The 72,089-nt window shown below is 44.5% G+C and overlaps 3 protein-coding genes across 5 annotated transcripts in view; 2 read left to right on the top strand and 1 right to left on the bottom strand.

Annotated features, from left to right (window-relative positions):
* Positions 1–16,489: 16,489 nt before the first annotated feature.
* On the bottom strand, positions 16,490–30,951 carry LOC141174011 (uncharacterized). Of its 2 annotated transcripts, XM_073658598.1 has the most exons (4): positions 30,712–30,951; positions 25,231–25,296; positions 24,209–24,272; positions 16,490–23,572 (listed from the first exon to the last, which is right to left on the bottom strand). In XM_073658598.1, the coding sequence occupies exon 4, from the start codon at positions 23,527–23,529 to the stop codon at positions 22,495–22,497; it is 1,035 nt and encodes a 344-aa protein (XP_073514699.1). In that variant the 5' UTR covers positions 23,530–23,572; positions 24,209–24,272; positions 25,231–25,296; positions 30,712–30,951; the 3' UTR covers positions 16,490–22,494. The 2 variants fall into 2 exon arrangements, with proteins under 2 accessions (XP_073514699.1, XP_073514698.1); XM_073658597.1 differs by lacking the exon at positions 24,209–24,272 and having other exon boundaries at positions 30,712–30,950.
* Positions 30,952–31,245: 294 nt separating this feature from the next.
* On the top strand, positions 31,246–47,761 carry ARL2 (ARF like GTPase 2). The gene is made up of 5 exons (XM_073659530.1): positions 31,246–31,401; positions 32,125–32,235; positions 45,389–45,551; positions 46,036–46,116; positions 47,210–47,761. The coding sequence occupies exons 1-5, from the start codon at positions 31,337–31,339 to the stop codon at positions 47,342–47,344; spliced, it is 555 nt and encodes a 184-aa protein (XP_073515631.1). The 5' UTR covers positions 31,246–31,336; the 3' UTR covers positions 47,345–47,761.
* Positions 47,762–63,552: 15,791 nt separating this feature from the next.
* SNX15 (sorting nexin 15) overlaps positions 63,553–72,089 on the top strand; it is a 13,816-nt gene continuing 5,279 nt past the window's right edge. Inside the window, exons 1-6 of one of the 2 annotated variants that reach the window (XM_073658599.1) lie at positions 63,553–63,735; positions 68,511–68,546; positions 68,812–68,932; positions 70,087–70,202; positions 70,446–70,626; positions 71,515–71,658. In XM_073658599.1, coding sequence (XP_073514700.1) covers positions 63,637–63,735; positions 68,511–68,546; positions 68,812–68,932; positions 70,087–70,202; positions 70,446–70,626; positions 71,515–71,658 — 697 coding nt within the window. In that variant the 5' untranslated portion in view covers positions 63,553–63,636. The remainder of the gene's footprint in view (positions 63,736–68,510; positions 68,547–68,811; positions 68,933–70,086; positions 70,203–70,445; positions 70,627–71,514; positions 71,659–72,089) is intronic. The other variant, XM_073658600.1, reaches the window with a different exon arrangement.

Genomic DNA, 72,089 nt, shown 5'->3' on the forward strand with positions numbered 1-72,089 from the left:
GATAATAAAAAAATAAAACACAGAAAAAAAGTACTCTATTTGAATAAAAACTCTCCCTCTTTCACCAATTTATTACAAAAAAATAATAATCCACGTTCCTCGATGTCTCTGGTGAGTGTGAATAGCAGTAAAGCGACCGCTATTCACCGGCGCTGGGTAGTGAGTCACTTTACTGCTATTCATATTTGCTGGAAACATCGATGAACGTGCATTACTTCGGAGGACCTGCGTGTCAACATTTTTACTAATAAATTGGTGAAAGAGGGATAGTGTGGGGGACTGTTTATTCAAATAGTGTTTTTTTTTCTGTGTGTTTATTTATTGCTGGGTTAGTAATGGGGGTATCTGATAGATTCCTCTCCATTACTACCCCCCCAGGGCTTGCTGGCAGCTGTGTTTTTGACAAATCACAACAGTCATCAACCCCAAATACCATTATCCCAATTGCCACCTCACCAGGGCAATCGGGAAGAGCCGGGCACAGCGCCAGAATTGGTGCATGTAATGGATGTGCCAATTCTGGGGTGGCTGTGGCTTGAATTTTTAGGCTGGGACAGGCCCAATAAGCAGGGTCCTTCTCAGCCTGATAATATGAGCCTGCAGCTGTCTGATTTACCTTGGCTGGTTACCAAAAAGAGGGGGAAAACTCCACATCATTTTTTTTAAATTATTTATTAAAATGAAAATAAAAACACCTGCGTAAATGCACTGATAAGGCATGTGCTTTTTTATAAAATGCGAATTTACCCCAACTAATGCAAGGCCATGGGGAAACTACGCACAGGAAACTGAGCATCTCCGCTAGAGAAATTGGCATGATGCGGCTCAGAAACCCGCACTGCATTCTGCGTTAAAAAGAAGCACAGTGGGCATGGGATTTCTATTAATCCCATCTACTGTGCTTCTACTCTACAACACAGAGAAAATATGCTGCGTCCAAAACGTTACTAATCCTGACCGTGGGCATGCAGCCTGAAAGAATTGACATGCTGCATATTTAAATCTGGAAAAAAAAAATAACGCGCATAAGACTCCAGGAATCTTATGCACTTTGCTGGTACTAGAAAACTATTCAAGTTATGTGACAAAACTGAGCAGAAAAATATACTACAAAAACGCAAAGTGTGCACATATCCTTATTTGAATACTAGACCCCTTTAGAGTATTTATTTTGGGATATATTTCAAATTTTTTCTTTTAATTTTAAAAGGTATTTCAATATTAAAATATGGGGTCCTTTGAGGTGTGTAGTCCGCATTATCATTGTCAGGGGCATAACACACGATGATCTGGGGGATGGTGGGGGGCCAGTATTGCCTTATGTTTGGCTTCTTTGCTTGCTCTATATACAATGTCTAGGCCCAAAAATGTCATCTCTACTACTGCATTCACAGGGTTTGTGGGCCATTACTTTGCAGCTGTATAGGGCTGGGTGCTGTTGTGGGGTATTGATAAAACTTTTGATAATTCTCTTTGGGTCAGGAATGGAAAGTAAATTACAATTTCAACATTGATTTTTAGGTTCCGTGTGCAGTGTTCCCTGTGCACTACAAGTGACATGTTAACTTCATATACTGTTCTTTATGCTTTACTACCTTCACATAATAAAAACTCCTTATTAAAATCATCTTCGAAGAACCAGAACTTTTTCTCTGCATTGCCACAATTTGTTATTTGCAGGATAAGCTCTAATTTACATTGGTACAGTTTTGGGGCATGGACTTTTTGATAATATTTTTTTTTCTTTTTGGGAGGCCGGATGAACAAAAAATAAATAAAAATATCAATCAAAAATATTACCGCATTGTTTTCATTTTTTTTACATCATTCAGTGCTGACTTTATTCTGTTGGTGCGATTAGAGAGATAGAACATGAACTGTATACATTTCCTATTTCTTTGGCACAATAAGTTTTGAAAATAAACACATAAAAAAAAATAATTATATATAAGTATATGTATTTTTTTAAATTATATTTTGTGTCATAATATTCATAGACCCATCATTTTTTATATTTTGTATTGATGGAGTAGAGTGGAATCTTGTTTTCAGCAAGACGGAGACATTTTTATTGGTACCATTTTTTTTGTACGTTTTTTAATTGTTTTTTATTGTGATTTTTTTTTTTGGGATGCAGAACAAACAAAATATATCAATTCATGATATTTGTTTTTACAATGTGACAGGTTACCTTTATTCTACGAGTCAATAAATTTATGGCAAAATCAAGTTAACGTTTTTTTCATGCTTTATTGCATCCTTATATTCTGAGAGCAATAATAAGAAACCATTTTCACTGTAAGAGCTATGTGAATGCTTGTATTTTTGCAGGATAAATTAATGTTTTAAATTATAGAATTTTCTTTACTTTCTTGTTTTTAGTATAATGAAAAAACAACTTTTCTACAGCATTCACTATATGGGTTAAATTTTTCCAATCTTCTGATCACTGGTATACTTTGTATTTTTTCTTGTTTTATGGGAAAAGTCAATTGTATAATATCTGGCTGGCACTGAGGGTTTCATGTGTCCCATCTTGTGTCGTCACAGATTTGTCCCCAATGACTTAAATGATCACGTTATTCACATGTGGTAACTGAAGCCAGAAATCCGGCATAAATACATTTACAAATCTGTCTTTATATGCTTTTTTTATTTTGTTCCTCCACTTTAGTAAAGTGATGTGTGGGACAATACTCTGCACAAGTTGACCATGAAGGCGATATAATGATTGACATATGGTAGAGAGTTACCAGGAGTGGTAGGAATTCTGAACAGAGCTCTGGTGATTTTTGGAAAGAATATTCCCTGTAATGGTATCTAGTGGAACTTGATCTATGAAAGTGTAGGTAAACAGCTGAGAACATGGATGGAGCCAGAATATGGTAACATGAATAGAACAGTCTCTTTTCCCCCCTTTTAAACAAAAACATAATACAAAAAAATACTTCAATTAGAAATTGGTGTTAAGAATAAATTCAGAGACATTTACAGTATGGATAGAAAATGCCATGTACATCCAATAGGATTGAGTCCCACCTCTTGGATCATCACCTCACTGAGAATGGAGGTCCCTTAAAAGGTGTTGTCCAGGCTGCATCATCAGGGTCAGTCTGGAGGGGACAGACAACAGGCATCCCCACCACTCCGGGCTGCATCATCAGGGTCAGTCTGGAGGGGGACCGACAACCGGCATCCCCACCACTCCGGGCTGCATCATCAGGGTCAGTCTGGAGGGGGACCGACAACCGGCATCCCCACCACTCCGGGCTGCATCATCAGTGTCAGTCTGGAAGGGGACCGACAACCGGCATCCCCACCACTCCGGGCTGCATCATCAGTGTCAGTCTGGAGGGGGACCGACAACCGGCATCCCCACCACTCCGGGCTGCATCATCAGTGTCAGTCTGGAGGGGGACAGACAACCAGCATCCCCACCACTCCGGGCTGCATCATCAGTGTCAGTCTGGAGGGGGACCGACAACCGGCATCCCCACCACTCCGTGCTGCATCATCAGTGTCAGTCTGGAGGGGGACCGACAACCGGCATCCCCACCACTCCGGGCTGCATCATCAGTGTCAGTCTAGAGGGGACCGACAACCGGCATCCCCACCACTCTGGGCTGCATCATCAGTGTCAGTCTGATGTTTGGGTAAGAATACAAGGAGAGAACAACGGAAAGGACACCATTGTAGGCATTTACTACAGGCCACCTGGGCAAGCTGAAGATATGGATGAACTCTTTATGTATCAAATGACCAAGTTCTCCAAAAAATATGACGTAGTGGTCATGGGAGATTTCAACTATCCAGACATTTGTTGGGAATCTCTCTCAAGTAAAACTAACAGGTCAAGCAAATTCTTATCCTCTCTTGCTGACAACTTTATCTTCCAAAAGGTAGGGGAGAAAACAAGGGGATCTGCTACTTTGGATCTAATCCTTATAAACAGGGAGGAAATGGTTGAGGAGGTAAAGGTGGCTGGGACCCTAGGAGGCAGCGATCATGCCATTATAGAATTTTGGATAACTAGAGGAGGAAGACATGTGAAGACTCAGACTTCAAGGTTAGATTTTAGAAAGGCAGATTTTAAGAGACTCAGAAAAAGAATAGGAGGGATCCAATGGCTGGATGTCCTTAAGGACAAAAATGTCCAGGAAGGATGGGAAATTTTTAAAAATGAGATTCTCAAAGCACAATCGTTAACAATCCCGAAAAGTAGGAAGAATGGGAAGCATTTAAGGAAACCAGGATGGATGAACACAGAACTTAAACACATGCTAAAAAGAAAGAAAGAAATGTTTATTAAATGGAAAGAGGGAGGCATATCTAAAGAAGATTATAATGCAGTCTGCAGATCCTGCAGGGCACGTATCAGGTTAGCTAAAGCTGACAATGAATTAAGGCTTGCAAGAGATGTCAAAAGCAATAAAAAAGGATTTTGGGGGTATGTCAAAAGTAAAAGAAAAGTCAAAGATGCTATAGGATTTTTAGAGGATGAAAATGGAGAAATGGTAAGAGAGGATGTTGAGAAGGCCGAACTTTTTAATTCCTATTTTGCATCTGTTTTCTCTCAGAAAGAAAATGTAACATCAACTGATCTTCACTGTCCTTTTAAAGGAATAGAGGAATCCAAGTTATCTGTAAACAGAAAGATTGTGAGGGAATATTTAGCTAACATAAATGAGTTCAAGTCTCCAGGTCCAGATGAATTACACCCCAGAGTACTGAAGGAGATCGTAGAAGAAATTTTAGAACCACTCTCCATAATCTTTGAAAATTCTTGGAGAACAGGAGAAGTCCCAGAAGACTGGAGAAGAGCAAATGTTGTTCCTATCTTCAAAAAGGGGAAGAAGGTGGACCCAGGGAACTATAGGCCGGTGAGTCTGACTTCTATACCAGGAAAGATCTTTGAACAAATTATTAAACAACATGTATGTAAGTACATGGATAAGAATGAAGTGATTAACCAGAGTCAGCATGGGTTTGTAACTAACAAGTCATGTCAGACTAACTTAATTTCCTTCTATGACAGAATCACTGACTGGGTGGATCAGGGAAATGCTGTAGATATAGTATATCTTGACTTCAGCAAAGCATTTGACAAAGTATCTCACACCATCCTTATTGAAAAAATGACCAAGTATGCAATGGACCAGGCAACTGTTAGGTGGATTCATAACTGGCTTAGTGATCGGACTCAAAGGGTGGTTGTAAATGGCTTCACATCCAGCTGGATGAATGTCTCAAGTGGGGTACCACAGGGCTCCGTCCTGGGACCTGTATTGTTCAACATCTTTATCAATGATTTAGATGAAGGAATTGAGGGTAAACTGATTAAATTTGCTGATGACACAAAGCTAGGAGGGATAGCTAATACTAGAGAAGAGAGAGAGAGGATTCAAAAAGACCTAAATAAACTGGAGCAGTGGGCAGCAACCAACAGAATGGTTTTTAACAGGGAAAAATGCAAAGTACTACATCTGGGCAATAAAAATGAAAAAAGCATATACAGAATGGGAGGAATAGAGCTAAGCAACAGTACATGTGAAAAAGACTTAGGTATACTAATAGATCATAGACTGAACATGAGTCAACAGTGTGATGCAGCAGCAAAAAAGGCAAATACAATTCTGGGATGTATTAACAGAAGCATACAGTCTAGATCACGTGAAGTCATTATCGGTCTTTACTCCTCTTTGGTCAGACCTCATCTGGAATACTGTGTACAGTTTTGGGCACCACATTTTAAAAAAGACATAGACAAACTGGAGCAAGTTCAGAGAAGAGCGACCAGAATGGTGACTGGTCTGCAAACCATGTCCTATGAGGAACGGTTGCAGGATTTGGGAATGTTTAGCTTGCAAAAAAGAAGACTGAGAGGAGACTTAATAGCTGTCTACAAATATGTCAAGGGCTGTCACATTGTAGAAGGATCATCTTTATTCTCATTTGCACAAGGAAAGACTAGAAGCAATAGGATGAAACTAAATGGGAGGAGACACAGATTAGATATTAGAAAAAACTTTTTGACAGTTAGGGTGATTAATGAGTGGAACAGGCTGCCACGAGAGGTGGTGAGTTCCCCTTCAATGGACGTCTTCAAACAGAGGCTGGACAGACATCTGTCTGAGATGATCTAGTGAATCCTGCTTTGAGCAGGGGGTTGGACCAGATGACCCAGGAGGTCCCTTCCAACTCTACCATTCTATGATTCTATTCTATGATTCTATTCAGTCTGGAGGGAGACAGACAACCGGCATCCCCACCACTCCGGGCTGCATCATCAGTGTCAGTCTGGAGGGGACAGACAACCGTCATCCCCACCACTCCGGGCTGCATCATCAGCGTCAGTCTGGAGGGGACCGACAACCGGCATCGCCACCTGGGCAAGTGCAGGAGCCTTGGAAAAACAGGCGGCCCTGCACAGCTGCTGGGGGAGCGGCCCAGGCCCACTCGCCGTCTGCAGCCTGGGTCGCTCCCCCAGCAGCTGTGCAGGGCCGCCTGTTTTTTTTTTTTTTTTAAGGAGCTGCTGCAAATAGTGCAGCCTTATCTGCTAGTAGTGACAAGGCCGGCCGAGTCATTACTAGCAGACACAGCTGCCCAATGCACTGTGAGCAACCATGTTGTCTGTCAAAGTGATGGCCATCAACCAGCACACCCTGCACAGCCACATGTCAGAGCTGGACCGGAGACAAGCTTGGGAGGTGAGCGAGGATTGTTGCCGGTTTCCCCATATTAAAAATATCCCTAATGTGTCTGCATGTATGATGCATATATCTAAGTGTGTGTGTGTATATATTTAATGTCTATTCATATGTATTTTTGTCTTCATATATGTACATGTATCTGTGCATATGTTTGTGTACGTGCGTGTCTGCATATTGTATGTGTGCATGTCTGCGTACCGTGTGCAAGCATGGGTGTGCGCATGTCTGTATATGTGAAGGAGGCTGGGCCGTGTAGTATACCTATATTTCTCTGCTGTATCTGTTCATTATGGTATGCGTTAAAGGGGCCCACTGAGACTCTCTTTGCCCATGAAAACCTGGAGCCGGCCCTGTCCCCACCACTCAGTTAAGATTGCTGCAGTAATAGTCTATAGGAGTTCTGAAAGTGGTGATCAAATGGATTTACCATGAATGTCTCCAATTCTACTCTAATGGAGGCCAGGTACAGTGCAAGCATTTAAAGGGAATCAGTCAGCAGGTTTTTTAAATGGAATCTGATAGCAGCAAAATGTAGGGGCAGAGACGGATTTCTGCGACGTGTCACTTACTGGGCTGCTTGCAGCAGTTTTGATAAAATCCCCCTTTTCTCCACTGTAGATCTAGCAGTGGTCAAAATACTGTGCTGTGTATAACCCCACCCACATCACTGATTGGCAGCTTCCTATGTACACTGTCAGTAAGCTGCCAATCAGTGGAGGGGGTGGGGTTACAGATTGGAAGTTAAGCTAATCATGTGACACCTAATCCTGTAGTGATAATCTCCTGCTGATAAAACACTGATTAATGAAACTACAGCAAGCTGCTGAGCAGGTGATTAATCGCTGGAATTAGGGTTTCTGCCCCTACATTATGCTGCAAAAACCTGCTGACAGCTTCCCATTAATGTGTTAGGACACGGAGGGTGTCTTAGTTAATACATTTTACGACGTGCGCCATACACACAGTACAGACCAAAAGTTTGGACACACCTCATTTAAAGATTTTTCAGTATTTTCATGACAATGAGAATTGTACATTCACACTGAAGGCATCAAAACTATGAATTAACACATGTGGAATTATATACTTAACAAAGAAGTGTGAAACAACTGAAAATATGTCTTATATTCTAGGCTGCTGCGCTGAGCCCTCACTGAACCGAGCACATGTCAGCTGATTCTTACAGCTGACATGTGCCCGCAACAGCCGCGGGTGGAATCGCGATACACCCGCGGCTGTTAACATGTTAAATGCCGCTGTCAATCTCCGACAGCGGCATTTAACGCGCGCTTCCGGGTTGCGGCATCATAAGCCCCGCCCATCGGCGACCCCGTCACGTGATCACGGGTCACCGATGGATGGGCATGACAACCCAGGGTCTGCAGCAGACGCCTGTGGTTGTCATGATCTGGTCGCTATGAGCGCCACCTAGTGGTCGGTGCTCATAGCACAGGACCATTTCTGCTGCATGCATGGGATCTGCTGGTCCCCTGTATGTAGCAGAGACGATCAGACAACTGCTGCTTCTAGTCTCCTATGGAGACTATTGAAGCATGCAGTAAGTGAAAAAAAAATGTTTTTAAAAATATAAAAAAATATAAAAGTTTAAATCACCCCCCTTTCGCCCCATTCAAAATAAAATATAAAAAAAAAACAACCCACATACACATATTTGGTATCGCCGCGTCCAGAATCGCCCCATCTATCAATATAAAAAAAGAATTAATCCGATCGGTAAATTGTGTAACGAGAAAAAAATTCTAAACGCCAGAATTACGTTTTTTGGTCGCCGCAAAATTGCAATAACGGGCGATCAAAACATCGAATCTACCCCAAAATGTTATCAATAAAAAAGTCAGCCCGGCGCGCAAAAAATAAGCCCTATCCCAGCCCCGCATCACGAAAAATGGAGACGCTACAGGTCTCGGAAAATAGCGCTATTTTTTTTAGTTTTTTTTTTTTTTACCAAATTTTGGAATTTTTTTTCACCACTTAAATATAAAATAACCTATACATGTTTGGTGTCTACGAACTCGTAATGACCTGGTGAATAAGAATGGCTGGTCAGTTTTAGCATTCAGTGAATGTGGTAAAAAAATAAAACAAACAACTGTGGTATTGCACTTTTTTTTGCAATTTTACCGCACTTGGAATTTTTTCCCGTTTTCCCGTACACGATATCGTAAAACTAGTAATGGCGTTGAAAAGTACAACTTGTCCCGCAAAAAATAAGCCCTCACACAGCCATATTGTCCAAAAAATAAAAACGCTATGGCTCTGGGAACAAGGGGAGCAAAAAACGAAGGGGTTAAATAAGGAGTGTCCAAACTTTTGGTCTGTACTAATATATATAGCCTCACTCTTAAGGGCTCGTTCACATGACGATATTTTCAGTCTGAGTGCTGTCTGTGTAAAGAAAGGACAGCGCTTTATAAAAAAAAAAAAAAAAAAAAAAAAAAAAAACCCACACACAACGACTGCCGTAGGAAGCCACAGTATAGCATCAGATTTTTACCGATACACTGCAGTTTTGTCACATGGGAAACTGTAAATGGTTAATAGCTGCAGCAAAAAAAACACAAAAAACGGGTAGTACATGGATGACAGGCGAGAAAAAAAATGGTCTGGGTTTTCTGGATGAAACTGTGAACGATTTTTTTTATAATGTCGTGTGAACTTAATATGTATGGCTACTTTTAGGGTAAGTGTTGAGCAAACCCCAACCATTGCATGTGTGTGGAGCCATCTTGCGGAGGGGGAAGAAGCGGTATATTGGATTTCAACATGCACAATCCTTTGAGTGCACATGACATCCGACACTACCAAAAGTCTGGCAGCGGGTAATCCTCCTCTCTCCATTGAGAAACATACATGTTCAGCTGATCCTAAACAAAACATATATACAGTGGCTTGCAAAGGTATTCACCCCCCTTGGCTTTTTACCTATTTTGTTATATTACAACCTGTGTTTATAAATAATTTTGTAATCTGATTTGTGTGTGATGGATCAGCACTTAATAGTCTAAGCTAGTCAAGTGAGAAAAATATTAGGCATAAATTTAATTTATGAGATGAAATAACTTAAAATTGTCATGTGCATATGTATTCACCCCTTTTACTAGGAAGCCACTAAAAATTTTTGGTGCCATCTAAGTGTCACATGGTCTGTCAGTATATGCACTTTACCTTTTCTGAAAGACCACAGAGGCTGCAACACCATTAAGCAAGATGCACCACTAACCAAACACCATGAAGACAAAGGAGATCTCCAAACAAGTCAGGGACAAAATTGTTGAGAAGTACAAGTCAGGGTTGGGTTATAACAAATATCCTAATCTCTGATTATCCCCCGAAGCACCATCAAATCCATTATCATTAAAAGGAAAGTACATGGCACCACAACAAACCTGCCAAGAGAAGGCGCCCACCAAAAGTTTCAGCCCGAGCAAGGAGGGCATTAACCAGATAGGCAACACAGAGACCAAAAGTAGCTCTGAAGGAGCTGCCCAAGCAGACTCGAGTATCTGTCCATACGACCACAATAAGCCAGTCACTCCATAGAAGAGTGGGCAGAAAAAAGCCTTTACTTACGCACAAAAATAAGACTCATTTTGAGTTTGCCAAAAGACATGTGGGAGACTCCCCAAATGTATTGAGGAAGGTGCAGTGGTCAGATGAGACCAAAACTAAACTTTTTGGCCACCAAGGTAAATGCTATGTTTGGCACCAAACCAACACAGCTCATCACACTAAGAACTCCATCCCCAAATGAAACATGGTGGTAGCAGTATCATGCTGTGGGGATGCTTTTTGGCAGCAGACACAGGGAAATGGTCAGAGTGGAGGGGAAGATGTATGGTGCAAAATACAGGGATATTCTTGAGCAAAACTTGTTTGTCAGTGATTGCTTGTCAAACCCTTCTCCCTGCGAGTGGCGGTAGTATATCACCATCCAGGCCCCGCCCATAAGTTTCTGGATCACTTTGCACCTGGCTTCCACACTTCCTATCCTGTGATATTCCCACTCTCATCATGGGGGACTTTAACATACCCATTGATAAGCCGCTTTCCCCATCTGCCTCTCATCTTCTTTCTCTAACCGCCTCATTCGGCCTCTCACAGCTTACTCACTCTCCTACACATGAAGACGGGAACACTCTGGACCTGGTATTCTCACGACTCTGCTCATGCATGACTTTATTAATTCCCCTCTACCACTCTCCGACCACAACCTTTTTTCCTTCTCTGTCAAGAATTGTCTCCTCACCCGGGACACCCCTACTTACCATACACACAGAAATCTATGTGCCATTAATACCCAGCAACTTATGAACACTCTACAGTCATCTTTAGCTCCCATCCTCTCCCGTCCAGACTCAGCATTGTCACACTATAACAACACATTGCGGAGTGCCCTGGATGAAGCAGCACCTGCTACACGCAGAATGAACCGGCATAGACGGCAGCCCTGGCACATGTTGCAAACATGTTTTCTCCAGCGCTGTTCAAGGTGTGCTGAGCGTCAGTGGAGAAAATCACTTTTGGCAGAAGACTTCATCCACTATAAGTTCATGCTCAAAACATATAACTCTGCTCTCCATCTATCTAAATAAGTCTACTTTACCACTCTCATCACAACTCTAGCTAATAATCCTAAACGACTCTTTGAAACCTTCCACTCCCTCCTGAGCCCTAAAGTACAGACTCCCATCACCAACCTAAGTGCTGACGATCTGGCCACTTATTTCCTATAAAAAATCAATCATATCCGTCAAGACATTCTTGCACAATCCAGTCAGAGTCTGGATCCCCTTCCCTCCTGCACCTCAAGTTCACTTTACATCTTCGAGCCAGTCACAGAATAAGAAGTGACCAGACTCCTAGTTTCTTCTCGCCCTACAACCTGCAACAGTGACCCTATCCCCTCACATCTCCTTCAGTCCCTTTCCCCAGCTGTCACTACCCACCTAAATAAAATATTTAACCCCTCTTTCTTTTGGGCATCTTTCCCTCTTCATTCAAACATGCCATCACAACTCCTTTACTTAAAAAGCCATCCCTGGACGAAAACTGCACTGCTAACTAAAGACCGGTCTCTAATCTTCCCTTCATCTCTAAACTCCTGGAATGCTTGGTCCACTCCCAACTAATGCGCTCTCTCTCAGATAACTCTCTTCCCGACCCTTTACAATCTGGTTTCCACTTCTCACACTCTACTGAAACTGACCTCACTAAAGTCTCTAATGATCTACTAAGGCTGTGTGCCTACGATGCGTTTAAGCGTTTCCGCAGCGGCAAAACCGCTGCAGAAACGCTTAAAAAAAACGCTTGGTAGAAAGTCTGCCATGTTCCCCAATGATAATCCGCATGTGCTATGCACATGCTACGGAAATTTCCGCTGTGGGTTATCATTGCAGAAAAAAACGCACAACTACCAATTATTTTGCGGAAGCGCTGCGTTTTCGCCGCCATTGACTTGCATTGGAACGCTTGGATTCCGCATTACTGGATCTGTACATGCGGAATCCATGCATGGCAATGTGCGGATGGTACCCGGGTGTGGAGAACAGGAGACTCTCCTCCGGACCCGGGTACCATAGAACCTGTAAAAAAAAAAAAAAAAAAAAAAAAGAAGAAAATAAAAAATAAATATTATACTTACCTTCTGATGGCCCCCGGTGTGCTTGTATTCGCTTGCCGGCAGATCGCGGTGGACTGAAGGACCTGCGCTGACGTCATTTAGTCATGTGACGCTGACGTCAGCAGGTCCTTCAGTGTAGTGTACCGCGAGCTGCCGGCAAGCCAGGACAGAGTGAAGCAAGACTCCGGGGGACATCAGAAGGTAAGTATAGATTTATTTTTTACCATTCTTTCGGTTACACTATATAAATCCATGCCGTTTGCATGGATTTATATAGTGTGACCAAGTTGTCAAGTACTTTCCAAGTGATGCTAAAATCGCTTGGAAAGCGCTTGACAACCCGCATGCGGAAATGCATGTGAAGAACGCTTCACATCCGCTTGTCCCTGGCAGGAAAAACGCATGTACAATCCGCATGTACAATCCGCATGCGTTTTTTCTGCTAGGGAGATGCAGAAACGCTCAGGAAAAAATCCGGAGCATTTCTGCATTGTGGGCACATAGCCTAAGGCTATGTGCCCACGTTGCGGAAATGAAGCAGAAAATTTCTGCTTCATTTCCGCATGTCCTCTCCCGGAAAAACGCATGCGGAATTCCGCAAGCGTTTATCGCGCGTTTTCGACATGCGGAATTGCCTTGTTTTTTATTGCATTGTATAAGGCAATTCCGCTTGCGGAAACGCAAAATTTATGAACATGCTGCGGATTTTTGAACGCAGCATAAACGCTGCGGAAAAATCCGCAGCATGGGCATAGAACTTGCGGATTCTCATTGGGGACCATGGGATGCGGATTACCAAGCGTTTTACAATCGTTTCTGCAGCGGAAAATCCGCAGCAAAAACGCTTGTAATCCGCAACATGGGCACGCAGCCTAACAGCTAAATCTAATGGTCACTACTCCCTGCCGTTTCTCCTGGATCTCTCTGCTGCTTTTGGCACAGTGGATCATCAGCTCCTTCTCACTATGCTCCGCTCTATAGGCCTCAAGGACACCGCTCTCTCCTGGTTCTCCTCCTATGTCTCTGACCTCTCCTTCACGGTATCTTTGCCGGCTCTTCTTCCTCTAATCTTCCCCTTACTATCGGGGTTCCACAAGACCAGTCCTAGGCTCCCTCCTCTTCTCCTTGTACACTGCCCCTATTGGACAAACCATCAGCATTTGGTTTCTAGTATCATCTCTATGCTGATGACACCCAACTATACACCTCTTCACCTGACCTCACCCCCACTCGAATACAAAATACCAGTGATCGTCTGTACGCGGTCTCTAACATCATGGCCTCCCTCTATCAGAAACTGAATCTCTCCAAAACTGAACTCCTTGTTTTTCCTCCCTTTACTAACCTACCTATACCTGACTTTTCAATTTCCTTGGGTGGCGCCACAATAATGCCCAAGCAGCAAGCTCTCTGTCTTGGAGTCATATTTGACACACAACTTTCCTTTATTCCCCATATACAATCACTCACTTGCTCTTGTCACCTGCACCTTAAAAAACATCTCCGGAATACGACCTTTTCTCACCTATGATACGGCAAAAACTCTTACTGTCGATCTTATTCACTCTCATCTGGACTACTGCAACTCTCTTCTAATCGGTCTCCCTCTAAACAAACTCTCTCCTCTCCAATCCATTCTGAATGCAGCAGCCAGGGTCATATTTGTATCAGCCCGCTTCACAGATGCCTCTACCCTGTGCCAGTCATTGCACTGGTTCCTCATTTACCACAATAAAATGCAAACTCCTCTCTCTCACCCACAAAGCTCTCCACAGTTCTGCAAAGCCCTATATCTCATCCCTCATTTCTGTCTAATCGCCCCTCCCGTGCCCTCCGTTCTGCAACGGATCTAAGACGGACATCCTCCTTAATCCGAAACTCACACCTCCGGCTCCAAGACTTCTTTTGTGCTGCACCAGTTTTCTGGAATGCACTGCCCCAAACAATCCGACTGATATCTAGCCCCATGTCTTCAAACATGCTTTAAAAACAAAAACCTCAACTTACCAACCTAACTCTCCCCTGTTCCCTCCTAAATATTGCTCTTAATTTGGCTCCTGCCTATTCAACTGTCTCCACATCCTCCATGCACCAACTACCACACAGTAACTGCACTTAAATGGATACTGGTTGATTACCATGTTCTTCGTGTCCCCCCCCCCCCGACATTTCCATATAGATTGTAAGCTTGCGAGCAGGGCCCTCATTCCTCCCGTAACTGTTGAAATATGATACATTGTATTGTTTATATTGTCTGTATATGTCCCTACTTAATTGTAAAGTGCTGCGGAATATGTTGGCCCTATAGAAATAAAAATTATTATTATTTGAGACTGGGACAGAGGTTCACTTTCCAATAAGACAATGACCCAAAACATACTGCTACAGCGCCACTCGAGTGGTTTAAGGGGAAACGTGTAAATGTTTTGGAGTGGCAGAGTCCTTAATGCAACGGAGAATCTGTCGTCAGACTTGAAGATTGCTGTTGACCAAAGGAAACCATCTAACTTGAAGGAGCTGGAGCAGTTTTGTCTTGAGGAATGGGCAAAAATCACAGTGGCAAGATGTGGAAAGCTCATAGAGACTTATCCAAAGCGACTTGCAGCTGTAATTGCCACAAAAGGAGGCTCTACAAAGTACTGACTTTAGGGGTGTGAATAGTTATGCGCACTGAAGTTTTCAGTTATTTTGTCCCATTTGGTGTTTGCTACACAATAAAAAGAAAACCAAAATGTTCACAGTTGTAGGCATGTACTTTACATGAACTGATGCAAACCCTAAAAAAAAAAAAAAAAAAAAAAAAAAAAAGTGAAATTCCAGGTTGTGAGGTAGCAATACATGAAAAATGCCAAGGTGGTGAATACTTTCACAAGCCACTGTATAGGGATATCAGGACGATTAACTGTCGACCAACAGATTCCCGAGATGTTTGGCTACTTTACCAGTTCATTGCACCCGTGATAACACATTGAAACAGAATTGATTAACAGTGTAGTGACCTGTTTACTCACCTTTCAGGGACTCCCACCAAACTCTTTCCCCTCTTGTTAGAACCCAACTTTATCTGCTGTTTATTTCACGCATTCAACCATGATTTTTTGGGGGGACAAAGGGGTTAAAAGTTGGAGATTTGTCTGCAAAAGAAGACAAAGGTGTAGGTTGTTGCATCCATCTTTTCAAGTGGCGAAAGCGTGGTCGAGGCGGAAAAGAACAGCGGAAGGGTGCGGGTGAGGAACGTCACGGAATCCTCAAACACAGTTCGGTACAAGACTCAACTATTTAATTACAAAGCAATTTGTCACATTCCACTTGAATTTCAACATAGGATATTTAACGATCAAAGCATTTATTTATTTATTTTTTAAAGGTCCATTCATTCTTAATCCGATCAGTTTCAGTTAATCTAACATATTACTGATTTTACGATGCGAAAACTCAGCATCTCTAACCCTTCCTCCACACCCCACCCCCCCAACCCCCAAATTTAAAAAAATAATAATAATAATAATGAGGCCACACCAGTCTACGGGGGAAAATGCCAAATCACCATGAGATAAAATGTTTAGAATCTTTCAACTTGATCCAGGGTAACTAATAGGCATTTACTTAAAAAAAAAAAAAAATTTTTTTTAGTATGTTGTCATTTGAGAACACTTTAACACAGACTTAATAGTGAGTCTTTTCCATATGGACGGTGGAGGCAGCCATTTTCCAGTCATCCCAGTATGTAAAGTGTTGTGTAATAAGTTGCATTTATTTTCTATATTAATTGTGTAAAAAATTAAATACTCAGAAAGTACTTCCTGGCATACAATCAGATTACTTCTTTAATATTCCGATCTGCACTAAAAAATAAAGAGATGCGAGTAATTTTTCACTGCATTCTTTCCTTTTTACACATGCTACCATGTGTTTTTACTAGACAATTAACTATAAATGGCCACCCTTGTGTAAGGAAAGCAACAATGCTATGTCTTGAGTAAGAATGAATGGCCTTTTGCTTTTCACACTGACGGGGATAAGGATGAGACGGAGCAAAGGGTTCTAGGAGAAACGGTGCAGAAAGTTCGACAGGGACCGGATGCAACGTCATATTCAAACTATGCAGCGTCACGGGAGAGGAAAAAGCTCGGTGCAGTATCCGTCCAAATTATGTTTATTGCATCTTTAATCAGCAGAGTCTTGTGAAATGTGGAAAAAAAAAAAAAACATTGTTGACAGGCAAGGCAGACAAAGGTAAGGAGAGGGAAGGAGCCGGATCGTAGACGGAGGGTTGCAAATAATTTGACGGCAAATAACGATGGAAGAAGCCGTTAGTTTGAAATTTTTGCACAAGACAATATAACTTCATAGAAAAGATGTTAGAGAAATAGAGCATGCAGGTCATACATGAGGCGGTCCAATCACCTGTAGGGACAAAACATCAAGTCTTGTCACCTCCCCAGACACTGATCACGAATGTGCGGCCTTTTATTATGCATATAATTTGAAGAAAAAGCTTCACAGATTTTTTTGTTAAACACAAACTCAATTACATGGATGAACTCTTTTTGACCCTGTTAAATAGATTGCTCATGATTAGAAAAACATGGCTGCTTTCGTGTGAGGTTACGATTCTATCTCAAATACGTTATTACCTTATTTAGCTCAAAGTGCTACTTTGCCTAGTTTGTGATCTTTTACAAGCTGCTTTGAACTGCAGCTCTAGCAAGAATCTGTGGACAGACACCATTTCCAAATACTCTCCCTGTGTGAGAGTCTCAGCTCCGCTTCCCCATTGCTCAGACAGGGGGACTGTTTGGAAATAGTGTTTAAGCACGGATTTATGCTGAAGCTGCAGTTCAAAGTAGCTTATAAAAGAGCAGGATCTAGGCAGTTAAAGTAGCCCTTTCAGCATGGAGTTTTGAGATAGAAGGAAGCAAAATAAAGTAATGGACAATATTACATAACTTTTTAATTATTGATCAGTTTTCGCAAAATTAAGCAAATGAGCCAAGCTGCAAGACCAGACAACCTATGGACACGCATGGTACTATTATTAAACGGAAACGGCCTTGTATTTCTAATCCTGGGCAAGCCATGAAAGGTTCTTCCACACTATTACTGCTGAAAATCTCTAAACCAGCTGAACAAAAATTACAAAGTGTTCTTCACTTGTTGGGTGCACTATAGGGCAATGTTCTAAAGACAAGTGTAGCGACACCCTGTCACTTATATAATTGGACTGTTAGCTAGATAACCTTGAATACACAATTGTCCTGCTGGCTTGTCACAGCAGATTTTTACATATGGAAGAAGTGGTATGGCTGTATAGGCATTTAATCACCAATAAAAATGATGCCTTTTTTATAAAGATCTATTGTGCTAGTCATGACGAATAGAACATAAAAAAGCCATATGCAAATCAGGCTGGAAGTGCACAGAGGGTGTGACAATGCACTTTAGAAGTCCAAGTGCACTGACACGCCCCAGTGCATTTCCAGCCTGATCGGCATATGGCTTTTATGTTAGATTTCTCCGGACTAGAAGTGATAACACTGGTGAGGCCTCATTAATGTTAAGCAGGTAAGAATCAATGCCAAAAAAAATTAGATGTTTTGATCATTGAGCTCTCTGCTGAAATGTTTATTCTATCCTAATAGAATAGGTTGCATTATTTCAGTGTGTGTCCTATAAAACTGAGCACAGAAAAGACTTCTCCTATGGCCGTTGCAGAGGTTGTGTATTGTATCCCATCAGTCTCCTCATAAAAACACAGGGATATTTTGAATAGTAGTGGACAACCCCTTTAAAATAAAATCATAGGGGGGCAGCATTTGCATTTTACAGCAGAACCAGTACTCTATAAAACTACCTAATAGTGGACCCTGAAAACATCTATCCACATCTATTTAACAGCTCTAGAAATGTATACAGCAAAAACAGTGACATTAATAAATACATTTTACCTATTTTAATATAGTCTTTAATATATATATGCATTCTGTTTCCTACACAAAATTGTATTTTTTTTTTTTATTACTTTTTTTTCTTTTGGAGTATGCCAACGTTACTTACACATCTTAACTTTGTACAGAATTTTATGCAACAACTAGATATCTATACATTGCAACAACCAGTAGATCTGAACATATCACAAACTATGAAATGGTAAGCTGGGCCAAAGCATTGAAATAACTAATATTGTAAAATGGAATATATTTGGGAGAATTACCATGATTTACACTGTTGTGAGAGCGAATAGGGCGCTCGTTTAACATGCACATCGTAGACTACTTTACTATAGGTAGAACTGTACATTCAGATACTCATTCAGCGTGTATGAAAATGCTCCGTGCCTCCACTTACTGCAGAGTATCTGAGGGTCCGGAAAAATTGAGGGGAATACATCAAATTAAATTATTCAATGTGCTTTATGGAGGTCCTTCAATATACGTTCCCCAGATATGATCACATTAAAAACTAGTTTTTCTAATTTCGACATGTCTGCAATTTACACTGGTATCAACAGATTCTCTCATGGCCTGAATGAAAGGTCTTAAGATGGACACTTCCCCCCCCCCCCCCTGACACCGTTTTCGTATGTGATCTCAATGGCAAGGGAGGAGTAACAATAAGCCACTGTCAAGACATCTCTAGCAGCAGCTCATCTCTAATGAGAATGAAAGATTGGGCATGTTAAAAATCCAACATGCCCGATCCTTCAATACTCTGACATCGGTGAAGAACCTACATAGCTGGACTTTACATCTGAGTATTAACACTTCCCTTGCCAATATGGATCGTAGTATGTAAGGACATGCCTAGTTGCCCTTTAATTGTAACATGTCCCGGAGGAATAACAGAGGAAAGACACAAGGAGCGCCAAGCAGAAACGCTCCAGAACGGTTATTCCATTGCGAATGCTTGAATTTCCTACAACAGACATGTCAGCAGACCTAACAGACCCTATATATAGCTTATTTATGACTGTGTGATTAATCTGGGGGTGCTGGCTTGCAACATAGAGCATTATAGGGAATTCTTGAAAAAAACTAAAATGTAATTTAACATGTAAATCTGAAGCAGAACGGCCGATGTAAGCGCCATTTCACCAATACTACGCTCAGTGAGCGGCTCATGCACGATTTTCTACAATGAAGAAGGATGCAACATCTGCAGGATCAATGAGCTCACTAAGGACTAAAAGTCATTTTATCCTGTTTGCTTAATTAGATTCTTATAATCCATTATTATGACCTACAGGGAGATCAAATAACATTAGAATTGTAATTCATGGAGAAATATAGATTAGAGGTTTTTTTTTTCCATAGAATTAAGTTAAGTTTTCTCCTGCTGTTAACGGAGGACTGCTGGACCCTGTTTGGTGCTTTTTTTTAAAAAATTACAATGTCATTAAAACACACACATACATATTATATATATATATATATATACATATACATATATATGCGCAAGACTTTGTTTTAATTATTACTGCTAGCACTAAAGTCTTCCCAACTATACTTACGAAGGGTCTTAATCCAAGAGGTTTAAAGGGGGGCTATCTGCTGCTGTCCAAAACGAATGATGTTACGACCCCAAATTAATGGGGTCAAAGTCATTGGTAGGGCTCACTTTCGATCCGGTGAGCAACTCTGGCAGCGCCGGGAAACCACTTGGAAGACTATCTCCATTCCATACTCTCTGTTAGGACATTTTAATGTTATAGAAGAGGGTGCCCTCTGCTCAAAACCCCCTTTATTAGCCAGAGAGGAGAGCAACTCTCACTATGGTAGATCCAGTATGTCTACTTAGTGCCTAGCTAATCACATGATACTACATTTTGACTGCTGCAGAAGAAACATCTGGCTGGAGGATTGGTACCCCTATTCTAGAGATAGGCTGAAAGGTGATATATTTTGTGGAACCCTTTAACTATAGCTTTTGGGTAGTACTATTTTTACCCCTGACCCATCCAACCATGACTCCTAAAGTGGCAGTCCAGGCTTAGGACAAAAGTCAGCACTCTATGTGACTGCACACTGCTGAATCCTGACAGCTTGTGGTGCACGCGCTGTAACAATTCCCAATATTCTCATTATGAGCAGGCGGTCACTACACTGCACACATGCGATTTGAATACTTGAGATCTAGATGCTTTCGTCTCATCTCAACAGAACTGAATTGAGAGAAGTCAGAGGAGTCCATTTGGCACATAACCGCATACATTAAGACCACCGGCTCACGCTGAGAATACCTTTGGAATCACAGTCACGATTCAGCAGTCTGCAAACTTTTCTCCCAAGCCAGGACAACCCCATTAACTTGTCCCCCACCTTCATGACTGCATTAGGGTGAATAAATCACAAGATTACACAAGAAGGTATTTTTCTACCATCTCCCCCCACACTCCAGCTGCATCAAGAATATAGTATCACATTGGAGTTAATCAATCATTGGGGAACACCACTATGATGTCTGTATGCTAGAAAGGTTGTATGGAAAAAGGTTCTCTTTTTAGACAAACCCTACTAGTGGAGCTTTCTACCATGTCCAGAATGTATAAAACCCTCACCATTAATATTATGTATGTAAAAGGGAATCTGTAAGAAGGTTTTTGCTATTTAATCTGGGAGCAGCATAATGTAGGGGCAGAGAACCTGTTTCCAGGGATGTGTCACTTGCTCAGCAGCTTGCTGTAGTTTTAAAACAATCAGTATTTTATCAACAGGATATTATCACTAAAGGACTAGTTGCGCTTGCAAGCCTGTCTGTGCAACCACGCCCCCACCACTGATTGGTAGATTACTGACAGTGTACATAGAAAGCAGCCAATCAGTGGTGGGGGCAGGGTTATACACATCTCAGCATTCAAAGCACTGCTAGATCTGCAGCAGAGAAAACCAAGTCTATCAAAACCACTGTACCCAGTAAGTGATACATCACTGGAATCAGGGTCTCTGTCACTATATCATGCTGCTCTCAGATTATGTCGCAAAAACCTGCTGTCAGATTAACCTAATTTAAAGCCAGGCATGTAATCTGATGACTGCTGCAATTATTCTATATTCTCAGTACTTCTCATTAAATAACCCTACCAACCAGCTATCTAATCTGTCTTCACTCTCTGTGCATTCCAGTCTCCAAGTTATACCCAAGATGAACAGTCTAGGACCAAAATGTTTTCTTACATTCCTCGCGTCTTCTATAAAAATAAGCCTGAATTTTTATTTTTATTATGTACTACTTTTAGCTTTATACAATCTGAAATACTATAAGCTAACTGGTTATTTTATGGAGCAGCATACTCTTATGTACGGATCTCAGGTAGTCTAGCCCAGATGTCCTGTAAGGCTTACTGGACGAAGAGTTAAAGGGTATTCCCATCGCCAAGATCCTATCCCAATATGTAGTAGGTGTAATAATAATATTAGCAAATACCTACAATTAGAAATGTAGTATAGTTCTTCAGATTTGCCATGTCTCTTTTCTCATGTGCAAGCATTGCGGGACCTTAGGTATCCACGGTTACATCCACTGACATAGTGACAGTTAGTTAGCCAGTTGCTAGTGGTTGTAACCATGGATACCTAAGGTCCTGCACATGAGAAAAGAAACATAGCTAATCTGAAAAACTATACTACATTGTTAATTGGAGGTATTTGCTAAAATTATTAGTATTGCACCTACTACATATTGAGATAGGATTTTGGAGATGGGAATACCCCTTTAATCCTCCGCTCCTCCTCACTGATTAGTACCAAGCTTGTTGTAATACCTAATAATTAATTCCCCACCTTCCTAATCCTGCCTATACTTGTAATACAAAGACTTGTGTATATCCACATACACACGCATATATACATACACTGTTTGATAATTGCTTGTTGAGGATTAAGTCCTTAATATAAAAAAAAACATGCTAATATTTTAGTTTCTCTAACCTGTACAAAACAGGAACTATTAAACTGACTAACATTAAAACAGCATATTAACCATTATTTTCCCATTTTCTGCGTCCCTATCTTATGAGCAGACAGAGGATTAAATCCGGCCTGTTGGTTAACTGTTATGTATTCTCTCATCTTTCTGGAGAGAATAAAGGAAGAAGCAAACCAGGAAAAAAATAAAAATAAAGAGGTGTGGGAGGGTTTGCGTGGCTTAATAAGTTTGGCTGTACTGGCCTGCGTACCCGTTAGCATATTTCTCGTAGTACTCAGCTGGACTGTAACCTGCTGCTCCCAAGCTATACTGAGAGAATGCAGACGCATAGGCTTGGCTGTAACTCTGGCTGTAGGCTTGGGTTGTACCATATGGATCTGCATATTGTGCCATAACTGCGGCCGCTGCTGCCGTTCTTCGCCCTACAGGACTCCGGTCCCTGTAAGCGGCAGGAGCCAAGGCGGTATTGATTGATGGTTGTGCTTGAGGAGCAGCAGCAGCGGCGGCAGCTACAGGGGTAGCTGGCAGGGTTGCAGCTGCTGCGGCCACTACGGCGGCTGGAGTGAGGGCTCTGTCATATGTAGCACGAGTACCAAGCCCACTTCTGTCATAGAAGTCATAGGTGTACCTCTCGTAGTACTCCCTTTCATACCAAGAACGTGGTGGAAATGGAGAGAAAGGAGCTGGGGGTGGTGGAATGCGTCCACGGTGGAAATAATAAGCAGGTGGTGGCGGTGGAGGTGGTGGAGGCGCAGTTGAACTTGCCACCACAGCTGAAGAAGACAGCTTGGAGTTCTTTGGAGCGTTGTTGCTTTTAGACAGTGTGACGAAAATCTTCTGGTCTTCCAGAGGGGAGTCATTAAGGTGCAAAATGGCATCCATGGCTTCCCTCTCCTTGGCCATGTGCACAAAAGCATAATTTTTCACAATGTCACACTCTACAACTTTACCAAACTTTTCAAATAACTCTTTTACTTGTGATGTAGTCGCTCTGCTTGACACATTGCCCACGTAGATTTTGGTGGCATTACGGATCTTTGAGGTCGCATATTCCACAGTGAGGTGCGAACCATAAAACTCTTGTTTGTGCAGCTCACCGATGGCCCGATGGGCATCTTGCTCACGCTCCATATGAACAAAGGCATAATTTTTGAGTATATCACACTCATTTACCTGGCCATACCTCTCAAAGAGCTTCTTTAGTTCTTCAGGAGAAGCAGATGGTGATACACCACCCACAAAAATCTTCACCATGGCTTGGCGTTGTGTTCAGGTATATACAAATTATTTTGTTCCCCTTTTAGTCAGAAACGAAGAAAAAGACAAAGACAAAGCATTATTAGACAAAACACTACAGGAAGAAAACAGACCATTTGTCCTGACATTTTCATAATCCCCCCAAAAAAAATTGTGTCCAAGGTACAGTTTGTTGAATTTAAAAAAATATTTCTTTACTCCCCCTCCCTGGGTCCAGTGCCAGGTCTCTGTGCTGTTGGTGGCTGCAGTGGTAATGTAGTGTAAACAGCACTGCAACCAATAACCGAGTGTGGCGGTTCTGCCAGAGTAGACGGCACAAGCTGCTCAGAACCAGTGAGGTCACAGATTGGCTGCAGCGCTGTCAACATGAAGTCAACGCTGCAGATAACGGGGAAGTAGCAGAGACTCAGATTTAGACCCAGAGAGTGAGCAAAGCAGTTTGCTTTTTAAACAAACTGCACTAGGGTTCAAGGGTTTTCTGAAAATGGAAAGCCCCTTTAAATGGCCAGTCATTTCAACAAGATTTACATAAAATTAATAGTACAAGCAAATATAGGAAAGTTTATAATTCTTCCCATCACAGAAATTAGCTTTTTTGTCCACTTATAAGCCACTTTTCCTCCCCCCTGAATCCTGAACTGATCAGTCACTCTGAAAAACTTTTAAAAAGGTCCACCTTGCTGAAGACAAGATCAACTGCCAGCACACCGAGGTGTTAGACTTCAATATGCATCTGTAATCTATAGGAAGAGGAGGAGAAAAAGCAGAGAAAGACTGTGCTGCAGTTTTCTAGTATTTTATGCAGGCACTTGACCGCAAGTATGTGGATGTGCATACATGTGGTCACAAGCCGACTAGACGTGCGCAGCCTCAATCAATGCAAGTGTATTGAACAAGGCCGCACGGAGTCTAGTCCGAATGTGGCCAGAAGTATGCAAATCGCTAGGAAAACTGCTATAAATACAGGATATAAGTCATATAATGGCCATGAATAAAGTTATTCCTCGTGTACAAAGTTCTTTCTGAAACAGATACGCTTTCAGTTTTCGGGCCCTGACGAGATCAGTTAGATGCTCGAGTTGAGCTTCTTCACTATACCCATGACATAACATGTGTAATAATCCTAAAAAAAAAAAAAAAAAGTGCTATAAAAGTTCTCCAACATTGCCACTAATGAAATTAATTTTGTAAACTAGTATAGAGAAAAATTACAGCATAGGATAAAGTCTCACCTCTTAGACATAACATACACAGCACTAATTAAGTACATAAGGTTCATGTTCTGTCCCCAAGAAACATACAGAAATCTGATGTGTGACAAAAGTTCTGTTAACATTTTGAGTGAGTCTTTTTCTATTTACTGACATATACCTCTGATGAAGGGCCCTATGTAAAGCCCCACGATAAATGGAAGCCCTTGGTATAGTTAAGTGTAGTTTGCTGGGCTATGCTATACAGTTTATAATAAAAGGAAAAGTAAAATATAAAAAATTAATATGTTAAAAATAAGATGGCCCAATACTGACCCCTGTTAATAGTGACTGAATGTTTAACTAATAACTACACTCTCTCTCATCACTGAGCCCATTGTTAACCCAGTTACACCATCCCGCTAACATGTTTTATGTTCATATTCAGTGTGTGATCTAGGGTGTCTTTTTTAAGACTTTACTGTGATGATAATATATGAAAACATACCTTTTATTAATGACCTTGTAGAGGACACTGGGGTCAAATTTCAATTTTTGCAGATAATTCTAAACTCTGAAAGGTAATCAACAGAGAGGAGGAAAATTTAGTGTTACATGGAAATTTACTTAAGCTGAAGGCTTGGGCTGAGAAATCGCAATTGAAGCCTAATATAACTGTAAAATAATACGCTTGGGCAGAAGAAATAAATGTACAATTATGTACTACATGGTAAAGTGGTGACTGAAGAAAACTTGGGTGTATGGGTGAACAGCAAATTCAATTTTAGTGACCAGCGCCAGGCAGCTGCTGCCAAGGAAAGCACAATTATAGACTAAAAGACATGCTCATGACAAGTACATAGTTTTGCCTCTATACACGACTTAAAATAAGAAGTATAATTTTGGGCTCTGGTATATAAATAGGACATAGCTAAGCTAGAGCCGCTGCCCACAAGTGCGACCAAGGTTATTAAGGGAATAAGTGGACTGCCATACCAAGACAGGTCAAACTTGGGGGTATTCAGGTAGTAAAAACATGGCCGCCTTATTCAACCTTAAAGTTATGATGAGTAAAGGTTTGCAATAGAGAAGTTTATATAAAGTATTCTGCAAGTTTCCTAAATCAAAACATTTTCCAGTAAAAAAAAAAATATATATATCTTTTTAAAAAGTTTTTCCCAGCAATATGCGCTCCTGAAGGATGATGATGGAACTCTATATTCAGGTTCAAAAGATAATTTTATACTGAGTATATACCCTTGGAATCTAACTACTTCACTTAGAAGCCCACGCTTCCTATTTGCTCTCCAATTAATCCCCTCGTTTCATATCTTTAAAAAGTAGTAGTGATGCTGCTTTTAAGACAAACAGCGGTCACACCAACTATTGATTTGATTTAGATTTCCCTTTTGTTCATACACTTTCCACCTTAAAAGGAGTTTTCCCACAAACAAAGTACATTTTAAATCAATAGATCTTGGAATAATTGATTAAAATTAACTTTGCTCTTGGGGAAAACCCATTAAGCAACATTCCCACGATGAGTTTTTGATGTTGCTGCATTTCTGCACCCATTAAGTAAAATGGATTGCTTGCATTTTACTAAAAATACGCAGTGTAAAAAAAAAAACAAAAAAACCCCCACACACCTCACCAAAAACTCACTGTGGGAAAGTGGTCTAGTTCTAAAAAAATTCTAGTACTCTTACTTTCCAGCAATTTTTCCACAGTACGGAGTATAATAAAAATGTAAAATCGATTCCATACTCCTGATAAAGAAAAAAAATAAAAAATACTATTTATTTGGCATTGTCAAGTGCATCAATATAAAAGATGTTCCTTATGGTGCATTACAATAAAAACGTCAAGACTGGGTTTGTCACCTCAGCTGCTCAAACAATAGCATAGAGCAATATGGTAGTATATGCACTAAAATGGTACAAAAACAAAAAAACAAAAAAAACAGCTCATCCTGCAAAAACAAAGCTCTACGACATCGAAAGGAAAACATAATATGCGTCACTTGTAATTCACTTGCAGTAAAAATTAGATAATGGTGCAGAATCTCCCCAAATTTGTAGTGGAAACATTTTGGCATGTGGCTTTAGTGCAAGAGGGCACAAACATCTGACACGTCGCAATAACAAAACATTTTTTTTTCTCCAGAGAATGTTCATCCTAAAATAACTAAAATTTTAAAATATATAATTTTGGAGCCACTTTTCATGTCTGAGGATTGGTGGAGGCCTGCGTCCTGAAACCTCCACCGACTGCTCAAAAGACCGCTGAAAAGTGTGCAGATTACGAAGCAAGAGCGCAGAGCTTCCGCCTGAGCGAGCGCAGATATAATAGAAATACCATTTCTAATGTATCCATAATGCACTCTTTGCGCAAGCTTAGGAAGGAGCTGTGCCTGTGAGCTCCTGCCTCACACTTTTCAGCCGTCTTGAGCAATCAGTGGGGTATTTTTGGACACGGGACCCAAGAGTCCTGCAGATAAGGAAAATGCCTATAAAATAATAATAAAAAAATAAATAATAAAATAAAAGGTTTAATCTTTTAGTGAGCCAGGAAAGATCATATATGCAATACACACACGCTTGAAATTGTATCCCCAAGAAGAAAAAAAAAAAAAAAAAAAGTATGAAATGATGGCAATCACAGGATGGATAGACTGATCTACAAATAATGAAACAAAATTTTCAAAACCTCTTGATTTAGAGCAGGGGTCTCAAACTCGGCTGGGTATATGGGCCGCACATGGAAAAAATTTGAATTTGGGGGGGCCGCATTCTTTGTTCAATGTGACATTTTTAGGGATACCATTTTTTTGTATACACCTTTTGAACATTTTTGCCGTGTTTATTTTTTTATAGCTTGGGTCGTTATGGATGTGGCGATAATAAACGTGCACTTTTTTGTGTTTACTTTAGTTTACATATAAAACAGCATTTTTAGTGCCCAATATTTTTTCATGCTTTATTTTATTTTTTTTACAATTTTATTTCCCCCAATTGGCCACATACAGTAATACTGTCTTACAATTAGCATCATATAGTAATAATGGAAAACATCCTGAGGCTATGGGCCCCATCCAGGTCCCCATCCTGAGGCTATGGGCCCCATCCAGGTCCCCATCCTGAGGCTATGGGCCCCATCCAGGTCCCCATCCTGAGGCTATGGGCCCCATCCAGGTCCCCATCCTGTGGCTATGGGCCCCATCCAGGTCCCCATCCTGTGGCTATGGGCCCCATCCAGGTCCCCATCCTGTGGCTATGGGCCCCATCCAGGTCCCCATCCTGTGGCTATGGGCCCCATCCAGGTCCCCATCCTGTGGCTATGGGCCCCATCCAGGTCCCCATCCTGTGGCTATGGGCCCCATCCAGGTCCCCATCCTGTGGCTATGGGCCCCATCCAGGTCCCCATCCTGTGGCTATGTGCCCCATCCAGGTCCCCATCCTGTGGCTATGTGCCCCATCCAGGTCCCCATCTTGTGGCTATGTGCCCCATCCAGGTCCCCATCTTGTGGCTATGTGCCCCATCCAGGTCCCCATCTTGTGGCTATGTGCCCCATCCAGGTCCCCATCTTGTGGCTCTGTGCCCCCTGTGCTGTTCTTCACACACATAAAATAGAAAAAAAAAAAAAAAAAAAAAAAAAAGATGATTCTCACCTGTCCTCCGTTCCCTCGGCGGCCTTCCTGCAGATGTGGCCCGCAGGCACCACAGAGTCCGACCCCTTGACGATCCCGACCTGGTCCAGGAGGAGCCGCCGACAGCAGCGCTGCATTGCCGCACAGAGACTGTCTCCCAGCACAGCATTTTCAATGTCAGCCGCCAGCCAGAGGCCAGCAGCTGACATCTGCATATGGCAATGACGTCATACTCGCTGCGCCGACACGCAGATATCAGCGGCTGGCCTCTGATTGGCCAGCGGCTGCCATTGGAAATGCAGTGCTGGGAAACAGTCTCTGTGCGGCAATTCAGCGCTGCTGTCGGCGGCTCCTCCTGGACCAGGTCGGGATCGTCAAGGGGTCTGTGCCTGCGGGCCGCATAAAGCAGCCTCAGGGGCCGCATGCGGCCCGCGTGTTTGAGACCCCTGATTTAGAGTATGAGCAACGTGTTGAAATCCTTGCACTTACAGCTTTTGCTGTTATCAATGAGGTTATTAGTGGTTGCCTGAGAAATGTTCTGCTGCACTGAATGATCTTGGGCAAATCATCAAGATCCGCTGCTGGCAGCTCCCTGTGCAATCGCCGACCAATGACTTCCCAGATGAGGTCAAGGGGAGACAAGTCTGGTGACACTGCAGGTCATGCTAGCACATTTACACCACGTGGACTGAATGTCCACAAAAAAAACAAAAAAATAAAAAAAAAAACCACACAATTGAGACAAGTTTTTTTTTTTTTTAATCTAAGTTATGGACCAAACTGGCCCATTCAAATCAACAGGTCTGGGGGAAATAAAAAAAATCACAGTACAGAAACGATCTGAGTGCTGCCAATTTTAACTGTCTGATGGGTAGGAGAAGCCTAGACATTTTTTTTTTTTATTTTTGTTGCATATGTGAAAAAAACGATACCACATTGACCAGAAGCAAATATGGACGAAAAACAAATCCAAACTCACTAATGAAGTCATTTTTTTTTTCTTGTACGCAAAAAAAATTAAAAGTTATATAAATGAAGCCGTTGGTTCACATCCAACAATACTAGTCTAGGAGACTTAGAGGGGAGAAAAAAAAGGGAATGACTAAACATTGCAGAGGGCGATTTCTCAGACATACGGAAATCAATGCTGACTAGTTTTGCAGCAATGCAAGTGGGCAAACGATGTAACAATCGCTACGGTGGCCAACCCATGTAATGTGTATGGGGAGACTCCAGAGAGCAATGACCCTGATCTTCAGGCATGTCTCACTGACGGGCAGGGCTGTGGAGTCAGTAAGCCAAACCTCCGACCCCCCCCATACATGGCTCATGTTTACGTGATAAATTTACTGTAGCACAGATTCATCTCCGCTAGAAGTCTAGACCCTTAGATCAGGAATAGGACATTTCATAACTTTCCCAAATTCTTAGGAAAAAAAATATTCCCCACAAACTGCATTGAACTACTGTACCCAATTTATTATATATTTTAGGAGTTGGACCATTTTATACTGACTCCATGGCTTCTTCTGACGGGTCCGTTATACTGGACGAGGCGTAACTAGAAGCTTATGTGACCCAATGCAAAAAACTCAAACTGTGCCCCCTGTGGCATAAGATCCCCAAAGTAAAAGCTCCAATGGGGCCCCCAGTTATTGAAGTTAAAGGTCTTTTTTTTGTAGGCCAAAGGGACCTTTTGGGCCCGGGTGCAATGTCTCCCCCTACATGTATTATAGTGCCCCCAATAATCAGGTATAGAGCTGTAATGGCGCCGATTCTCTCATATAGGCCCCCATTGTGAGCGCAGGCCCTGCACCCGCTACCGGGAGACCCCTGCAGTAAATGAGGAGTGTAGCTCAGACCCCCTCTGCACACCAGGGGATCACATGTTGTGTAGAAAGGCCTATGGGGTACCAGAGAAGCGTTACCACAGAAACAACGCAAAGGGGGATAGTGTTTCCCAAAAACTTTGAGGGGGCACCTCTCTATTCCAGACTTGTATCATTAAACTCAACAAAGCAAAATCTGCAGCCAGTCCATGGAGAGTGGTGTCGTGTTTCCCCACGGAGACCGTCCACATGGAGCAGACGTGCTCCACTTTGCTGTGGGATTTCCATATGAAAATCCGCAGCGTTTGCGGTCAGTGTGAACACCGCCGTGGCCCTCCCGCCGTCAGTAGCCGCGCTCCCGCCCTCCTTTGTTCTCCGCTCGCCCCTGTGAGGCTCCTAAGTTTTCTCCCCGGCAGCCCCTCTCCAGCCTCCCCTCGCCGCTCGCCTCTAGGCCGCACCCACACCCTGCAGCCCCGTCACTGCAGCCTTCCCTCCCCGGGGATCACTCACCCGCTCCTCTCTGCTCCTTTCCTCTCGGCGCTTCCACTCACAATCCGACACACAAAAGATGGCCGGACCGCCTGGTCACACGCCGGCAACGCCGCATCCCCATGGCAACGCTCAGCCAATCACCGCCCGCCGGTACCCGGCTGATGGACGCCGCGCGGCCTCATTGCTTCTATTGGCAGCGCGAGCTGAGGCCACGAGGTCACGTGACGCCCCCCCCTCCCCTAGGGCGGGAAACCTCTCAGTTACTGCGAGCCCGGAAGTGCCCGCCATTGTCTGTGGGGGAGATAGGCTACCTCTATATACCGCCGCCGTGCAGACGTTAGCGTGTATATATATATATGGGGGGGGCAAGATTTCCACAGAAAATAAAATTATCTCTACTATAATTATACCGAGAAGTGTTGACATAAAACAGCAGGAAACGTCAGTCTTCCAAGCAGTGTTTATATACGCATAAAGTTGTTGAAAAAAAAGAAAAAATAAATCCACCCTTCAATAACAGCGTTTATAATAGGTCCGCTCTCTCTAGGGAACTGTTGATCACGTGATCGCTATGCGGCCTGTGATTGGCTGATGGTAGTCCGCTACAGACTTGCTGCTTTGTAGGAAGCGAATTCCCGGTGACATGGGGCTGCTGACCATCCTGAAGAAGATGAAGCAGAAGGAGCGGGAGGTGCGGCTGCTCATGCTGTATCCTGTGCTGTGGCAGGGACCAGGGAGGGACTGTGGAGGCCGGTTATGGCTGGGTGCTATAGGAAGCAGGGAGGGTCTGACTACATAGATGGGGAAAGGGGAGCGGTAGAGTAAGGCTTTGTGTACACAGTGCGTTTTTGCTGCGTTTTCTGCAGGCAAAACCTGCTTTCTTGGCAGTAAAGAATCAGCACCAAAAAAGCAGGCTTTGCTGCGTTTTTGTTAAGGTACATTTGTCAAATGTACCAAAAAGTCAAAAATGTTGACTTTTGACGTTTTCACCCCAGTTTTGCTCAGTTTCATCAGAGTGAGTGTAACGAAGGCGTGACGCAACAACTAGTCTAACTCCTGATGATCCAAGTTGTTCCTTATGCCAGAAGTCTCACTCCAGTCCTTGACTGGAGTAAGATTTGTGGCGAGGCGCACGTCACTTCTCAGACGCTCCAGATTCGTTAACAGACGCGCCCTCATCAGTACCGGCATCTACGTTTCTGGCTTTGATGAATTGGGGCCTGTATGTTTATGGCAAGTAACTAGTCTTCTTTAAAGAGAATCTGTCACTGGGTTTTTTGCTGCCCCATCTGAGCGCAGCATATAGTAGGGGTAGAGACCCTGATTATACCTCTGGATAATTTTCTGGGTTTCTTGTTGTAGTTTTGATAAAACTTTTGTAGCGCTAGTTTGCTTTTCTTTTATGCTCTTTTTTCCTTAACTCATTGTTAGAGGTTTAGATAACGCTGGTAAAACCACAATCCTGAAGAAATTTAATGGTGAAGATATAAACACGATTTCCCCAACTTTAGGATTCAACATCAAAACTCTGGAGCACAGAGGGTAATGTACCACTATATATACGGCATATATGCTGTACACACTTGCATCAACAATGTACTATATTTTTTTGGAGTATAAGATGTACTTTTTTTCCCCACCCCAAATTTGGGAGAAAAATGTGTGTGTGTCTGATAATCCGAAGGTAGCTTACCGGAGGTGCAGCGGGGTCACAGGAGGCCAGCGGTGTCTGGAGTGGGGCGATGCTGCGGGCTTTGGGCTCTCATAAGATCTTGGTGCCCATGATCAGAGTCCCCTTTCCCATTGATTTCCCTGCAGTGGGCTTCAGGAAAATGGCCGCTTCCGGTGGCGCATGCTCAAATTGAGATCTCAATCTTCGCATGCGTCACCGGAGACCGCCATTTTCCCAAAGCTCACCGCAGGGAAATCAATGGGAAAAGGGACTCCGCTCATCGGCGCCAACCTCTTATGAGACCTGAAGACCCGCAGCCTCGCACTGCCTGGACGCCCTCTCCTCCCAGCCCAGGGCCCGCAGCATCGTCCCACTCCTGCCACTGCCGGGATGAAGCAGCGACCCTGCCTCCTGCGACCCCGCTCTGCTGCCCCCTCCGATAAGCTACCATTAAAACGGACCATTTTATTTTAACATTTTTTTTTTTCATATTTTCCCCTTCTCCCAAGACAGCACCACTTGAGAGAGGGTATCCGCCCACCAAGGGCAGGAACCTACTGAATAAAAAGGCGGTACCTCTCTTCCGCATCAGTTTTGGTTCCTGTCCTTGTTGGGAGCCTCTCTAGGTGGTGCCTCGCATACCTGATCGTGGGGCCTGGAACGTGGATCCTGGGATCGATGCGGCCTGGAGGCCGTGATGACGCAGCAGATGGGACCTCTGTTCTCAGCCCCATCTTGCTGGTACCTGGGTCTGCGTGCGTGGGGGGGTTCCTTCCGGGGTCCTCTCCCGCGTGCGCCAGGTCCTGGGCCGGGGCTGCGCACGCACGGAGGGCCGGGGCTGAGCGCGCCGGCAGGCCTTCCAGGTCTGCGCATGTGCAGGATTGCGTCGCGCCCTGTGACGTAGCGCGCCGGAAGTCCGGGCTGCGCACTCGCGGGTCGCGTCGCACCCTGGCACGAGTGCGCCGGAAGCCCGGGTCTGCGCTTGCGCGGGGTGCGATTCGCGATTCAACATGACGCATCTCCGTTCGCAAGCGCGCCGGGAGCCACTGAGGCTGCGCAGGAGGGATCCTGCGGCGTAGCGCGCCAGCTGACTAATGTATAATATGTATATATAAAAAAAAGAGAGGGAGAGAGCATGCTGCCAGCCGGAAGGGGAGGGGCCCAAAGGAGGTGGAGCCCCCCCATATGCTTTATAGAGATGGGAAGCGGACATGATGGCGGTGTCTGCATCCCCTTCATCATGAGGGAGGAGCCGCAGTCACCTGGGCAGCAGCTGTCACCGCCGCAGCAGGAGGAACAGCAGCAGCCACAGCCGCCTAAACTGCGTAAACAGCTCAAGCAGAATGTAAGACAACCAGAGCAACGGGAGTCTTCCCATCATCAGAGCCACAGCAGTGGGGGCTGTACGAGTACCAGCAGAACCGGTCAGAAGAAATCATCTCGAGAGTCCACCTCCGCCAGATGGGAGCTTTCATGTGAACGACAACCACCGCCTCCGGTACCCTAGTCTGAACGGCAGTGTGGTGAGTGATCTTCGTGGAAGCTCACTTTAGTAATGTGCTCTTCTCTGTTTTTTTCTCTTTTCGTTTCTTTCTGGTTGTTAGGAACCTAAAGAGTAGTTCTAAGAATAAAGAGTGTGCGTTATGTAAAGTTAGCCTTCCCAGCTCCTACGCTAAGACCTTTTGCTCTGACTGTATCCAGAAAACTATAGCTGAGGAATCCCTTAGCTTTTCTATGGATTTAAAAACCTTAATCCAGATGGAGGTCAAGGATCCCTTAAAGCAGGGTTCCCCAACTCCAGTCCTCAAGGCCCACCAACAGGTCATGTTTTCAGGATTTCCTTAGTATTACACAGGTGATAATTGCATCACCTGCACAGGCAATAATTCCATCACCTGTGCAATACTAAGGAAATCCTGAAAACATGACCTGTTGGTGGGCCTTGAGGACTGGAGTTGGGGAACCCTGCCTTAAAGAACTTGACCTCATGTAAGAAGAGAAAGCAGAAACGGGTTACCTCTGACTCAGAAGAATCAGTAGAGTCCCGTATCGCGAAGGAATCTCCTTCCCCCTCTGACTTCTCGTCATCGTCTTCTTCAGAGTCTTCGGATGATGATGGAGGGGGTAGGCAATGTTTTTCTTTTGACAATACTGAAAGATTAGTCAAGGCTATTAGAGTAACTATGGGTATTGCCGATGCCAAGGCTCCCAGAACAGTTCAGGACGTCATGTTTGGGGGCTTAGATCAGAAGAAGAGACACACATTCCCAGTTAATGAGAGGCTTAAGACTCTTATAGTGTCACGGGTGTGTCGCCACGAAGATCGTCACGATTACACAGCCTGACTTCTCGCAGCTGACTTGTTGGTGCTTTGTGTTTTTCGGCAGTGAGGGAGTTAATTCTCTCTCTCTCTGTGCTAGACGAGGTCCAGCCTCGCCCAGCTGCAATCAATGCTGCTGTAGTGAGACTCCTTCAAATGCCTGCTGGTCTGTTTGGGAAGTGTCGGTGAAAGCATTTCATGCAGACTAACAGAGCGGATCGTGGTATTTGGAGTTTCTGAGATAAGTGTATTTGGAGTGTTTTTTCCCTTCCTCGCTTTATCATTTATCTCCTTTCCCGTTGGTGTTCCCTCTGTTGTAGTTGTGTAGTTTTTGTATGCAAGGTGGTTTTGGTTTTTCCCTTGTACTGTCTCGTTCGTCTAAGTACTGTGTGTGGGCATATTATTACTTGTCCCCTTTTGTTGTGATCGGGGTCCTTCTCAGGACTAGATTACTTAGGTGCAGGGATCCTCAGGAGGTAGGGGTTACGCTGGCGGCCTGGACCTCTGTACCTTTAACAGTACCTCCAGGTTGAGGGATTAGTCAGGGCCCCAGCTTAGGCCCCCTACCTCCAGTATACAGAGACAGCGTGACATATAGATAGGGAGTGGAAAAAAACAGAGACAGAGGGCCAGCTGCCTTCTTCTTCTAAGCGGAGGTACCCTTTTGAAGAGGAGGACGCAGTTAAGTGGGACAAAACCCCTAAAATTGATGTGGCCATCTCGAAGTCCTCGAAAAGATCCACACTGCCTTTTGAGGATTTGGGGGCCCTCAAAGATCCGCTCGATTAAAAAGGCGGAGTCTTTTCTAAAACAGGCCTGGGAGTCCTCAGCAGGGGCTCTGAATTTGGCAGTGGCGGCCTCCTGCACTGCCAGGTCTATGATGATCTTGGTATAGCAGTTAGAGGACCAGATCAAAGGGAATGTCCCTAGAGATAAAATTCTGTTGGGTCTTCCTCTTATGTAGGGGGCGGCTGCATTCCTTGCGGATGCATCGGCAGATTTAGTTAGGCTGGCTGCCAGGTCAGCAATCCTTTCCAATGCAGCCTGTAGGGCATTATGGCTCAAGAGCTGGCCAGAAGATGTGCAGTCAAAATCAAAACTCTGCTCAATCCCTTGCGAAGTGGGCTTTCTTTTCAGGAAGGCCTTGATGACATCCTGGATAAGGCCGCGGACAAGAAACAAGGGTTTCCTACTGTATCTGTTCCCCCATATAAGACCTCCTTTCGGAAAAGGAAATATAATCGGAGCAAATTTTCCCGAGACCAGAGTAGTTGGAGAGACAGGAAGCCGAATAACAGAGGCTTCATGTTCGGGGGTCCATCCTCCAAGAGTAAAAAAGCCACTAAGTGACGGGCCTCCCCAGGTAGGAGGAAGGTTATCCCACTTCCTTCCCGCCTGGGAAAAGATCTCATCCAGCGCCTGGATTTTAGGGATAATCGGGAAGGGGCTGAAGTTGGAATTCAAAACCATTCCCAGAGACACCGTCAGGATTTCAGCCCCAAGAGGCCTAAGAGAACAGATGGCTCTGCAGCAGGAAGTACTCGCTCTGGTTGTGAAGGGGGTTCTAGTAGAAACACCAGTACCCGAGCAAAGGAGAGGGTTTTACTCAAATCTCTTCCTAATAAAGAAACCGGATGGCTCCTTCAGAACCATTGTCAACTTGAAGAAGCCGAACGACCATTTTATTTACAGGCCATTCAAGATGGAGTCAATAAAATCAGCCATAAAGATGTTGTTTCCAGAGTGTTACATGTGCGTCCTCGATTTGAAGGATGCTTACTACCACTTCCAAATTTTTCCTGCACACCAACAGTATCTGAGGGTAGCTGTACATTTTGGCAAGCACATAAAGCATTTTCAGTTTGCAGCTCTTCCCTTTGGCATCTCCATGGCTCCAAGGGTTTTCACAAAGATTATCCTGGAAGTCACAGCACATCTAAGGGAGAAGGATATCCTAGTCATCCCTTACCTGGACGATTTTTTGGTGGTGAGCAGATCAAAACAACTCTGTGCACTGGCTCTGGCGGAAGTCATGGCCAGTCTAAATGGTTTGGGATGGATTTTAAATCTAGAAAAATCGAGACTAGAACCAAAAAAGGTTCAGTCCTTTTTGGGTCTCGTTTTAGACTCCGAGAACCAGACTTGTCGTCTGCCAGAGGACAAGAAATTGAGGATCAATTCCCTCATCTCACGCGTAATCAGCAATCCATCCATGACCCTGAGAAATGCAATGTCTCTATTTCGTACGATGACATCTTGTATCCCAGCAGTACAGTGGGCTCAGTTTCCAGACGTCTACAGCAGGAGATCCTGACAGCAGACAGACTGCTCAGAGATCACCTGGATGGAAGAATATCCCTTTTAAGTTCGGTAATCAACTCGCTGGATTGGTGGATGAATCTGGTAAATCTATCTCTGGGGGTTCCTTGGTCATTCCAGGTGTCAGATACGATTGACAGACGCAAGCGCAGAAGGCTGGGGAGCTCACCTGAGAGATCATTCAATACAGGGCCTCTGGTCAGACAGCGAGATGGGTCTCTCCTCCAACATGAGAGAGCTGTTGGCAGTCAGAAAAGCGGTAGTAGAGTTCAGTTCTCAAATTCGGGGTCAACACTTCCGGATAATGTCGGACAACCGAACAACAGTCGCCTATATCAATCGTCGGGGGAACAAGATCCCTTCCTCTGATGTTAGTGACAGAACTGAGCCTTCATTTTGCAGAGAGTCCTCTATTTATGCTCTCGGCGCTGCATATAAGAGGAGAAGAGAGCGTAAGAGCCGATTTTCTAAGTCGGCACATTTTGAAACAAGGGGAATGGGCATTGAATCCAGCGCTATTCCAACAGATTGTCGCCCGATGGGGCAACCTCAGATAGATCTGTTTGCAAACAAACGCAATCAGAAAACCAAAATCTTTTTCTCCCTAAATCCAAAGGAGAAGCCTTTTGCTGTGGACGCGCTGCAAATTCTCTGGAACTTTACCCTGGCCTTTGCATTTCCCCTTCTAATGCTGATTCCTACTATCCTGAGGAAGATCCGAGAAGAACAGGCGAGGGTTATATTGATCACCCCTTTTTGGCCCAAGAGACCATGGTTCACTTGGATAAAGAGAATGTCCCAAGCGGATCCATGGGTCCTTCCGGACACCCCAGATCTCCTCAGGCAGGGCCTAGTCTTCCATCCCCAAAGATCGGGCCTGCATTTGACGGCCTGGATTTTGAAAGGTCACTACTAACACAGGAGGGGTTTTCTCCAGGTCTAGTTGCTACTCTACTGGCAAGTAGGAAGCCGGTGACTACTAGAATCTTTGGCAGAACCTGGGCTAAATTTCTGTCTACCTCGGGTCAGTCCGCCCAAGGGAGGGTTCCTATTGGGGCCATCCTGGAGTTCCTTCAGAAGGGCTTAATCATGGGGTTAGCCACCAGTACCCTTAAGGTACAAGTATCAGCTCTGGAGGCACTATATAACTAGATCTAGACCCATCCCTACTCCAAGGATGCCTCCTTGGGACCTTAATCTGCTTCTGGAGGCGCTAACCAAGCCTCCCTTTGAGCCCATGGAGAAAGTTTTCACCTTAAAAACAGTCATGCTGGTAGCACTAATGTCAGCTCGTAGGGTTAGTGATCTGCACACGCTGTCAGTAAACCATCCGTTCACTCAAGTGTCTATGGATAGAGTAAGCTTAAGACCAGACCCGGCCTATCTTCCAAAAGTAGCCTCCAAATTCCATAGGACACAAGTAATTACTCTCCCTTCCTTCTATCCTGATCCTAGAAATTCAGAGGAACAAAGGCTTCACACTTTAGATGTAAAGAGGGTATTAGTCCGACATTTGGAGGTGACGAAGGCCTGGAGGAAAAGTGACGCCTTATTCATCTCATTTCAGGGGGCTAGGAAAGGGCTTAAGGTTACGAGGGAGACCATAGCTAGATGGGTCAGGGACTCCATTGGTTTAGCGTACTCCTCTAGCAATCTACCAGTTCCAGAGAACCTGAAGGCCCACTCCACCAGGGCCATAGCTGCTTCCTGGGCTGAGAAGGCGAATGTGCCCATCGACATCATATGTAAGGCGGAGACTTGGTCATCCCCCCCCTCTACATTCTACAAGGATTACCGTCTTGACCTTTCCTCTTTCTACTGATCTGTCCTTTGGGAGGAAGGTGTTGCAAGCGGTGATCCCTCCCTCTGGTGTCTGATCTCTCAGGTGGTGCTGTCATGGGAGAAGGTGAAAAGATCCTAGTTACTTACCGGTAAAGGGATTTTACGAAGCCCATGACAGCAACCTATTGATTCCCTCCCCTCTATCACTTATGGTGTGCACTTCTAAGGGTGTTTTATAAAAAAAATGTTTGGTGGTAGTTGTGTACTAACCTATTTTTCGGAGGCCCGCTCATGCTCTGAAACAAAAACTGATGCGGAAGAGAGGTACCGCCTTTTTATTCAGTAGGTTCCTGTCCTTGGTGGGCGGATACCCTCTCTCAGGTCATGGGCGCTGTAAAATCCCGTTACCGGTAAGTAACTAGGATCTTTTCCTTCCCAAAATTTTGGGTGCGTCTTATAATCTGCAAAATATGATATCTCCCTTTTTTCTATATCTGCTGTACTGAATCTATTCCCACAACTCTTCAGGCCGGGAGGAGCTGACAGATCACACTATATTCAGTCTGACAGTTTCTCTCTAATTTTAGAGTAACCACTGCCATCGATCCAATTTGGATAGGTCTCTGTAAACATTGTCCTAACACCCTGTAGCCTCTGCATGTATGATGTTATCCTTAGGGTAAATTCACAAGTTGTGTAAAGGTTTGTAGCTGTCATATTCATCTGAAACAAACTTAGGTCAATAGGACCCATTTTCAGTTGTAAAAATGATTGCAGTGAAATCTGCAGTGCAGGAATTCACATACAGGCCTCAATCCCATAGATATATATATATATCTATCACACGCACACACTTTTTTTTTCAATCAAAAATGGAGTCTCATGGGTAGTGTTGAGCGATACCTTCCGATATCAGGAAATATCGGATCGGATTGGATCGGGCCGATACCCAAAAAATATCGGATATCGACGATTCCGATACTGGAAACCAATGCAAGTCAATGGGACACAAATATCGGATTAAAAATAAACCCTTTCTTTCCTTGTAGGTTAATTCTACATGAAGGAAAACAACTAAGAATAATGTAGAATGTATTGGGGGAGGTGGTTGCCCAAATCGATGGGAACAGTGCTCACAGTGAAACATGAAAAGCCGTCACAGCCTGACACTGAGGAGCGCAAGCATGCCTGCTCTTCTCAGTGTCTGCGGGATGACAGGCTGGATGGCAGCTTTCTGCTGCGATCCATCCTGTCAACTCGATGTAGCAGAGCTGGAGCTGTCCTGGGAACCATCGAAAGGTAAGGATGATGTTGCTTTATTATTTTTCTTTTATCGCAGGAGATCGTTGGCTTCAGCTGGAATGGGCGTGATGGTAAGTATGGTTTAATTTAGAACAATAAAGAATTATGTGTTTATTTCAATTAAAAGACTTTATTCTGGGTGTTGTGTTTTTTTTTAAATACTTTACTAGAAATTCATGGCGGTCATATCTAATATTGGCGTGACCCCATGAATTTCGGGCTTAGGGCCAGCTTATAATACAAAGCTGGCCCTAACCCCTTTATTACCCAGTGAGCCACCGCACCAGGGCCCTGGATGAGCTGGATACGGCGCCAGAAGATGGCGCTTCTATGAATGCAACATTTTCTGGGGTGGCTGCGGACTGCAGTTCGCAGCAGGGGGGCCCCACAAAGCTTGGGCCACCCTGCGCTGTGGATTCCAGCCCCCAGCTGCTTAGTTGTACCTGGCTGGACACAAAAATAGGGCGAAGCCCCACGTATTTTTTTTTTTTTTTAACTTATTTCATGAAATTCATGAAATAATAATAATAAAAAAAGGGGGCTTCCCTATATTGTTGTGTCCAGCCAGGTACAAATAGGCAGCTGGGAGTTGGGGGCAGCCCGTTTCTGGAAGCTGTACCTGGCTGGCATACAAAAATATGGCAAAGCCCACGTCAAAATTTTTGGGAAAAATTAATTAAAAAATAAATCATAATTTAGGGACTGCATCTTTATTAACCCCTCAAGAGTCCTTTAGTGTTAAAATAAAGGATTTATTACAAAAAAATTGGCGTGGGATCCCCCATAATTTCAGTCTCTAGCGGCAGTTAAGCAGACGTCTGGGGCAGATGTTTGAAGCCTGGGAAGGGGGTAATACCCACGGAGCTTCCCAGGCTACTAATATCAGCCCCCAGCTGAATACCTAGCCTTTACTAGCTATTAAAATGGGGCCCCCCAAAAAAATGACGTGGGGTCCCCCCTATTTTAATAGCTAGCAAAGGCTAGGCAGACAGCTGGGGGCTGATATTAATAGCCCAGGAAGGGTGCCATGAATATTGGCCCCCTCCCAGCCTAGAAACACCAGCCGCCCCAGAAATGGCGCATCCATAGGATGCGCCAATTCTGGCACTTAGCCTCGCTCTTCCACGCTGCCCTGGTGCGGTGGCAGGGGGTAATAGTGGTGGGGTTCATGTCAGCGCCAGCTGCCATGAAGCCCAGGTTAGTAATGATGGGCGTCTATAAGACACCCCCATTACTAACCTACAAAGTGTTAAAAAGAAAAAACACACACTACACCCAGAAAAAAATAATTTATTTGAAATAAAACACACCATTTTATTTAATTCTTAGTTTACTAAAAAAAAAAATAGTTACCTGTCCACGTTCCTGCGCTGATCTCCCATGCACAGCTGTCACATCTGGAGATGGTGACAGCTGTGCATGGCTGCTGTAAGCTCACACTGCCGGGAACACGTCCGCTCCCGGCAGTGGGAGCCACTGACTGAGGTCACCGGAGTGCATTCAGTCAGCGCTGCTCCGGAGACCTCCTTTACGGCACTGCTGTACCGTGGGAATTTCTCACGGTACAGCAGGGCCGTAAAGGAGCTGACCGGAGCAGCGCTGCCTGAACTCCGGCGAACCCGCTTATGCAGTGATGGGGCTGCTTTACGGCCCCGTCATTCTAGCGGCGGCAGCGGTTCAGAGCGGTCACATTCTATGTGGCTGCTCTAAACTGGAGATCATCGTGGGACACTCGTGGACTACTACGGAGGGGTAAGGATAAGGTTGTGGTTTATTATTTTATATTTTACTACAGGAGATCGATGGCTTCAGGGAATTAGGTATCTAGGTGAGTATAGGTGTAGTTTTTTATTTTTTACTTTATTTTAGGTGGCGATCGGGGACAAGTAATGTATGAACTAATTTATTTTAGGTAACCACTGGCCACCAATGACATGTATTTAAAATTTATTGGGGACCAAAAACAAAAAAAAAAAATATGGGGGCCTAAAGGAATAAAACACGTATAGGGGCAAAAATAACATGGGGCAGTTTAAATAGCAGGATCAGGCTGATGGGAACTACTGCTCCCATCGAGCTGATCCTGCTGGCACGTGTGGACGGGGGACAGACATAGGCCGATGGGAGGAGTAGTAGTGTCACATCGGCCTATGTCTGCCTGCACGCACACACCCGCAGACATCGCACAGACACCGCGCACACCCCAATCATGACCGATCTGATGGTCTGGGAGGTGAGGCTGACCTGTGCGGCCGTGGGAAAGTTCATGTGAGTTCATGCAATGCAGTCCAGCATGAACTCACATGAACCCTCTGAGGGCACCGCGGCTACTTCAAATGAACTGCTGATCAGCATCACCTGATACCTCCGCTGTTCATTTGAAATAACCGGTGGGAGACCGCAGCACAGAACGGGAAAGCCGGCGGTGAAGTCTTTTCATTGCCGGCTTCCCCGCCCGGGTCCTTCACTCCCCGCTCCTTGGTGCTGTGCTCCCCGCCCGGTCCTAACTTACGATCGAGATGGGAGGTGGCGGGGGGAGCGGAGGATCGGGGTGGGAGGCTGCGGGGAAGCAGTATTGGGCTGTGTGATTGTTTAAAAGCCGCCAGCTTTTTACCGCGCGCCGGCTTTTAAACAATCAGGAGAATTCTCCCACGCTGGGATGGCATTCTGATGACAGGCTGGATCGCAGCTGAGCGCTGCCATCCAGCTTGTCATCCTTCAGAGACACTGCCGAGCGCAGGCATTATGGGAACTTCCGATTCCGGTATTCGATATTGTAAAAGTATCGGAACTCCGATACTGCGAATATCGGCCTATACCCGATATTACAGTATCGGAATTCTCAACACTACTCATGGGGTTTTTTTGTGGAAAATGAACGTGTGAATAGCCTCATAGATGGTAACGAGTATGTGTTGTAACTGAAAACACGGATAGAACACATATATGAAACGCAGACATCTGAACGAGGTCTTTAATGTCAATTTTTCAAACTCTAGATGGACTGCGAGTCTGCTCTCCTTCTCCTCCTCCTGGTTTTCACTATATAAGGGCTCATGCAGACGTCTGTATAAATCGGTTCGGGCACGGATCGGCCGTGGCTCTCCTGACCCAAGTGTCACAGCCTCATGGATATATGTGAAGCTGTCACGCTCAGATCTGGAGACCTACCATGCTCACACATTCAGTATTTTCCATCAGTATTTGTAAGCCAGAACCAGGAGTGGGTGATAAATACAGAAGTGGTGACGTGTTTCTATTATACTTTACCTCTGATTGTTCCACTCCTGCTTTTGGCTTACAGATGCTGATGGATAAATACTGACCCAATACTGAACGTGTGAATGTAGCCGTATGGCATGTCCGTGTATTGCGGTCTGTGCTTGCACTAGTTTGCATAGACGTCTGCATGAGGCCTCCGTGTGCAGCATGGACACTGGGTGATCTGTGCTGCTAGGTCATACTACGGAGAACAGTCAGATAAAGAAGTATATAATGAAATCATCCTGCCACTTATATGTTTATATACAGTTGGAGTTACATTATATCCTTTTATATTCTTAAGGCTGCGTGCCCACTATGCTTTTTTTAAGCGTTTTTGCCGCGGAATTTCTGCAGCGAAAAAGCTTAAAAAACGCTTGTTAATACGTGCTGCATGGTCCCCAATGATAATCCGCATGTGTTGTGCACATGCTGCGGAAATTTCCACTGCAGATTATCATTGCGGAAAAATACGCAGCATGTCCATTAATTTTGCGGACACGCAGCGTAATCGCCGTCATTGACTTGCATTGAATCGCTTAATATCCACATGCGCACATGCGGATATTAAGCGATTCTATGTGCGGACGGTACCCGGATCTGGAGAAGAGGAGACTCTCATCCAGACCCGGGTACCATAGAACCTGTTAAAAATAGAATTTAAAATAAAAAATAAAGATTATACTTACCTTCCGATGGCCCCCGGTGTTTTCTCCGCTCCGTCCGGTCTGTTGTACAGCTCGCGATGGTCTAAAAGGACCTTCCATGACATCATTTGGTCATGTGACAGGTCACGTGACCGCTGACGTCATCGGCCACGTGACCTGTCACATGACTAAATGACGTCATGGCAGGTCCTTTCACACCACCGCGACCCATACAACAGACCGGACAGAGCGGAGAAAACACCGGGGGCCATTGGAAGGTGAGTATAATATTTATATTTTACCATTTTTATTCTTTTTTTTTAACTATTAACTTGGTCACACTATATAAATCCATACCGGTTGCATGGATTTATATAGTGTGACCATATTGTCAAGCACTTTTATAAGCAATGCTAAAATCGCTTGGAAAAGTGCTTGATAACCCTCATGCTGAAATGCATGAAAAACGCTTGACAAACGCTTCTACCTGGCAGGAAAAATGTATGTACAATCCGCATGCGTTCTTCCTGCCAGGGAGATGCGGAAAAAATCTGCAGCATTTCTGCATCGTGGGCACTTAGCCTAATTATGCCAGGCGTATTATTCAGTAGGTCAAGAGACATAAGCCATTGTTCATATGAGCCTTCATGTTGATTCTTGTTTTTTTTTTTTTTTTTTTTATTTAACAAACCAAGAGTCAGCATGCAGGCTCATATGAACAATGGCTCATGTCTCTTGACCTATGGAATAATACGTCTGGCATAATTAATAATAAATGCTGTGTTGTTACAATCCTCCTATACACACATTTTCCATCTCTTCTTCTTTTTTTTTTTTCTATCTTCATTCATTGCTTAGTCTGAATTCGCACATCTGTGATTGGCACCTGCATGTTGTCCTTTACTTGATTCATTTATGTGTGTTTGTTCGGCAAATCAAGCTCAATTTTTACATGTCTCCGCTCGTGCTTGGCCCCATAGACTATAATGTGTTTGTGTTCTGAAAACTGTTGTTAGCACCAGGGCTGTGGAGTTGGAGTCGGTATAAAATGGACCGACTCCGACTCCTAAAATATATAATAAATTGGGTACAGTAGTTCAATGCATTTTATGGGGAAATTTTTTTTCACAAGAATTTGGGAAAGTTATGAAATGTCCTATTCCTGATCTAAGGGTCTAGACTTTTAGCTGAGATTTTACTGTGCTACATTAAATTTATCACTTAAAGACGAGCCATGTATGAGGGAGTCGGAGTCGTGGAGTTGTAGTCGGTGGCATGGAAATCGAGGAGTCAGAGGTTTGGCTTACCAACTCCACAGCTCTGGTTAGCACATGTATGCAAAAAAAAAAAAAAAAGCGTATTTATGAATGAGACTTAATTTGTTTCATATAGGTTCAAACTGAATATGTGGGATGTCGGAGGCCAGAAATCCTTGCGTTCTTATTGGAGGAATTACTTTGAGAGCACCGATGGATTGATTTGGGTGGTAGACAGCGCAGACCGTGCCCGCCTACAGGACTGCGCTCAAGAACTAGCCGGGCTCTTATTGGAAGAGGTAGGAACGTGTGTGCATGGTGAATGTCGTCCCTTACTCCAAGTTACATAGAAGCTGTGGTACATCTATTCCTATGAGATGTTTGTAATGATACAAGATATAAAAAATTAATTTTACAATAGAGCAGAGAATTCGTGATGAATTCAGATTTCATATGGCTTCTCAATCTGACAGGGGAAGTGATTCATTTATCTTACTTATACAGCGCCATTAATTCTGCAGCACTTTACACACATCGTCATCCCTGTCCCCATTGGGGCTCACAATCTACATTCCCTATCAGTATGTCTTTGGAGTGTGGGAGGAAACCAGAGAACCTGGAGGAAACCCACGCAAACATGGGGAGAACATAGAAACTCCATGCTGATGTTGTCTTTGCTCGGATTTGAACCCAGGACCCCAGTGCTGCAAGGCTGCAGTGCTAACCACTGAGCCACCGTCCTTGCCCAATATTAGTCATCATGTGTCCTTTGTTTTGTTTCAGAGGTTGGCTGGAGCAACATTACTGGTGTTTGCCAATAAACAAGATTTGCCTGGGGCACTGTCCAAAGACGCTATCCGAGAGGTGAGTTCTTTCTAATATTTCACACTTTTATCGTGTCTGAAAAGCAGCATGGTCCCAAAACAAGGTTTCCATAATAATCTCTATGTAGGCTATCTGGGTTAACTACAGGAATTCTTAAACAAAATCCTTTTTAGATGCCAAAGAAAAAAAAAATCACTGCATGACTGTCTCTGATCCTATATTCAGATCGAACTCGGCCATGCAAAGCAATGAGTCCATGAAAAACATCAGACAGCACTCGGATGACATCTATGTGCAGTCCGATTTCCGCAGACTGACAGAATGGAGACATTTTCTTTCTACATCTTCTCCTCCAAGAGCATCGGATCATACTATAATTACACTCTGATTAGAGTTTGATTAGCATTATCGACCCGACTCTGTTGGTGTGACCTTAGCCTTATATTGGAAATTTCGGCTGATCGCTGGTGGTGCCGGGTGTCTATACCCAACACCTCCACCGATCAGTCATTATTAGCTTTGGTGCCAGCTCGATGTAAACATTGAACAGATGAGCACTGTGCAGGTCAATGTAATGTCTAACGGCTAGTGATGCGTGCAAGTGCTCGTTACTTGAGCTTGCAGAGGGTGCTCAGGTATGCATCAAGTATCGCGGGTGCTCGAGTGACATGTTCCAGTCCCCGCAGCCACATGTTCCGTGGCTGTTAGACCGCCACAAAACATGCAGGGACTGTACGTGTATGTCAGGCAATCCCCGCATGTTTTGCCATGAGGACTCGAACATGTCACTCGAGCACCCGAGATATTCGGTGCAAACTCGAGTAACGGCCGCTTGAGCTCAACACTAGTAATGGCCAATGTTGAGAACTGCACATTGGCTCTTATTCAAGAGAATAGTACCAATAAGCAGCTGCTACACATCGATTGGAACTAATAACTGATCGTGGTTGGGTGTTGGGTGCCGGGTGTCAAACCCCCACCAATTTTATATTGACCTATCTTGGGAGTAAGATAGATCATCAGTATCATTTGCCAGAAGAACTCCCTTTAAGAAAAGAGCATTACTGGTATATTTTAATGCTTGATGTGGCTCTAGGCAGTAACCTTGGGTTCCCTTTCTATTTTCTTGTAGGCGTTGGAGTTGGATAACATCAAGACCCATCATTGGTGCATACAAGGGTGTAGTGCTGTCACTGGAGAAAACCTCCTTATAGGAATAGACTGGTTACTGGACGATATCTCTTGTCGTATATTTACTGCAGACTGAATAATACTGGAAGAAGTGGAGGAGAATATGGCCTTTTTATTTATTAACTTTTTCTTACAACTGATACAGTGTCTACGGCATTCAGACGTGATGAAATGATGAGCGTGCCGAGAGGCAGAAGTCGTCATTGATATGACTGGTCTCTAAGGAATCACAGCTCGTTCTACCATACCAGTCCCCTGGTGCCCTCTGATATCAGTGCATAAGGCTAACTTGAGTTTTTTCACCTGAAATTGACTACAAGAAGAATTAAACTACTTATTACAATCCTCTGCCTGCATAGGAAGGATTGGAGTTGCTATAACCAACATTAAGTATCTAATAAATCTTGTACAACATGGGGCAGAAAAATATATTTTTACCCCAAAAAATTAATATTGGCATTCTAGATCATTAAAATGAACCGTGTACATCTTATTTGTGTTTCTGCTTCTGTGAATAAATTACAGGATGTATTAATGGCACTCATCTGAGCAAAGCGAATTGTGTCACGAGTTACCAATCCTCTCCTATATTGTCTACTGATATCTAAGAGGATCTCATCCGGAGTGAAGGTGGCAATCTGATCAGCTGCTATGTTCATCTGTTTATTTTTCAGGTGGGTCCGCTCTGAAGCCCGCTTGAAAAATCATCCTTAGGGGGCAGTCAGACGGCTGTTACTTGCGCTGGCATGGCAATCCTTGGACTGGCCGGCGGCTCTCCTGACCGAAGCCTGACAGCATGTATTTCTATGCAGTTGTCACTCTCCGGTCAGGAGATCCGCCGTCCGGTCTGAGGATTCCGATGCGATTCTCGCGCAAGTAACGCGGCCGTCTGACTGCGCCCTAGAAATGAAAATATACATTTATTCGTACTCCCATGACAGCACCACGAGATAGAGGATCCACCCATCATGGACAGGAAACCTACAGGTTAAAAAGGGCGGCACCTCTCTCCCGCCTCAGTTTAGGTTTCCTGTCCATGATGGGAGACCTATCAGGTTCCTGCAGGAGGAATATTGGAGCGGTCTCTTGCCCAGAGGGATAGACAGGGTACCTGGAGCAATAAGGTTCCTCCCCTGGCCGGTCCTCTTCTTCCTGGAGACGCCACGGCAGGGCTCTTTGGGGCACCTCCGTGCGCGTTGCGGCCAGCGTGACATCCCCTCACTGAAGCTGGATGGTCCGCTGTATGTGTGGATGGAGGCCGCATGCGGGTAAGACTTTCTCCCCCCCCCGCTTCCTACAAGAGATCGCGGCCGCGCCGGCGGGGAACGTACAGGCGCGGCCATGTTGGGGCGGGCCTATGACGTACTTCCGGTGCGCGGGCCTCCACCGGAAGTGGACGCAGCTCGCGCGCGACCAGGAAGTTCGGGCCGCATGCAAGCGGTGGGGACGCCGGAACAGTATGGGCGTCCCGGAACGGATGAGCCCGCATGCGTTTTGCCCAGCCCGGGGAGGAGGTAGGGGGGAGGAGGAAAAAGAGGCCCCCCCCCGTGAAAAAAAAAAAGGTACCTGCATGGCCAGTATATAAGAAGGCTGGCTACATGCAGAGATGCTTCCCAGCCCTTTGTTTTCTCTTATACAATGGGAGATACACCGGAGCTTTCACCTCAGCAAGAACAACTGCTGCAGGAGCAGCCCTCTGGGGAGCCCTCACAACAGGCGGTACAACGTCGTTCCCGAACCGGGTCCAGCCGTTCTACTAAGAAGTTTACCGCTAAGAGCAGGAAGGAAGGTCCTGTCGTTCAGCGTGATGCTCCGCCGGTTAAGAAGGATTCCTCTGCTTCTACCGTACCGCATATGCCAGGGGATAAGTGGACTCTCCGTGAAAGTTCTACTAATTGCTCCTCTTTTTTTTTCTCTGTCTATGGAATTTTTTTCAGAGCAAGAAATGTACGTTTAAATCTAGGCATAAAGAATGTGCCCTATGTAGCAGCCCGCTCCCTGATGCATATACTAAAAAATTGTGCCAGCCTTGTATTGACAAGGTGATGGTGGAAGAGACCCCGGGGTTTTCTTTAGGCCTTAAAACCTTAATGAAAGAAAAAGTAGGCAAGGCCTTGCGTGAGAATTCTGAGGTCAGGCATTCCCCTCAGGACCCTCGACCGGGCTCAGACTCCGACATCTCGGACATTTCTTCCTCTTCCATATCCTCCTCTGACAGCGAATCTGAGAGACAATGTTTCCCTTTAAATGAGGTGGATGCCTTAGTGAAAGCTGTCCGTTCTACTATGGGCATTGTGGACGCTAAACCAGAGAAGTCCCGGGAAGATGTTATGTTTGGAGGTTTAGGTCAAAGAAAGAAAAGATCCTTTCCCATGAACACAAAAATTAAGGATCTTATTGAAAGAGAATGGCAGAAGCCAGACAGAAAAGGCAGCATCCCTCCCTCTTTCAAAAGGAGATATCCGTTTGACGATTCCGCATGCTCCTCCTGGTCAAAGGCGCCAAGGCTTGATGTAGCCATTGCCAAAGCTTCAAAAAAGGCTTCCCTCCCCTTCGACGACATGGGAACTTTAAGAGATCCCCTGGACAGACGAGCAGATACCTTTTTAAAAGGTACCTGGGAGACCACTACAGGAGCCCTGAAACCAGCAGTGGCTGCCACCTGCACATCCAGGGCCCTGATGGTCTGGCTTGAACAGCTGGACAACCAATTGAAAGAATGTGTCCCCAGGAAGGAAATCATTTCTTCTCTCCCCCTAGTCCAGGGTGCAGCGGCCGTTCTTGCTGACGCATCTGCGGACTCTGTCAGACTAGCAGCAAAATCGTCAGCTCTTTCAAATGCTGCTCGGCGAGCCCTTTGGCTAAAATGTTGGCTGGGAGATGTACAAACAAAGTCTAGACTCTGTACAATTCCTTGTGAGGGTGAATATCTTTTCGGCCAGACTATGGATGATCTGTTGGAAAAAGCAGGAGATCCTAAGAAGGGCTTTCCATCTGTACCTCTACCCTCTTTTAAAAGATCCTTTCGGAGAAAGAAGTTTGTCCGTAGGCGATTCTTTAGAGAACAGGAGAAATTTGAGGAAAGGGGTCGCAAAGGTAGAGGCCTACTCTTTGGTTCTTCTTCCAGAGATGAGCGGAAGCCAGGGGAACCACAATCCACCCAGGTGGGGGGGAGATTGTCATTGTTTTTTCCGGCTTGGGAACGTATCTCACATAGCGGTTGGATTTTGGGCCTAATTAGATTTGGTCTTAAATTTCAATTTCAAGCCCTTCCTTACAGGAGATTTGTAATTATTCCCTCCAGTTCCTCCCCAGAGCGGCAGACTGCCCTCATATCGGAAATACAAGACCGAACAAAGAAAAACGTCTTGATTGAGGTTCCGAAAACAGAAGAGGGAGACGGATTCTACTCCTCGCTCTTCTTGATTCCCAAGCCGGATGGGTGTTTCAGGACTATCATAAATTTAAAATCTTTAAATAGGTTTCTTAGAATAGACACCTTCAAAATGGAATTGTTAAAAGCAATAATAAAATTGCTTTTTCCCCACTGTTTTATGGTTGTCCTGGATCTAAAAGACGCTTACTACCATGTCCCCATAGGCGGATTATAATGAGGGCAATCCGGGCTACCGCCCAGAGCCTCGAGTCTCCAGGGGGCCCGGGGCTCCGGGGGGGGCTATGGCCGGATTGCCCTCATTATATGTGTGGCCGCGCGGCACATACCGGCAGACAGTGGCGGGAGGGGGGGCCCCGGACCACTCCCCCAGCAGCGGTGCACGGCCGCTACTTCTTCTTCGGCCGGGCCAGCACTGCAGCAGTTAACTTCCCTGTGCTGGCCCGGCCGCGTCACTGCTAGGAGACACGGCCCTGTGCGCGGCCGTGTCTCCTAGCTGTGACGTCACGCCGTGCGCGCCCGGCCTGCACTGCTACTTACCACCGGAGAGAAGCAGGAGCCAGGAGGACTGGAGCCGAGCCGGGGGATGGTGAGTTTGTGTGTGTATGTATGTATAGGCAGATATCATTGTATGATGTCTGTTTATATGTATTTTTGTGTTTCAAATGTGTTTATGCGTGTATGTATATGTTTGTGTGCCTGACTGCGTGCGGCCTCCTGCTGAGTATAGATGGCGCCGTGCGACCTCCCGCTTTCTCTGGAGGGGGGGGCCGTGCCGCCTCCCGCTGTGTCTAGATGGCTCCTTGCCGCCTCCCGCTGTGTCTAGATGGCTCCGTGCCGCCTCCCGCTGTGTCTAGATGGCTCCGTGCCGCCTCCCGCTGTGTCTAGATGGCTCCGTGCCGCCTCCCGCTGTGTCTAGATGGCTCCGTGCCACCTCCCGCTGTGTCTAGATGGCTCCGTGCGCTCAATATTGAGTCATACAATTAATGTAAGGCTCTGCGCCCACGATGCAGAAATGCTCCGGATTTTTTTTGAGAGTTTCTGCATCTCCCTGGCAGAAAAAACACATGCGGATTGTACATGCGTTTTTCCTGCCAGGGACATGCGGATGTGAAGCGTTCTTCACATGCATTTCCGCATGCGGGTTGACAAGCCCTTTCCAAGCGATTTTAGCATCACTTGGAAAGTGCTTGACAGCTTAGTCACACTATATACAGTGCCTACAAGTAGTATTCAACCCCCTGCAGATTTAGCTGGTTTGATAAGATGCAAATAAGTTAGAGCCTTCAAACTGCAAACGAGAGTAGGTTTTATGAACAGAACCATAAATCTTACAAACCAAAAAGTTATGCTGCTCAGTTGAATTTTATTAAATTTTAAACATAAAAGTGTGGGTCAATTATTATTCAACCCCTATGTTTAATATTTTGTGGAATAACCCTTGTTTGCAATTACAGCTAATAATCGTCTTTTATAAGACCTGATCAGGCCGGCACAGGTCTGTGGAGTTATCTTGGCCCACTCCTCCATGCAGATCTTCTCCAAGTTATCTAGGTTCTTTGGGTGTCTCATGTGGACTTTATTCTTGAGCTCCTTCCACAAGTTTTCAATTGGGTTAAGGTCAGGAGACTGACTAGGCCACTCCAACACCTTGACTTTTTCCCTCTTGAACAAGGCCTTGGTTTTCTTGGCTGTGTGCTTTGGGTCATTGTCTTGTTGGAAGATGAAATTACGACCCATCTTAAGATCCTTGATGGAGGAGCGGAGGTTCTTGGCCAAAATCTCCAGGTAGGCCGTGCTATCCATCTTCCCATGGATGCGGACCAGATGGCCATACCCCTTGGCAGAGAAACAGCCCCACAGCATGATGCTGCCACCACCATGCTTGACTGTAGGGATGGTATCCTTGGGGTCGTATGCAGTGCCATCCAGTCTCCAAACGTCACGTGTGTGGTTGGCACCAAAGATCTCGATCTTGGTCTCATCAGACCATAGAACCTTGAACCAGTCTGTCTCAGAGTCCTCCAAGTGATCATGAGCAAACTGTAGACGAGCCTTGACATGACGCTTTGAAAGTAAAGGTACCTTACGGGCTCGTCTGGAACGGAGACCATTGCGGTGGAGTACGTTACTTATGGTATTGACTGAAACCAATGTCCCCACTGCCATGAGATCTTCCCGGAGCTCCTTCCTTGTTGTCCTTGGGTTAGCCTTGACTCTTCGGACAAGCCTGGCCTCGGCACGGGAGGACACTTTCAAAGGCTGTCCTGGCCGTGGAAGGCTAACAGTAGTTCCATAAGCCTTCCACTTACGGATGATGCTCCCAACAGTGGAGACAGGTAGGCCCAACTCCTTGGAAAGGGTTTTGTACCCCTTGCCAGCCTTGTGACCCTCCACGATCTTGTCTCTGATGGCCTTGGAATGCTCCTTTGTCTTTCCCATGTTGACCATGTCTGAGTGCTGTTCACAAGTTTGGGGAGGGTCTTAAATAGTCAGAAAAGGCTGGCAAAAGAGATCTTTAATCCACACATGTGAAGCTCATTATTCTTGGTGACTGAACTACTTCTTAATACTTTAGGGGGACCAAACAGAATTCTTGTGGTTTGAGGGGTTGAATAATAAATGACACTCTGAATTAACTTTTAACGTTTTTAAAAAAAAAAAAAAAAAAAGCAAAAACAAAATTTGCTGCAGTGCATTTCCCACTTCCAGGCTGATCTACAGTACAAATGTCACAATGCCAAGTTAATTCCGCATGGGTCAACCAGCTAAATCTGCAGGGGGTTGAATACTACTTGTAGGCACTGTAAATCCATGCAACCACCTTCTGATGGCCTGCCGACGTCAGCGGTCGCGTGACCCGTCACATGACTAAATGACGTCATGGCAGATCCTTTTTAGACCATCGCGAGCTGCCTGCAAGCCAGGACGCATCGGATAAAGACACCGGGGGCCATCAGAAGCTAAGTATAATATTTATTTAATTCTTTTTTTTACAGGTTCTATGGTACCCGGGTCCGGAGGAGAGTCTCCTCTTCTCCAAACCCGGGTACCATCCGCACATTGAAACGCATGGATTCTGCATGTACAGATGCAGTGATGCGGATTACATGCGTTCCAATGCAAGTCAATGGCGGCGAAAACGCCGCGCTTCCGCAAAATAATTGTTAGTGCTGCGGATTTTTCCGCAATGATAATCCGCAGCGGAAATTTCCGCAGTATGTGCACAGCACATGCGGATTATCATTGGGGAACATGGCAGACCTTCTACCAAGCGTTTTTTAAGCGTTTCTGCAGCGGAATTGCCGCTGCGGAAACGCTTAAAAAACGCGTAGTGGGCACACAGCCTAAAAAAAATTATTATTAATATTGTGCCAAATTAATTTCACGTGAACTATCACATGATCTATCACAGGGGATCATGTGACATGTCACGTGATACATCAGGTGTGTGTGTGTGTGTGGGGTGGGGGGCCCGTGCCTTCTAAACTGCCCGGGGCCCTTGCTACTCTTAATCCACCCCTGCATCCCATTCATAAGGATTATCAAAAGTATTTAAGATTAGCCATCGAAATTAAAGGGGTGATAAAACACTACCAGTACACCGCCCTTCCCTTTGGATTAGCTATAGCCCCAAGAGTTTTTACTAAACTGGTGGCAGAAGTGATGGCCCACATAAGAGAATAAGATATTTTAATAATCCCGTACCTCGATGATTTCCTGATAGTTGGGGACTCCTTTGCGCAATGCGAAGCCCACCTTCAGGTAACAATTTCTATCCTACAAAGACTAGGTTGGTTCCTAAATTTAGAAAAATCTAGATTAATTCCACAAAAAGCCCAACAGTTCCTGGGGGTCATTTTAGATTCAGAAAAACAGATATGTCATTTATGAGATGAGAAAATTACTAAAATTCAGGGACTAGTGAAACACTGTATAGATAGTCCCTCCATGACACTGCGCAAAGCCATGTCCTTATTGGGGACCCTGACCTTAAGTTTTTCGGCGGTACGCTGGTCCCAATTTCATTCAAGGGTTCTTCAATGGGATGTCTTGTATAACGATTCACTCCTAGATGGTCATCTAGACCGGGAGTTTACCTTGGGCCCTCGCTCCTTACAATCCCTTCACTGGTGGTTAGTTTACACTAATCTTTCTAGAGTCCCTTGGGAAATTAAACCTACGGCAGTTGTAACTACAGACGCAAGTGCTACAGGCTGGGGAGCTCATTTTGAAAACAGCTCAATTCAGGGAACCTGGTCAGAAAATGAAGTACGGTTTTCCTCAAATGTTAAGGAACTTTTGGCGGTTGATTATGCGCTCAATGGGTTCCTTGTATATTTACAGGGCCAGGATGTCCGTATACTCTCGGACAATCAAGTCTCAGTAGTGTATATAAACCATCAAGGGGGGACCCGTTCAAAGGACTTAATGAGAGTGGCAGACAGACTTCTTCAAAAAGCAGAAGATCATTTTCTCTCCCTTTCTGCGGTGCATCTAAGAGCAAAAGAAAACATCAGGGCAGATTTTCTCAGCCGCAATTCCCTAAAGGAAGGAGAATGGTCTTTGAACCCTCGAGTATTCTCCAGGATCGTGGCAATGTGGGGTCTTTCAGCAGTGGACTTGTTTGCAACGAAGTCCAACCGGAAAGTGACAGCATTTTGTTCTCTAGACCCCAGAGAAAAGCCCCTGGCGGTGGATGCCCTCATGATACCCTGGGAGTTTCCTTTGGTGTACGCCTTCCCTCCTATGGTCCTGCTTCCGTCAGTCCTAAGAAAGATCAGGACAGACGAAGCCAGGGTGATCCTCATATGCCCCTTTTGGCCCAAGAGGCCATGGTTCTCTTGTCTCCGCAGGATGTCCGTATCAGACCCCTGGATCCTTCCGGAAATCCCGGACCTTCTTACTCAGGGCCCAGTTTCCCATCCTCCAGCCCCAAATCTCCATTTGACGGCATGGAATTTGAAAGGGCACTGTTAGCCAGCAAAGGGTTTTCCTCAAATTTGGTAAACACTCTCTTAAGTAGCAGAAAGCCCTTTACTTCCCGCATCTATGCTAGAACTTGGAGAAAATTCCTATCTTTTACAGAATTCAAGCTGGAGGATGGGATCCCTATTGGGAAGATACTAGAGTTCCTACAACGGGGGTTAGAACAGGGTCTAACCACTAGTACCTTGAAGGTACAGGTGTCGGCTTTAGGGGCCTTATTTGCATCTGATATAGCGGCAAATTATTGGGTAGCACGGTTTATAAAGGCCTCTTTCATATGTAGACCTATCATTAAATCCAAACCCTCTCCCTGGGATCTACACCTAGTCTTAAATGCCTTAACTAACCCCCCACTTCGAACCTCTAGATTCAGCCACTCATAAAATTATATTTCTTAAAACAGCCCTGTTAGTGACCCTGACTTCGGCCAGAAGAGTAAGTGACATACAGGCCTTTTCAATATCCCCTCCATTTACCCAATTATGGATAATAGATTTGTGTTAAAGCCTGATCCAGCTTTTCTCCCAAAAGTAGTCTCGCAGTTTCATAGAACTCAAGAGGTAAATCTTCCAACCTTTTGTTTCCCCCCTAAAAATCAGAAAGAGGAGAAACTACATACATTAGATGTTAGGAGGTGCGTGCTTAAATATTTGGAGGTTTCACACAAATTTAGGAAAGATAGTTCCCTATTTATATGCCATCAGGGGGCCAGAAAAGGTTGTAAAGCTTCAAAATCCACAATCGCAAGGTGGATTAGAGAGGCCATCTCCCTCGCTTACTCCTCGGGGGATAGGGAAGTACCGGAAGGGTTGAGAGCACACTCCACCAGAGCGGTAGCGACTTCCTGGGCCGAGAAGACGGGGGTTTCCATCGAGGACATATGTAAGGCTGCCACCTGGTCATCTCCCTCCATTATAGATCGGACTTGGGTGACTCTTCTGACCTCACCTTTGGGAGAAGGGTGCTTCAAGCTGTGGTCCCTCCCTAATCTCCTTTCGTCTCTGTAATTCTCTCGTGGTGCTGTCATGGGAGTACGAATAAAGCCTTAGTTACTTACCGGTAACGGGATTTTTCGGAGCCCATGACAGCACCCTTATATTCCCTCCCTACACTGGTGGTGTTATTGCACTCCCGTAGAGTTGTTTTCTTCTTTTTTGCACCTTCAGGGGAAGTTACTTAAAGTAATTGGCTTAAAATGAATTTGTGTTGTTGTTATTAACCTTGGCGGTCCTCTCATGCTCTGTTAACTAAACTGAGGCGGGAGAGAGGTGCCGTCCTTTTTAACCTGTAGGTTTCCTGTCCATGATGGGCGGATCCTCTCTCTCGTGGTGCTGTCATGGGCTCCGAAAAATCCCGTTACCGGTAAGTAACTAAGGCTTTCTATGTCAAAACGACACGCTGTTTACATGTTCAGTCTTTTCAACGTCTTTTAACTTCTTCAGGTTTCAAGCGATTAAAAGAAGTGACCTGACCTTTCTTCTGGTGCGTTCCGCTTGCAAAAAGACACAAGCTAAATAGAGAAGTCTGTGGGGAGCCCAAAAAGACAGACGGAAGCGTTTTTTTTTAATAATTGTAATTTTTATTGAAATATTTTCATATTCAACAAAGAACAGAATTGGGAAAAAGGACTAAAGATTAACAGATTGCAATGAGAACAAAGTAAATCAGCTTTGTGATATAGATGTACCATATTATGGTGATATACAAATTTGTGTGTGTGTATATTATAACAACTGACAAAACAGAGGGGGATACATACTAGACATACAAATAGACAGAAGGGAAAGGGGATGATTAAAGGTGTTAGGGATTGAAGGGTGGAAGGAGATATGACCTAGTGAATAAAGTTCCTAAATATTCAGAAGTACCCAAAAGGTGTCCCATGGGAACCAAATGAGGTTGAATCTCTGGACCGTCATTCAGAGTAGTGCGGTATTTGAAATTTCTGATATCTTTGATCCTGGCGTATAAGTCATATGTACACGGAGGGGAGGTTTGTTTCCAGTGCGAAGGCTATCAAGCATCTTGCTGCCGTCAGTAAGTGTAGGAGAAGTCTAACTGTTCTTTTAGATAGATTTTGCGGGAAAGTATTACTTAAAGTGTTGAGGATCTAATGATGGGTCTTGATCAAAGACCTGTTAAATCAAAGTTTGTATATTTGTCTAGAATGGTCTTATCAGGGAGCAGTCCTACAATAAATGGAATAAAGATCCTGTCAACAAGGCACATCTCCAACATGAGGGGGAGATTGATGGATCTAATTTATGTAGAAGCTCTGGAGTGTGGTACCAAAAATGGAGGATTTTGTATTGTTCTCTTTATAAGGGCTCTTTCACATGTCCAGATATTTCCGGTACTGGAAAAAACAGTATCGGAGATGTCCATGTGTGTGATACGTGTGGCAACTGTGTGCTGTATCAGTATCGCACGTACAGGCGTCTGGGAATCAGCGGTACAGTTTGTGCTGTTCCCAAGTGCCGGGTGTTGAACGCTGCCTCATCATTGTCCCCTTCTTGGGCTGCTATCAGCGCTAGCAAGGGACAATGTTGAGAGTAGTATTCACCTCCCGATGTCTCCAAAACCTTTAAAAATAAGAATAAAAAATCATTATACTCACCTGTCTTGAGGTGACCGCTCACGCAGAGGAGAATGACACGCTGCAGCGAGTGGCCCCTGACCTGAGCTCAGTGAGTGACAGGACACCGCTCACTGCAGGGTGTCATTCTCCTCGGCGTGAGCGGTCACCTCAAGACAGGTGAGTATAATGACTTTTATGTTATTCTTATTTTTAGAGGTTTTGGAAACATCGGGAGGTGAATACTACTCTCAACATTGTCGCTTGCTAGTGCTGAGCGCAGCACAAGCAGGGGACAATGATGAGAGCAGCGTTCAGCACCTGGCGCTTGGGAACAGCCCGAACTGTACCGCTGATTCCCAGGTGCCGTTACATGTGCTCCTGATGACACACGGATGTCATCCGAACATGTCGGCGTGTTTGCCCACGGACACGTGGTCTTTGGAAACACACTGACATGTGCACGGATCCATTCATTTGAATGGGTCTATGTGTGTCTGTCTCCGGTACGTGTGGAAACGGACAACACACGGACTGAAAACACTGACGTGTGAAAGAGCCCTAAGTGATACAAGATGCCGAAATGGCTGCTCTGGACCATACAAATCTCCAATCAGCGTCGCTTAGAGTTCTACCCAAATAACTTTCCCATTTAAGCATATGTGAATGCCTTGTCAAGGAGTTTCCATCTGGGTTTTGTATAATGCAGTAGACATCAGAGATTAAGCCTTTTGTTGAGAGACCATTTCTACAAAGTTTTTCAAAGGATGTTGGGATAGAAACTTGTAAACTGCGAAATAGGGATGAGGCAAAATGCCTGATCTTTATGTATTGGTATAACGGGAACATAGGAAGACCGAAGCATTTTAAAGACGTTGGCGGTTCCTGAACGGAGTTTCACTTAAAACTCTGCATGTTCACCTGAATTTAAAAGACGTGATGTACACAAAGTCTTACTTTATCGGCTCATTCAGGCCAACGCATTTCCTGCCCTTATGCTGTCTCTTTGCCGGACAGCACACAGAACGATGCAAGTGAATGGGCTAGCTCACATGGACAAACACTTGTACTATTCTGATCTGCTTTTCTTGGAACTCAATAGGTGCTTGTAAAAACTAATTCCATGCGGACATCCTCTGGCATTTGTTTTAACTAACCCATTGCACTGATTGTATAAGAATTTGACCTTTTATAATTTCTTAATTGTGAACGTAGAGATTGGACGTCATTCAGATGTAAAAAATGGACATACGGAAACCATACAGATGAAAAATTGTCTTTTTTTTTCAGCATGAAAAGTGGACAATTTTTCACATGCTCGTTTTATCCCAACCTACCTCCAATGAGTCTCTTTTGTTGGTACTTTCCTGATCCCTGTCGGCATATGATTGCAAGTAATGTCTCTGCTCTAAAGACTCGACTTTATCATCCAAAGTGCAGTTGGAAAGGCAACAATATGCACAACCAGCATTTAGGTCCATGTCCAAATATACATGGAGATCCAGCCGTCTGATCTTGAAGAAATATACATAGAGATCCAGCCGCCTGATCTTGAAGAAATATACATGGAGATCCAGCCGCCTGATCTTGAAGACATATACATGGAGATCCAGCCGCCTGATCTTGAAGACATATACATGGAGATCCAGCCGCCTGATCTTGAAGAAATATACATGGAGATCCAGCCGCCTGATCTTGAAGAAATATACATGGAGATCCAGCCTCCTGATCTTGAAGAAATATACATGGAGATCCAGCCGCCTGATCTTGAAGAAATATACATGGAGATCCAGCCTGATCTTGAAGACATATACATGGAGATCCAATCGCCTGATCTTGGAAGAAATATACATGGAGATCCAGCCGCCTTATCTTGAAGAAATATACATGGAGATCCAGCCGCCTGATCTTGAAGAAATATACATGGAGATCCAGCTGCCTGATCTTGAAGAAATATACATGGAGATCCAGCCTCCTGATCTTGAAGAAATATACATGGAGATCCAGCCTCCTGATCTTGAAGAAATATACATGGCGATCCAGCCACCTGATCTTGAAGAAATATATATGGAGATCCAGCAGCCTGATCTTGAAGAAATATACATGGAGATCCAATCACCTGATCTTGGAAGAAATATACATGAAGATCCAGCCGCCTGATGTTGAAGAAATATACATGGAGATCCAGCCGCCTGATGTTGAAGAAATATACATGGAGATCCAGCAGCCTGATCTTGAAGAAATATACATGGCGATCCAGCCGCCTGATCTTGAAGAAATATACATGGCGATCCAGCCGCCTGATTTTGAAGAAATATACATGAAGATCCAGCCGCCTGATGTTGAAGAAATATACATGGAGATCCAGCCGCCTGATGTTGAAGAAATATACATGGAGATCCAGCAGCCTGATCTTGAAGAAGGTGATGGTTAGATTGCCTGGTTTAAAAGGAACCAGTCATGAGTTTCATACTACCCAAACCTTGGGCAGCATGAAATCTACAAAAATAATCACACTGTAGTGCCCCGCCGATCACAAGCATGGGACTTACCCCTTAGCAGCACAACCATAGTTGCCCTCGGCTATAATTTTACCTCTCTCCGGTGAAGATATTTACTCCTGCACTGTACATGTCATGTATCAGACTCAGACTTGAGACGTCCATGAAACATGTTCCAAGTACCCACCGCGATTTCCAGACTGACCGTGTTGAGTTGGGGTCAGGAGCCCCATGATCAGTCCTAAGGTCTCAGTCTGTATTCAGACCAGGGTATATGGATGTCTAAATACGGTCTTTCAGCACCACAGATCTTCATGCGGAAAGTTGTAACTGCCAAGTTGGGGTGAATTCACACAGGGCTGTATTTTTCTGCTGTGGATTTGGTCACTGCAAATCCATTATAATATCCAGATGTGTTAAATGCAGATTTCGAATTGGTGGTAATCCACAGCAAGCACATAGCAGGTTCTGTATATAATAAATGCCAAGTCCCACACGGATCCAACAGAACAAAAACTGATTGTTTTGGATACAGTATTACGTAACTACTCTCCTTAGAAGTTTTTCATCAAAGTTTTTGATGTTGCAGAATTTCTGCACCTATGAGGTTAATTAGGTCTTTTCATTGCATTTTGTGTGAGTTTTGTACCTGCCTTTTTGTCAAGGCAGTTTTTTTTCTCTTGTTGGTATGTTATTGGTGATGAGCACAAGTGTTTGCCTTGGGTGCTCGGGTATGCACCGAGTATCGCGGGACAATCCCACATGTTTTGGGGCTGTCTGACAGCAGCGAAACATGCGGGTGCGAGGTCTCGAACATGTCACTCGAGCACCCGCGACACTCTGTGCATACCCGAGCACCCGCCACACTCTGTGCATACCCAAGCACCTGCGATACTCTGCATACCCGGGCACCCGCGATACTCAGTGCATGCCCGAGCACCCAAGGCAAACTCCAGTAACGAGCACTTGCACTCATCACTATATGTCATGCTATAAATAAAGCTGCTTTGTTTTTGATACTTCCTGGTATTTGGCTTTGGTAAAACTTTATTGATAGTAATATGCGGATTACATGCGTTTTTAGTGCATTTCCACAGCATGCTTGATGTGTTTTTTATCTGTGGATTTTCCGCACCTAATAAAATTCTATTAGGAAAATCGGCATATAAATCTCAGCATCCCCGCAAGAGCAATTAACATGTTGCTGCTATCAAAACACTTTTTTTCATTTTTTTGAAAGCCCGAGATCGTGTTCAATAAAAAAGTGACTAAAAGGTGCCACAAAAAAGTGCACTGGGATGCGGTCAGTTGTAACCTTCTCCAATGGGAGACCAGCCGCCAGAAGGCCACAGTGAGGGGCAGGGACAGCTAGCCTCCCTTAGGGCTCTTTCACACATCAGTATCTCCGGTACGTATGGTGACAGTTTCCACTCATACTGGAGACACTGACACAGTTACCATGGACCATGTGTCTGTGAGCAAAACATGCTGACATGTCCGTTTTTTACCCGCAGCACGGGCCGCAAAACGTCCTGCACATTTGCACAGTGATGCGCGGATGATATTAATGTGACACGTACCGGCACCTGGGAATCAGCGGTACTGTTCGCATTGTTACCAAGTGCCAGGTGCTGAACACTGCCCTCATCATTGTCCCCTGTCGGCGCTGCGATCAGCACCAGCAGGGGACAATGTTGAGAGTCATATTCTGCTCCCGCTGTGTCCAACTGTGAAAATAAAAATAAAATAAAAAAATCTTTATACTCACCTGTCCGAAGATGTCCCCCCGCAGTAATCCATCTGACCGCTGAGGAGCCAGGGAGAATGAGCTGCTCCAGCGAGCGTGTCCTTGACCAGCTCTGAGCTCACTGAGTGACAGGACACCGCTCGGTGAGCTCAGCGCTGGCAGGGAACAATGATGAGGGCAGCGTTCTGCACCCGGCACTTGGAGACCGCGCTGACTGTACCTCTGATTCCCAGGCGCCGGTACATGTGATACTGATGCGATACAAGTGTATTGAGTGAAGCTGGACAAATCTAGGGTTTGGTGTTTTCAGATATTTTTGACTGATTCATCAATTGTGACCTTTTAAAAAGTCGCAAAATGTTTGTGCAAATATACTGCAATTTTCTCCCCTGGAGTGATTTTATGTTTGTCTGTAATTTTTGTCACATTTTAGCAGAACGTGCAACTTTTTGTACTAAAAATAGTTTTAGACTCTATGCACTCAGGCAGGAGCCGTGCACTTCTGGGTGGTCTTTTGTGCAATCTGATGGGAGTCCTCTGGATCTACAGGGAGTTTAAGGGCCTGCAAAATTCAGAAAATTGTACCAAAATTCAGGTTACGCTTTAAGAAATGTCTCCAGAAATGCCCCTATGTAAAGAAAAAAAAAATCCAAAATTATTTTTATTTAAAGTGCTCCTGTCATGGGCACAAAAGTGAGTTTTTTCTCTAGAGATGTAACATTATATGAGTAAAAAAATGGATTTTAAATAGGGCTGCAGCGCTCAGTGCACGACTGGGACATTATAGAGCAATCTTTATTTATATGGAACTTCCCCTTTTACACCAAACTCCGCCCCCAATCATACAGAAGCCACGCCCTAGACACATTTTTCAAGCTAGAATCAAAGGAAAACTCCCTGCCTTGTACCATGTATAAAACATTGGCACATTCAGAAATAGGCACATTTTTAATTATCATTATAATTTTATAGTTTGCACTAAAAAAGTACGCATGCGCATATCCCTCTGGTTGGCAGTTGCTGTCTTCCGCTTTGCGAGACGCATTTCCTTGACAGGTAAGCGCTGGTTGGCACTGTGCGCTCAGTGCGCACGCGCAGAAGTATCACATGAGTCTTTGTTTTCTTAAAGGGGAAGAAGTGACAACAGCGACTTCGATCTATAATGTCCCGGGCTGTCCGGGATCTGTATGACCGGAGGTATCACGTGACCGAAACCCGGACTAATCCGAAGGGATTTACAGAGTATAAGGTCATTGCTGAAGTGAGTGACATAGCTGCATAATGGGGATGCATGGAGAAGGAGAGCCCCCCGGGGGCGCTGTATCATGGATCTGCAGAGATCCTGTGCTGTCTTATGGCAGTGATACTGGAGGAAGGAGGGGGGGGGGGGTTACTATGGAAAGTTGTAGAAGTGGTGACTGACTGCTGACATCCTGTGACCGCTGCCTGCAGTCACTTCTGACAGATCTCCTGTATAGAGAAAAGTTTCCATGTAAAAAGTGAAGTTTCCACAAGTGTCTGTTCTAAATAAGTGATCCACTGCATCAGGTATGCAAACAGAAGCAGGGGCCACACTGATTATTATGGGCTCCGCTTGGTGTCCATTTTTTAGCACAAAACAAAGCTCTGCATTGCTGGACTTTTTTTTTTTTTTTTAAAACTCCTAAAAATCTTAGTGTTTCTGCTCCAATAACTCAGCAAAAAGCCTCATTGTGCACTTACTCTTAGGTTAAGTTCCCACAATGAGCTTTTCACTCGCTGAGCAAAAACGTAGCATCTTAGGGCCTGTGCACACTTTGCAGATTTGTCGTGTTTTTTTTTCTGCAGCGTTATCCGAAAACCTGAAGTGTTTCCTGATGCAGCAAAGTGAATGAGAATCCTGAAGTCTCATGCACACGCTGCTTATTTTTGACTTGCAGATTTAAATCTGCAGCATGTCAATTCTTTTTTTTGCTGCAGATTTCACCCATACTAAGGCTATGTTCACACATTGCGTTTTTGCTGCAGATTTCACTCCTACTCCTGGAAACATCTGCACTAAAAATGCATGTAAAGAAACTCATAAAAAACACGCCTATTTTCTGCAGTGTTTTTCCTGCCAAGAGGTGTAGAAATTTATGCACCAAATACTTCAAATGTGCATGCAGCCTAAGGCCTCTTTCACATGTCCAGATATTTCCGGTACTGGAAAAAACAGTACTGGAGATGTCTGTGTGTCCATGTGTATGATACGTGTGGCAACTGTATGCCACCCATGTGCCAAATCAGCGGTACAGTTGACGCTGTTCCCAAAAGCCGGTTGCTGAAGGACTCTCTCATCATTGTTCACTGCTTGCGCTGCGATCAGCACGAGCAAGGGACAATGTTGAGAGTAGTAGACTGCTCCCGCTGTGTCCTAGTGTAAAAATAAGAATAAAATAAAAAAATCCTTATACTCACCTGTCCGAAGATGAAATAAATGTCCCCCACTGTAATCCATCTGACTGCACCCACAGAGAAGCAGAGAATGACTCACTGCAGCGAGCGGGCCCCTGACCTGCACTGAGCGGTGTCCTGTCACTCACTGAGCTCAGGTCAGGGGCCCGGTTGCTGCAGCGAATCATTCTCCTCTGCTCTTCAGCGTGTGCGATCAGATGGATTACAGCGGGGGACACTTATTTCATCTTCGAACAGGTGAGTATAAGGATTTTTTTTTACTTTATTCTTATTTTTACACTTAGAGACAGCAGGAGCAGAATACTACTCTCAACATTGTTTCCTGCTGGCGCTGATCGCAGCGCGAGCAGTAGACAATGATGAGGGCAGCAATCAGCACCCAGCGCTTTGGAACAGCGCTAATTGTACACTGATTCCCAGGCGCCGGTACGTGTGATCCTGATGACACACAGACAGGGGGCTGCCACCAGGAATTTCAGGGCCCCATACTGGCAAAATTTTTGGGCCCCCTTGAGGCTCTGCCTCCACCCCTTGAACCTTCCACAGTCCCACCGCCTACTCTTGGGAAAAACTCCACTTCTGCACCACTCACACATTACCAGTTCCCAGTGAATCATATCACATACATGGCCATCAGCTTTTGTTTTGGCCAAAAGATTTTTTAAGCCGCCACCATGACAAGGTAGACTCTTCTGGCCGGGCTCTACTCTACTCTAAACTATTAAACATTTCTTAAAAATATCCAATACTCTTTTTAGGTATATTTTTATTTATTTTTCTTTAAGGGAATGTATCACATAAATGTTTTAAAATGACCAATAATATCACATACAAGAGACAAATACCGTCACACCATGGCCGGACCACATATTACCACCACATAGTGACCGAATAATACCACATACAAGGAACAAATACTGTCACACTGTGACCAGATCACATATTATCACCACATAGTGACCGAATAATACCACATACAAGGAACAAATATCGCCACACCTTGACCAGACCACATATTACCGCCACGTAGTGACCGAATAATACCACATACAAGGAATACCACCACACTATGACTTGACCACATATTACCACCACATAGTGATCGAATAACACCACAGACAAGGGACAAATACTGCCACACCATGACCAGACCACATATTGCCACTACATAGTGACCGAATACTACAATACTGATCATTAATAAAAAAAACACAATACTAATATTACATAAGTGACATTATACACAGGAGCTCTGTACATAGTATACAGTGTATAGTGTCCGTGTACAGGTAACTCAGGGATCACCAGTGACATTATACACAGGTGCTCTGTACATAGTATACAGTGTATAGTGTCCGTGTACAGGTAACTCAGGGATCACCAGTGACATTATACACAGGAGCTCTGTACATAGTATACAGTATATGGTGTTAGTGTACAGGTAATACAGTGACTCACCGGTGACGTCTCTAGTTGAAGTCCTTCATCCAGCACAGACCGCCATCACTTCTTCCATCCAGCACTTGCCTCTGCATAAAATAACACACAGTTATGTAGAGCACATTCCCCAACTTCTACATTACACAGCTGAATACAGACGTGCCCCCACTATTAATATATAATTAGTCATTATGCAACCCACCATTCCAAATATAAATTGTAATCCACCACGGTGCCCCCACTAACTGTAAATAGCCACTTTCTCCGCCTAATAAATATATCAATTAATTAGAACCTGTACTCTTTCCCCCAATTCATTACCAGTCACACTCCGTCATCCTCAATGCCCCCTCTCCCAGTTCATTATATTTACATTCACCCACTTCCACAATTCATTTTGTCATGTCCTCTCTCTCTCTCTCCCACCCCCAATGCATCATCATTTACTCTCCCCCACCCTCAATTCATTATCATTTGCTCTCCCCACTCCATCATTTTTTGTGCTACCCCACCCTCGATTCATTATTTGCTCTCCCCATCCCCACTCCCAATTGATCATTAGCTCTCCCCACCCCCACTCCCAGTTCATTATTTGCTCTCCCCACCCTCCACTCCCAGTTCATCATGTGCTCTGCCCACTCCCAGTTCATCATGTGCTCTGCCCACTCCCAGTTCATCATGTGCTCTGCCCACTCCCAGTTCATCATGTGCTCTGCCCAGTCACAGTCCATCTTGTGCTCTGCTCACCCCCCACTCCCAGTTCATCTTGTGCTCTGCTTACCCCCCACTCCCAGTTCATCTTGTGCTCTGCTTACCCCCCACTCCTAGTTCATCTTGTGCTCTACCCACCCCCCACTCCCAGTTCATCTTGCGCTCTGCCCACCTCCCACTCCCAGTTCATCTTGCGCTCTGCCCACCTCCCACTCCCAGTTCATCTTGTGCTCTGCCCACCTCCCACTCCCAGTTCATCTTGTGCTCTGCCCACCTCCCACTCCCAGTTCATCTTGTGCTCTGCCCACCTCCCACTCCCAGTTCATCCTGTGCTCTGCCCACCCCCCACTCCCAGTTCATCATGTGCTACTCCCACCCCAAGATCATTTAATTAATGCTGTTTTAAAAATAAATTGTGGTAATATGACTCGCTCAGCAGCTTCCAGAAGTAGACTCAGGAATTGGTTTCCTCTGCAGGTTTATAGTAGTGGCATAAACACTGCAGAGTTAGTCGAATAAACACGTCATTTCTGGCGTAACGGCAAAGCAAAAACATAAAGTATAGCACAGTCCATAGGTATCACAAGCCATTCAGGCAAAGTCCTTTTGTGGAGCTCTCTAGCTTCCACACACAGCCTGGAGACTTCACTTAAAACTTATAAAGTGCTGCAGAATATGTTGGCGCTATAGAAATAAAAAATTATTATTATTATTATTATTATTATTCACTCTCCAGATCACACCCGAGAAAAAAAAATAGTGACTGAGCATTTAAGCTTGCTCAGCCACACCCTGAGGGGAGGTAGGGTGTATGACTTCCCACCCGATTTCTATGCCATTCACACAAAACCACTCCCTTCACAATGGTGATTACACCCCCAACACATAACATGCTGGGGAAAAGTTGTAGGTTCAGTTCAGTTCACACAGGCTAGCAGTCGTAGTGACACATACCTCCCCTCGCATATAACACCAGTGTCTCTGTCACAAAATAAAATAAAGTTTTCATTCTTACCTCTCATGCGATCCCTGCAGCTCCACTTCCGGACTGGCATCCTGGCGCTCGATGCCGGCGGGTACGCGATGACGTCATCGCGTACGCGCCGACTCCAGCGCTTCACAGAAGAGGGACTCTCATTTGGCCGTGAGAGCTCCAAGGCAGAAGCTCCCTGCGCCGAAATATACGCCAGCATCAGCACATGATACCCCGGTGAGCAGAAGCACAAGAAGGAGGGTCCCGGACCGGGCCCCCGCTCTTTACTTCTGTTTACTGGGCCCCATACAGAAGTAAGGGCAGTAATGCCCTGATAGCGGCCCTGCACACAGATGTCATCCGTGTGTTATCAGTGTGCATGTGTGTGGGACGTTATGCTGGCCGTGCTGCTGGTAAAAGTCTTTTTTCAATGTCTGTCCATATTATATATTTTTCTTCTGTTTTTTTTCCCGCAGTTTATATCAAAGAAGAACCCTCAGGATTCTAAAGAGGTACTTTTTTCATATAAATACATGACTGTAGATATAAAGGGTTCTTCCCATCTTCATAAATTGATATTTTCGGATAGTGCTTGTAAATTCAAGAAATTTTTACAATTTAAGGATCCAGTTGAAATCAGGTTTTTGTTTTTTTAGCTGGACAAAAAAGTTGTCTGCACAACTTTACTGTTAACAGATTGCTGCTGGATCCGTTTTAACGGATGATTACTGGACATGTAAACCGAGCCTTAATCATTCGTCCCTCACTTGCTTTTAGATTGTAGTTTGGAAACGCTACAGTGACTTCAAGAAACTTCATGGAGAACTCTCGTATACTCACAGAAATCTCTTCCAGCGCACTCAGGAATTCCCTCCTTTCCCTCGTGCTCAGGTTTTTGGTAAGTCATATGCTGTGTGCACATGTTGGCTTTTAGATGCCGGCACATCCACCGAGTTTTTCCAGGCAAAGCTGCTTCGGGAAAGTGTCGGTTGACCTTTTAGAAGCGGCTTTGTCGACGATCGGGTGACCTTTTAGAAGTGGCGTTGTTGACGTTCGGGTGACCTTTTAGAAGCGGCTTTGTCGACGATCGGGTGACCTTTTAGAAGCAGCTTTGTCGACGATCGGGTGACCTTTTAGAAGCGGCTTTGTCGACGTTCGGGTGACCTTTTAAAAGCGGCTTTGTCGACGTTCGGGTGACCTTTTAGAAGCAGCTTTGTCGACGTTCAGGTGACCGTTCAGAAGCGGCTGTGTCGACGTTCGGGTGACTGTTTAGAAGCGGCTTTGCCGACGCTCTGGTGTCCGTTCAGAAGTGGCTTTGTCGACGTTCGGGTGACTGTTTAGAAGCGTCTTTGTCGACGCTTGGGTGACCGCGTAAAAGTGGCTTTGTCGTCTTTCTTGCTTGCGGCGGCTCTGCCACTGTGCGGCTTTCACTCTATACTGTTAAGTATAGAGAACTGAGAGAACTGGAGGCTTCCTAGCAGAAGCTGCCTGATGAATGAGGATCTCACTTCTTCTAACCACTTCAGGGTTTTATGAAGTTCCTTTTCAGACGGATTCCGGGTGGAGTCCTCCTGAAATAGCCACCGTGTGTGTGTACATGGCCATAGTGAGAAATCTGTTTATTAAAGGGATTTCCAGTTAATGAAAACCTCAATTCAGCTGATGCAGTTTATAGTAAAAAAAACACAAAAAACGTCTTTTCTTCTCCTCCCCAAGTCCAACGCTGAGTCTCTGTTTGTCTCACTGACTGAGCTGCAGCCAGTCACTGACCTCATCAGCTCTGCCCATGCAGACTGCACAAATCGCTGAGCTCATTGATTGGCTGCAGTGCTGTCAACAGTATGTCAGCGCTGTAGATGAACAGCAGAGACCAGGGAAGCAGTGGAGACTCAGTGTTGAAAAGACAAGCGTAGAAATGATTACTGCAATTTTTTTTTAACAGGAATGAAGACAAATCTCCAAGTAAACTTGATTTGCAAAGTTTCATAAACTTTCCTTGCTGGATAGACTTTTGTGTGTGACATGATCTACTTTTGTGTTCACGTATTCCAGGACGTTTCGAGGCTCCTGTTATAGAGGAACGAAGACAAGCTGCAGAAGACATGCTGAGGTTCACAGTGAACATTGTAGCCCTTAACAATAGTCCACAACTAAAGGAATTCTTCAGGGTAAGATTTTTAAATATAGCTTAAAGGGGTTATCCAGCACCACTCAGTTTTGCATCGGTGATGAGCGTGCCACATCTGCCATGCATGATACATGCCGATCATGCTCTTGTCTTGGCAGGTATATGGGATCATAACGTTATTGGCACCGCTCACTACCAATGCAAAAGTCAGCAGTGCCCTTTAATTCGAGAGTGGCAATTTTTGCTAACTACTTGTATGGTGTTGTGCTTGTCATATCACCAGACAGGAGACGTTACACTGCGATCAGATGGCCCGGACTCTGCAGATACAGTGGAGCTGCCTCCTCCTTTAATCCCAGAACCAGTCAGAAGCTCTTCTACAGAATTAAAAGAAGAGGTGGATGGCTCCAATGAGACTGAGACACTAGTGTTGCCTGAAGTCCCGGATGCCATCAGTAGCAGTGGTAAGTTTGCACTATCGGCGGGTATAGGATAGGTAATCAATATCAGATCAGTGAGGGTCCGACACCTGGCACCCACACTGATAAATCGCTTGCAGCTAGGACATCAGCCAGATGTGAAATGGAGCAGCACTGCACAGATTCATTCAATGTGTAGCAGCCACTATCAAGAACTTCAGATCTCCACCTATTTAAAGGGAATCTGTCAGCAGGTTTTTGCTACCTCAGCTGAGAGCAGCCTGATGTAGGCAAAGAGAAACTGAATCCAACGATGTATCTCTTAGAATACTTAGGTGCAGCCGTTCTCACACAATCAGAATTTTTAGATTTAGCATGAAGCAGAGCTGAGAAAGCTAACCCCGCCCCCCCCAGGCTCCTGCTTATCACAGGAGGGGGCGTGTCAGACCAGGAGGCACACACTGCTGGGTCAGAGTAATGATAAGCTTGTGGTGTTAAAACGATCATTGCGCACAAACAGAACCACTGAGCTTGATAAGAGAGGCATCACTGAAATCTGTGTTTTAATCCCTACATCTTGCTGTCTTCAGATTACATAGCAAAAACCTGATGACCGATTCCCTTTAAGAGATGGGTGTTACATACTGTATGGATGTACTGCAATCACTGGTGTATGGCTCGTTACAGTATAGTTTTTAGAGTTGTATTTAGTAACCAGCAGTATGAAAAATAAATAGATTCAATTACTAGAAACTTGTATAACTTATCAGTAAACCTTTATTTGCTGAAACTTTAATACCCTTTTAAGATAATGAACCTTTCTCTACTTTTGGTAACATGGGTCCTGAATGAGGGACTCAAATGTCACACTAGTGAACTTGTTTGAAACTCAAGAATCCTTATAATGTATAGAGGTTTTTTACTTATTTTTAGCAGAACCTAGTCAGTTCGATTTACTGTTCGATCTCAGTGAAGATATATGCCAAACATTGGAAGAAGAGACCGCAGATCCTACTCCAGCTCCAAAAACCTTGGCTCCCAATGACTTGGCGCTTTTTGACCCTTGCTATGCTGAAGGTATAACGTCCTCTTCCTATTACTGCTATCATTGTTATTTGTTCTGAATGTATGTTAAATCTGTAATGTCAGTACTTTTTAGCTCATTCTTTTAGTATCGGAGTTTCTAGCCAGTGCTGGTCTATTCCAGTACAGGTGATGGGAAGGGATAGGACCGGAGAGACGGCATCCTGGAATACAAGAGGCAAGGCTGCAACTAGGATCAGGCTGCAAACTGCATAATCAGGGCTCTGAAAATGAATGAAGGAATGAAGATTCCAGACTTTGGGCTCATTCAGATATCAGTAATTTTCTCGGATCGGAAGAAGAAAAAAAAAAGTTTCTCCAACTTTTCCTATCTAGCAGTCCATGAAAAAAGGATAGCACGCAGATTGCATCCGAGTGTCATCTGATTTTTTTTTTTTTTTTTTTTTAACAAACCCATAGTCATT

The sequence above is a fragment of the Phyllobates terribilis genome, unplaced genomic scaffold, assembly GCF_046119375.1.
Source record: "Phyllobates terribilis strain yellow unplaced genomic scaffold, ASM4611937v1 Scaffold_13__5_contigs__length_258822181, whole genome shotgun sequence".
Taxonomy (NCBI): Eukaryota; Metazoa; Chordata; class Amphibia; order Anura; family Dendrobatidae; genus Phyllobates; species Phyllobates terribilis.

What these genes read in the sequence shown, in the direction of transcription:
- LOC141174011 (XM_073658598.1), bottom strand. Translation starts at nt 23,529, where the DNA reads ATGGTGAAGATTTTTGTGGGTGGTGTATCACCATCTGCTTCTCCTGAA.
- ARL2 (XM_073659530.1), top strand. Translation starts at nt 31,337, where the DNA reads ATGGGGCTGCTGACCATCCTGAAGAAGATGAAGCAGAAGGAGCGGGAG. An exon ending in AAAACTCTGGAGCACAGAGG is followed by an intron (nt 32,236 to 45,388) that starts GTAATGTACCAC and finishes TGTTTCATATAG; the next exon opens with GTTCAAACTGAATATGTGGG. An exon ending in CCAAAGACGCTATCCGAGAG is followed by an intron (nt 46,117 to 47,209) that starts GTGAGTTCTTTC and finishes ATTTTCTTGTAG; the next exon opens with GCGTTGGAGTTGGATAACAT.